This window comes from Etheostoma spectabile, chromosome 21, assembly GCF_008692095.1.
Source record: "Etheostoma spectabile isolate EspeVRDwgs_2016 chromosome 21, UIUC_Espe_1.0, whole genome shotgun sequence".
Lineage (NCBI taxonomy): Eukaryota > Metazoa > Chordata > Actinopteri > Perciformes > Percidae > Etheostoma > Etheostoma spectabile.
The window spans coordinates 2914601-2973083 of NC_045753.1; the positions used below are offsets into that span (position 1 = coordinate 2914601).

Sequence of the window (58483 nt, forward strand, 5' to 3'; positions counted from 1 at the left end):
TCCCCGTGAGATTTCCAACTGTTCTGAACACTGCGGTTTCAACAGTTTTTTCTACTCTCGGTTAAGTCTTATACAGTAGCCACATCCAAGCTGGCGCTCGCAAATGTGAAGTCATGGGATCCCCGTATTTATGCACACTCCTCACAGCTTTTTGGAAGGCCAGTGAAAAATGCATCACAAATCTAGTCAAAGTCAAAGTCAAAGTCTGCTTTATTGTCAATTTCTTCACATGTCTAGACATTCAAAGAGATCGAAATTACGTTTATCTCTATCCCACGGTGGAGACAAGACATATTTTACCAATTAGGTCCACAGACAAACATAACACTCAAGTAAACAATATAAAAAGTAAAAATAAGAAGGCACATACAATGAAGAGAATAAGAGCAGCAAAATTTGAGTTGAGAATGTGCAATTGTGCATACAGTAGACAGTCAATGTAATAGTGCAAAAGTCAGGCCAATAAATGGCTGAGGTAGTTCTGTTTTACCTAAGTATGCAAGTGGCATAATGGTGCAAGTTATGTAAGAGCAGCAGAAGTGTTTTCAGGACAACAGGACAACAAGTTGCAATAGTATATCTAGTATATCTTTTCACATTTTAACACGGTGTCACTCCTTAATGAGACTGAGTAACAGCCGATTTGGGATATTGCTATACCAGGCCACATCTTCCACTATGAGTGACACAATTTGCTTTCCACCATTATTAGAGATCTGAGTTGTCAGTTTGCAATAAATAAAAATAAAGGAACTAATTAGAAGGATACGTGTCCGTAAGGTGCCTCATCCCTCTGTCCATTTTGTTGTTGTTGTTCTAGGAGCTACATGCTGCAGCGGTCCTATGCCCTCCATCTGTTGACTTTACTGCAGGGTGTGAAGGGCCAAAGAAGGACAGAGGCCACATGGAGCACAGCCATGCAGGAAAGAGATGACAGGAAGGAGGTGAGAGATAGAATCAGAAAAGACACAGGGCCAAACCCTAACACACACACACACACATTTATATACAGTGGTGCTCATAAGTTTACATGTCCATGCTTAAGTTAAGAGGAATTAAAAAATGTGGAATTTTATCTTAATGCCTTATTTAAAAAATGAGGTAAAATCCAACCTTTAAGGACACCAATTTTCTTTAATGTATTGGAAATAAATAAATGTTCTTCCTTAAAAGACAGGGGGCATGAGTATGCATACCTCTATGTTAAATTCCCATAGTGGCAGGCACATTGTTATTATTAAAGACCAGTTATTTCATGGATCAGGATACAATGCATCCCCCACCCCCCATCATCACATACCCTTGTACCCTTCACCATACCTAGAGATTGGCATGGTTTTATTTCAGTTCGCCTAACAGCTGGTTTGATTTGTATTGAGAGATGATTATATGGAAATTGTCCCATGACTCTATGTATTGTGAAGGGTATGTATAAATTGGTGTCCTTAAAGGTTGGATTTTATAATTTTCAAAAACATGATTTTTTTATTATTTTTAGTGAACTTAAGCATGGTTGTGTAGACTTATGAGCACCACTGTTCATGTACATACATACACACACACTCCAGGCTTGGATAAATAGCTAAACTTAGACATGCCATACATCATTAATATGCTTCATCAAAGTTTTCTAGCACATTGTTTTGGTTTTAATGGGAAAAAAAAAGACTTCAAAGATGAGAACCTTCTAGTTCAAATGTGTGTCTGTTTTACTTTCCCATGTCCATTAAAGAGCGTCCCACAGACGCTTCCCTGAGATTTTGTATGGGAAGCATCCGGACTGTCCCATCCACTGTGTGGGAGACAGTCTCGGATTTACAGCTTACAGCTCTCAGTAGTCATTACCAACTATTACGACTATCAATCATCTTGGGGGAGGGATACCACCGCGGTGGTGAGATATACTGAATTCTTCGGGGGGCTCAGCTGGACAGCAGATAAAGACACCAGGGAAGGGAAATACAGATGGGAGACAATCTAAAGGTAAACATAACTTGTCTTAGTTGGGTGTTTGAGGAAGAAGAAGAGACAGCACACCATCCAAAAGGTATTTCCTCATTTGGTGTTTTAATGGTTACACATCAGTCCACAATCTGACGTAAGTGGGTGGAGATCTGGTGATTGTAAAAGCCATAGCATTTACATCATTTTCATACTCATCTTCAAACCATTCAGAGAGCCCCTCGTGCCCTGTATAGAAAAGTTAGCCATTGGTTTGATTATTACTGTCCTCCCTTCAATAAGACGTCTGACTGTATACACCGTCTGTATATATTGTGAGATGTGTTTTTAGCTGCAATTTTTAATTTTTTTAATTTTTACTGCTTTTATTTTCAATTAATTTCTGTCGCAGTAAATAGGATCAGAAAACATGTGACTCTGATGCCCCATGTAGTGGGAAAATAAAAGATTAGTTTGATGTCCTGCTACTTTTCTCATGTGACTTTAGGTAGCCTTTGGAAGCCATTTTTTTTTTTTTTGGGGGGGGGGGGCATTTATAGGCCTTTATTTTGACGGGACAGATGAATACATGAAAGGGGAGAGAGAGGAGGGAACATGCTGTGACTACGATACGATTAAGGCAGACACCGATATTAATATTTGGTTATTTAAAAATCCAATATGCCAATATATTGGCCAATATATATATAGTATATTAAAAAAATATATCCAGAAACGCATTATAAAACATAAAAAGATTTCCCTAACGTTAGTCATTTGTAGTTGTCTATGAGTTCTCACAAAAATATGATAATTTGTTTTCTTGTCACAACAGAACAGAAGAACATCAAAATATATTATATATATAATATTATATATATTATATATATATATATATATATATTATATATATTATATATATATATTTATATATATAAATATAAGTTCTGATAAATAAAATCTATAAAAATACAAATTTAAGATATGAAACTTAAAGTCCTTTGAAGAAAAACACATTAATAAAAATAAAAAAAAATCAGTGTTGCCAAGATGGATGTTGCAGAGCAACCTCTGGTGGACAAACTATGCAAACGCTCATAACATGGTCGACAGTCCGTTTTTATTTTTTTAAATATTCATTTATCAGAATAATTTATTTGTCATAATAAATTATTCTGATGAACGATTTGTTTTTTCTTTCAAATTGGCTATTATAAATGCCGATACTAATACATCGTGAAATTCCTGATATAATCCCATAATATCTACTTCAAGCATACCAAAGCAGCAATCCTCTGCCATGGAAAAATCTGCAAACCTTCCACAACCACCTTCCAAGGATGCAGGAGCTGAATATTTGATAATATAGATTTTAGTTGTAGTATTCAACACCCTCAAATCAGTGATTCTATGCACGGGCAAATAATTATGTATTATTAATGTATGGGATGTACCATTCGTGCCTTTACTAATTGGATTGCGGGAACATTTCAGACAGATGCTGAGAAAATTCCATTTTCAAGCTGAACATTGATTTTATATTCGCATTGGTGGTGTTGTTTTTTCAATTCCGTAGGTAACTTTAATTCTATATACATTAATAAATACATAAATACTATTGTAATAGTCCCCAAAATGTTACGGCACCACAAACATATTACATTTTGAGATATTGCTCTGCATGTTGGGAGTTGGCAGACGTCTTACGTTCAGATATCAATCCAATCTTCTTTATTTTAACAATGCAAACCACAACCTTTGCAGTAGTACAGTGACTGGGTGCCCTTCGTCTATTCAATTTAATTTAATATTATTTATAGTATCAAGTCATAACAAAAAGGTATCTCAAGACACAGAGTATGTAATATTTACAGATAGATAGGTCTAGACCACACAATTCTAGTAATTCCATCAAGAGCAAGCATTTAGAGGAAAACCTCTGACAGACCCAGGCTCTTGGTATGTGGTGTCTGTCTTCTTCGTTCTTGTCCACCTGTCTTATGTACCTCTGGAAAATCAACGTCTCCCTCACCTGTGTGATCCTGATCCAACTTACCAGACTCAAAACCTACTTCATCAAGATCAGAAGGTTGATAAAAAATTGAATTATCGGAATCGGTATCCTTTAAAGTGCCCAGACTATAAAAAAAATTGGATTTGGGGCGTTAATACCCACCTGTGTTTTGTGCAGAGACACTGCAACGCAGAGACAAGATACAACGGACAGAGAGGGAATAATCATGAACAGTGTTCTCTTTAACTTCATTGCCAAAACTGATAAACAATAACAGTAGTGATGATGTTCATCATGTATAAGACTCTAAATCAAAACAAATAGATATAGTGAAGTTGAAATAGGGTTCTTTTTTAAGTGAGATCCGGTTCCTGAATGTCCTCTGCCTTCAGTCTCCGGGTGAGCTGTTCAACATCTGCACGGCTCTCTACGTCCCTAGCCGAGACGAGGTGGCTAACCGTAGCATGCTAGCTCGTTCTCAATGGCAAAACCCTGCTACAACACATGGAGTTAATTTGTTAACTGAGGTTCGGGAGCAGGGCCACGCCTAAAACACGCCTCCGATCACCAGACAAACCTATACACACCATGCCATGCAGCAGCCTCGTTATCTTTGATCGCTTGACCCACCCTCCCATCTTCTCTCATCCCTTCCTGTTTATCTCGGTAGGTACCGTCTGGGGGCCTGTAAACTCTCCGGGCACAAAATCGTTGCCGAGACGGAACCCCCACCCCGAGTCTCCTTTACCCGGTCATCACGCATCCTCCCAGACCAGACATCAGACAACATCTACATCATATTGTCATCTGCACATTCAGAATGTTAATTAAATCTTTAAACTAACATATTGTTGTGGCGTGGTCTGTGCTAGTGAACAGCTAGTTGACCATAATCTCCAAAAGAACTACTTCCATGTCCCTGTTCTGCAAGTATTTAATAAAGTTAAAGAGGAATTAATTAAAACTACTGGTTGCTATAGTGGTAGCAGGTGGATTATATAACTAGATTTATGCCATCAATAAAAAAACACGACATGCAAATATCACAACACTAAAACCATGCAATATACTTAAGAACAGTTTGTTATATTTCACCACCCACTAGCTGACAACCATTAAGTTTACTCACACTAGTACCTGATTAAAAGTCACTAGGACGGAAAACACCCAGACCCGGACAAACGTTCCCCCAAAACCCCCGTAAAAACACAATCAGTTGCACATAAAACAAATTAAAACACATGCGCTATACGTTAGACCCGGTGAGTAAAATACTCTAAAACAAAAGGCCACACAATCTAACTAAGGCAAAACAGCAGTGACACTAGGACTCGGCTTGCTTGGCTTGGCTGCATAAACAAAACAGACAGAAGTTAGTAACCTTTATGGCTATCCGGCAACTGTGCAACACATGTCACAAAACTCACCTTGGCTGTATCATAGAGAGACCCGCACATGACCCACCGAAACTTTGGCCCGAACCCAGCACGCTAGGCAGCAGCAGTAGAAGGAAAAAGAACCGTAGCTCTTACAGGCGGAGCCTTTATTTCCGCATACGGTCATGTGACAGCTCACGTGCCCAAACTTTAACCAATCGGTTACATGAGCATGTACGACCCCCAACAAAGATAGTATAGATGTGGGATGTCTCACTCTGGAGCTAAAACAGAGACCCGAACACACAGGGGGAAAACAGGATCTGCAGCAATGTGGAGTACAACAAAAATACGGTGTTTTTTGAAAATGGAACCATGTAAAGCTATTCTGGTCCAACCTCTAAATACAGTTATGAACCTGGAAATGAGCAGAAAGTGGGCGCTTTAACAACTCAACATTCAGCTTCCAAAACAAATCAATGAAGATAGCTTCTGTTGTACCCAGTAAATGTGCACAGTGTCTCCATTAATGGGGAGGCACAGCAGCAGCTCTGCTCTCTGCCCTGTTCACATTTCAGAGAATATAATTAAAGTAATCTTCGTCAATGATTAGCCACAGGGCCGTGTGTGTGTGTGTGTGTGAGTGTGTGTCCCACGTTTCTTTGTCTGTGCATGGTGTATTTGGCCTTCTCCATGACTCTTCTGCAAATCTGAGCTCCTGTATGAGAGCTGCAATGATGATTGCGTACAGCCGGCCTGTTGGCTGTTTTTTTGAAATGCCTGCGGTGGGCTAATCAGAGTTTTACGATGGTGTTGTATCTGTCGTGTAAGTGTAAAAAAAAAACATGAATCGGTCCGTGTCTTTCTCGCACACTTACAGGTTCTTGTGCACACTTCCTTTACACGAAAAAACAGCATATGCATTTAAACAAAGCACGACATGAAATAGGAATACAAAAGGGAAGACAATCACCAAAATACAGAAACATACAAGTACGACCATACGCACGCAAACACACACACACACACACCACACCACACACACACCACACACTGTATTTAACCCTTGTGTTGTCTTCCATGGAAATTTTTGTGAGTCAAAATTTAAAATGAAAAGGTTATGGATGACTTTTTTTTTACCCTATTGTGGCTTTCTCTCAATGATTTTGTCACTTTTTTAAGGTTTGTCGACTTTTTCTGAGCCTTTTGAAAACTTCATGGGTTTTCCCCAAATTTTTAAAGCTTTTTTCACATTTTACTTCCTTTCATTGACATTTCTTTTTCTCTTTTTACACTTTTTTAAAAGTTCTTTTGTCAATTGTTTTTTTCTCCAACTGCTTTAAAATTGACAAAAAACCCAAATTCAATGAAAGTAGTGAACTGATTATTTATTTAACTCATGAGGAGCGTTGTTGGGAACCATCCAAGTTCCTTTTTTGAAAAATTTGTTTGAAAGAAACACAAATTTCTGATGTAGAAACTTTTTGGAAAGGGGTCAAATTTGACCCAAAGACAACCGGAGGGCAACACTAATGTCTTCTTTTTTTAGGGTTAGGGTCAGGTTTAGGGTTAGGTTTGGGGCATTTCTAGGCCTTTAATGGTAGGACAGCTGAAGAAATGAAAGGGAGGAGAGGGGGAATGACATGCAGCAAAGGGCTGCAGGTCGGAGTTGAACCCTGGCCCACTGCAGCGAGGAGTAGACCTCCATGTATGGGCGCCAGCTCTACCAACTGGACTACCCGGGCGCCCTATTTAAACAAATGTCTGAGAAAAAAAGGTTTTGAGTTTGCTTGTATTTGGCAAAACATGGTTTAAACCTGACAAATTACAGACATGGAAGGTTCGCACAAGCTTAAGATCACATACGACCTACGTAATTATTACAAATTACTAGAAGTCCCCAGGAATACTAGTCCCGTATGAATAGGGCTTGTTACAGCTGCAAAAACAAACTCCCTGACAGTTAAAAAAAGTTGATTTTGCTCAACTCTGTTGTGCAGTGGTATGATTCTGAATGATGCAATGTGTACAGTAAGATGGTTCCAAGTGTTTTCTTCCGAAGTGAATACCCATTAACTTAATAGAGCCCTTTAACTGAGCCCCAGGGCTTTGAGGACGTGCCTGTAAGCATGCGATGTCCCTCGGGCCTCATTTGGTTGTTGATATGCGCTTTTCCTCAACAGGAGATACACCCTGCCTGTGACCAGGAACACACTGATGACTTTAAAATGCTAATCCTTGCATTCCTTCTTCACCAGAAAACACAAATACGTCAAAAGAAAGATTCTGCTTGTGTGAAATGGAGAATGCATACCTCAGAGTGAGCGAATTAGGGATGTTACCATGCATCGCAAAACAAAACTCAACACAAATATGTACAGATTACAACCGGTTGAGTTAAAAAAAATTAAATTTTTTAACGGCCTAGGGCATAATCTGACTCTTGATTTCACTCGGTTGACTTTAGACATCAATACTTGTTCTTAGTTTATTAGGGTTCAAATCGTGTTGCGGTAGAACCCTTCTATGTTTGTCTGTTTTAGTTATTGTTATTATTAGTATTATTAGTATTATTTGTTGTCTGCCGCGCCGGCTCAAATTCCTGTGAGTTTGAATGAGCTTGAAACATGAAACTTGGGGAAATAACTGGAAATGGTGTGCATGTGCTTCTATAGAAATATGAACCCAATCGGCCACATGGCGGCGCTGTAATTCAGGCTTCAAAATGCAAACTTTGAAAGGCCACGCCCCCCACAACAAGTCCGAAATTGAATTACTTGAAATTCTCACACAGGTGCAGCCTAATGTGCTCTACAAAAAAAGAAATCTTTTTCGCCATTTTCAATTTTTTGAAAAACACATTTTTGAGATCCCGCCCTACACCGTAGCTCCAATTGCCACCAAATTGTCAGTGAGTCATCAATGGATCAAGCTTATTACAAGTTGTATAAAAAATTTCCTTATCTCAATAAACTTTTAAATTATTGACCAATGAACTTTGAAAGGGGCGGGGCTCTGGACATAAATGAACACAAATCAGCAACCGGAAGGCCAATCATCACATCATCATCACAGGGTATATTCAGAAAAGTACCCCAGATAGTTGGACATGCATACACCACTAGTACCCTAACCCATAAAACTCACAGGGTATGTTCAGATAAGTGCCCCAGATATACCCAGATAGTTGTATATACATACACCACTAGTACCCTAACCCACAAAACACCAAGGCAAGGCAAGGCAGCTTTATTTGTAGAGCACATTTCAGCAACAGGGCAATTCAAAGTGCTTTACACAAAATCATTAAAACAGATAAAACACAAGTACAAAGTCATAAGCATTAAAAATCAATAAGACACATGAATAGACAGTTAAAAAAATAGAAACATTAGGACACATAAAACACAAGAATAAAAGTTACAGTGCAGCATAAGAAATTTAAAGAAATGAGCATTAATTTAAAGAAGGCAGCATCAAAAGAAAGGTCTTCAGCCTTGATTTAAAAGAACTGAGAGTAGCAGCGGATCTGCAGGTTTCTGGGAGTTTATTCAGATATGAGGAGCATAGAAACTGAAAGCTGCTTCACCCTGTTAGTTCTGACTCTGGGGACAGAAAGTAGACCTGTCCCAGATGACCTGAGAGTCTGGGGGGGTCATAGTGTAGTAGCAGATCAGAAATGTATTTTGGACCTAAACCTTTAAGGGATTTATAAACTAGCAAGAGTACTTTGAAATCAATTCTTTGAGACACAGGAAGCCAGTGTAAAGACTTCAGAACTGGAGTGATGTGATCCAGTCTCTTGGTCTTAGTGAGGACTCGAGCAGCAGCGTTCTAAATCAGCTGCAGCTGTCTGATTGATTTTTTAGGGAGACCTGTAAAGACCCCGTTACAGTAGTCAAGTCTACTGAAGATGAAAGCATGGACCAGTTTTTCCAAGTCCTGTTGACACATAAGTCCTTTAACCCTTGATATGTTGGACAGTTGGACATACATACACCACTAGTACCCTAACCCACAAAACTCACAGGGTATGTTCAGACAAGTGCCCCAGATATAACCAGACAGTTGGACATACATACACCACTAGTACCCTAACCCACAAAACTCACAGAGCATGTTCAGACAAGTACCCCAGATATACCCAGACAGTTGCATATACATACAGCACTAGTACCCTAGCCCACAAAACTCACAGGTATATTCAGACAAGTGCCCCAGATATACCCAGACAGTTGGAAATACATACACCACTAGTACCCTAACCCACAAAACTCACAGGTGATGTTCAGACAAGTACCCCAGATATACCCAGACAGTTGCATATACATACAGCACTAGTACCCTAGCCCACAAAACTCACAGGGTATATTCAGACAAGTGCCCCAGATATACCAGACAGTTGGACATACATACAGCACTAGTACCCTCAACCCACACAAAACGTCCAGGGTTATTCAGACAAGTACCCCCACCAGGGATTTACAGTACCCAGACCAGATGGCATACATACACCACTAGTACCCTAACCCACAAAACTCACAGGGTATATTCAGACAAGTGCCCCAGATATACCCAGACAGTTGGACATACATACACCACTAGTACCCTAACCCACAAAACTCACAGGGTATATTCAGACAAGTGCCCCAGATATACCCAGACAGTTGGACATACATACACCACTAGTACCCTAGCCCACAAAACTCAGAGGGTATGTTCAGACAAGTGCCCCAGATATACCCAGACAGTTGGATATACATACACCACTAGTACCCTAACCCACAAAACTCACAGGGTATATTCAAATAAGTACCCCAGATATACACAGACAGTTGGATATACATACACCACTAGTACCCTAACCCACAAAACTCACAGGGTATATTCAAATAAGTACCCCAGATATACACAGACAGTTCTATATACATACACCACCAGTACCCTAACCCACAAAACTCACAGGGTATGTTCAGATAAGTGCCCCAGATATACCCAGAAGGTTGTATACACATACAGCACTAGGGGGCGTTACAAGCGCAAGATAGGTGAGTGGCATTACACACCTGTGGAGCCTGAGAGTGAAGCAGAACCGGTCCACAGCGTTGAAGCCTTTTCTCGATTTTGCCTTATTGCTTTACAATAAATATGTATATATAGATTGAGATAAGTAGAAGAGACTTTACTATCCTTTTCTTAACAAACAAACACAAAAATGGACCGATGTGCTGTCAGGCAGGCAGCAATGAAACGAACGGGTTTTGCAGCTGTAGGCAGCGTATCGTAGTGAGCGAGTCACCTGGCACGCCTTGGTGGGGGGGGGGGGGGGGGCTTCTCATTTCAAGAGTAGCTGTTTGTCTGCCACTCTGCCGTACCTCTGACCTCAATCTCAACTGAGCTACGTGCCCAGTTTAAACGCAGCAGCAAACCTTTTCCTCTCCCCAAATTACACAATTGCATCTGCCTTTACTTTATTGGATCGACAACCCAGAAAAAAGAAAACACTCTACCAAATATGTTTGGCTGGCCCGGGGCCTGATTGCCTGACTGCTCATGTTTTTTGTTCTGTCTGACTGCTTTTTTAACAATGTTGCTGCTTTCCAAGTCCAAAACTAAAAAAAAAAAACAACAACAGCCCACTCAAATCACAAAGTAGAATAGAATAGAATTGAATGCCTTTATTGCCATTATACACAACTGCAGTACCTGTGCAATGAGATTGAAGCAACCCCTGAGATTTACAGTGTTGACAAGAAATAATATCAAATATAAAATTGTAAAGTATAGGTAGTGCTGAGGAAAAAAGAGAGGGGGGGACTTGGTGCACATTTCTGAGTCCTAAGAGAAACTATATACATATAAAAAATAGTTCTGAATACACATTGTGTAAAAAGTAGATTATTAAGTTCTAAATAACAAATAAAAAATATTACATTGTAATTAAATGAAATGGTTAAGTACTAACTACTAAATAAATAACTATTGTAGAGTAATTAAATAAAATGGTTAAATATTAAATATTGCATTGTGTGAAATTTCACAGATTCCAGTGTCCTTTAAGGTATTATAACAGTATTGCACAGCAGGAGGGAAGAAGAAAGTCCGAGGGGGGGGGGGCGCTGTGAAGTTGAGTCAGTGCATGTGTGAGTTCAGGGTGGTCATGGCCTTTGGGAAGAAACTGTTCTTGAGTCTGTTAGTCCGAGCTCTGATGCACCTGTAGCACCTTCCTGAGGTCAACAGGTAAAACAGATCAGAGCCGGGGGGGGGGGGGGGGGGGGGGGGAACTGTCCTTGATGATGTCTTCTGCTCTGCTGAGGCAGCGGGGGTGTAGATGTCCATCAGGATGGGGATAGGGCAGCCAATGATCTCTGCAGCCTCTCCCTCTCAGCTGCCGTACCAGACTGTGATGCAGTAGGTCAGCAAGCTCTCGATGGACGAGCAATAGAAGGTCAGCAGCAGGTTGGAGTCCAGGTTCCTGAGGACCCTCAGGAAGTGTAGTCGCTGCTGGGCCTTCTTGATGACCGCTGTGATGTTGCCTGTCCAGGAGATATCAGCAGAGATGAGGAAGCCGAGAAACCGGAAGGTGTGGACCCTCTCCACGGACTCGCCGTTGGTGTACAGGGGGGCTAGGTCGGTGCAGTTCTTCCTGAAGTCGACGATGATCTCCTTGGTGTTCTTGGTGTTCAGAGCCAGGTTGTTCTGCGAGCACCAAGCTGCCAAGTTTCATTTCATTTCCATTTCGCCCTGCAGCTCAGGCTGGAAACCTGTACATTTTCCTATCCTGCTTCCGTTACAAATCTGCGGGGACCAATCACAAACTGGCCTATCCACATGGGGCGCTATTGGCAGATTTAACACGATAGAGAAAAAACGGCGAGCAGCTTCTTGTTTACATTCAACATGGCGGCTACAGAATTGCAGCAACCAGTTGATGCTGCTATCGCTGGACTGATTGGCTGAAGGACTATCCAAGTGTAGCTCAACGTAAGTTATTTCAGGAAGACCTAACTGTTAATTGATGCTTTCTCCAATTCAATTCAATTTTATTCATAGTATCAACTTAAGAGTTATCTCGAGACACTTTACAGATAGAGCAGGTCTAGACCACACTCTATAATATACAAGGACCCAACAGTTCTAGAAACCTGAGACAGACCCAGGTTCTTGGTAGGCGGAGTCTGACGGCTGGTTGGGGTTAAGATGAATAGTGGCAATAACAGTCACAATAAAAATAGTTTGTGGTAGTTCATGGCACAGCAGGACGTAGCAGGATGTAACAGGGCATAAATCAAATCAGCTGTTATCCAAATAATTGTACATTTTATCATGCTTTGTGTAACTGTTGCATATCTGCAATTGGTCTCTCCTGATTGAAATGTAGCTCAGTGTAAATTCTTTCAGGTAATCAGTGTTCTCTACCTAAATTGAATCAGCTCTTGGTGGCGTTCACCTTCCTGCTTAACCAATCAGAATTGTATACAAATTGCAAGGGCCAATCACAGAGTCACAAACCCTGCTTTAAATCTGTTTCTCCCTTTCCCATCAGCAGTCGTTTCAGGCAAAGCATGCAACCCTCCACCCCCCCGTCCACCTCCAGTCATCTACTCCAACTGACTGGTCCGGAGCCTCCTTCGGTCTGGTCTTCGGGCTCCTTCGTCGCCACCACCGTTGTCTAGATTCCATCGGGGGGTCATGATGGTTCTCTACCTCCTATATATAGAACTATTAGTACAACGATGGAGTCTAATATCCAAAGACCTTTTGCAGTGGGAAAACAAACACTGGTTATTAGATTTGATCCTGACTCTTCTTCTCCAGCTCTGATTAACAATTGAGCAACGCAAAGCCCTGTACACGTTCCTCTCCATCTGAGTCTTTGTTCACATACCCACACTCACATCTTGATCTCACACACAAGGGTACACACTCCCTGATATGCTGAGAGCTGGGATTATGATTATTTGGTTTGTATTTTTTGGAATACGGAGTAGTGCAGTTTATATTCGTCGGTGCATAGATGCTTGCTTTTCATTAAAGATTAAAGTCATCCTGCACGGTTCAGGATTTGACTCAGCTCTAGTAATGTAGTCGATTTAGGCATTATACTCAGTTAAATTATTGATTTGGCTTACCATTAATGTTTAAAGTATTCATCCTTTATTTATTTCCATATTTGCATCTTGAAGACCCTGCAACTTTGGCATGACTTTTATTCAATTACAACCACTCCTGAAAATGTCAATTCCGTGTAAGTTAACTTTTAAAATAGCACGGCAAACTCTTGCCTGGTTTAAAGTTATGGGAGACGCTCATTAACAGTCTCGTTACAATTAATTAAGACAATATACACGGGGAGTCACGCCAACGAGCACTGCACAGTCAGCTGCTGCTCGATACAAACAACGGTTGGGAAGGGGAAGCCGTTCATTTATCACAGGAAGCTGAGTAAGCGTGGGGGGTGCGCACTAAAACAATCACCTCGGGCACACACAATGATACGACTGATTCCCCCACTTATACCACTGTGATTGGTTTAAAGGAAGTCAAACAACCCATTGTGTTTTTATCTCCTATCCCAGAATGTGTGTGTTGGTCTGGCAATGCGAGACTATGGTTAGTATGATCAAAAGTGGAGAGCTAGAATCCACAGACATGCTGAAGGGCGAGGAGCACAGCCAGTGTATATGTATACACAAAGTGTGTGTGTATTTAGGCTTTGGCCCCCCACACTTCGTTGAAGGTCCTGTTCAATATGCAACTTAATTTTATGCATGTAGTAGGGGGTGCTCCGTCTCTCTTAGTTAAGGGGTTCTTGGTTTATAAAGTTGAAGACCCCTCCCCTATAGAATTACAGCGCTTCCTGGTTCACTCTGCCAGTTAGTGTTCTCGCACACACACACAGGACCAATTTCAAAGATTTGTTGTACACGTTAGTCACTTGGACACCAACGCAAATGGGAAAATCGGCTCCAGGTTTAATTAACCTTTAACTCTGCTGCTGCTTAACTGCTGAGTGTAAAACCACGGCTGCACCTTCTCTTCTGTATTTAAATGTATGGTTATTTTGTCATTTGTTTGTGTCATACAATCATGCACTGATGGGAATGTGAGTTCAGAGAGTTCTACTGATCTCACTGCAGAGCACGTAGTTCTACAGATCAGTCTATCAGATATGTTCCTGTTTCATATGTAGAATCAGATAAACTCAGGTTTACAGAGCGACTTTATCTTTGCCCTCAGACTCCACAGAATCAGATTGACAGCAATTATAAACACTGGCTGAGTTCAGATGAAAGACTCAAACAGCTGCCTCATGGGGGGTTTTAATTGCTTTAATGGGGGGGGGGGGGGGGGAAGAGAGAGTCAATAGGAAACATGATCCGGACAGGTTGATTGGAGACTGACAGTGGTATTTCAAAATCAACGTCAGTGTGAACACAGTTTTGTGTAGTTTTTTTTGCATCATACATTCAATCCTGTTTACAGCCAGATATTTGGGCATCAAAGTATTTTTGATCATAATTTGAGAGGATTTCACAAAATGTACTGCAACGTTCCCTGGAGGGCATTATAAACTGATGATGATGTGCTTCGGCACTCACAGCAAGGTCCGACATCACCATTAATAATTTGAGGTGAATGTACTCTGCTGACTAAAGTGCAATAGATTTGCAACAGTGCAGATTATGCACAATGTGGGAAGAACTGCAATTCATCAACTAGATTTTAATCATGACATATATGCAGTTAGAGTAAGAGCCAAGCATGTGTAATAGTCAGGTTCATTACATTCTGATTTTAACCTTAGTGGGAATTTATTGGGGTATTTGCTAAACGATACATTTTTGGAAAGGTTATTGCATAAGGAGTTAGAAAATCAATGTTTGCATTTGTTCAGATGTCCATATGGCGGCCATATTGAAGTTTAAAAAATGGTCACCGTAACATTTTGAATTGTAATGTCTCCACTTCTGAATACTGTTTTTTTTTTACTGCTACACCTACACGTAAGGGTCTAGGAATCCAATGGTACTTTACCATATTAACCCTTAGATGCATGAGAAGGTAAAATGACCCTGTGTGGTTGTTTTCTTGCAAAAAATAAGGATTTTATATATAAACGTCCTTAAATCTGGGAATTGTCGTTTGTTTATTCAAAGTCAAAGACAGTCCAAAGTAGTGCTACTTTGAACATCTTTGTGGGTCTGAGGTGTTTGTCACATTTTAGCTGCCAAAGCCCCGCTGCTCTCTGTCTCTGGTCCTCAGGGTGAGGGGGGGGGAGGGGCCAGCGGCTAGTGCAGAAAAAGGCAATGTGTGCTTCTTTCACCAAAATATATATAGCGTTATCTTTTGCATTTCTGATACAAACAACGTCAAACTTGGCACTGCACTTACTCGTACCCATAGCATGACACCTGTCAAGTTTGAAATCAAGCGGACTAACGGTTCGAGAGATATGCTAATTACACAGACAGACATAGACAGACAGATGTTCCTGCAATTTATAGAGTGATGTGAGTATTGTGTAACTTTTTCATTAGAAGCATGTTATTAGTGTTTATACTATACCTAGGATAGTTATTATAGATATATTCCACTTTTTTATTAACACTCAATACGACCAAATATTTCAATGTACTGTATGTGAGAAAAAGAAAAACTGACATGGTGCTCTTTGGATGCTTGTATATAGACCTTAGTCGTCCCCCTATTACTGTATCTGAAGTCTCTTTTATATAGACCTTAGTGGTCCCCTATTACTGTATCTGAAGTCTCTTTATATAGACCTTAGTGGTCCCCTAATACTGTATCTGAGGTCTCTTTTATATAGACCTTAGTGGTCCCTAATACTGTATCTGAAGTCTTTTTTATATAGACCTTAGTGGTCCCCTAATACTGTATCTGAAGTCTCTTTTATATAGACCTTAGTGGTCCCTTAATACTGTATCTGAAGTCTCTTTTATATAGACCTTAGTGGTCCCTAATACTGTATCTGAAGTCTCTTTTATATAGACCTTAGTGGTCCCTAATACTGTATCTGATGTCTCTTGTGAAGACCTTATGAACTTTCCTTAGTATGTGTCATTTCTGAGTGCAACATAATAACTACATTACTTAGGCCGTGACCAGGAAGTCACATATCGTCACCTTCCTAAAATAATCGCCTAAGTCATTTTTTGACAAAAAGTATTTTCTTGCCTAAATCATCTCCTCATGGTGCTGGCCACCTCTGGTAAAATTTCCTACATTCTTTGTTGAACAGGTGATGGGATTCTACGCCTTTGTATAACTGCCTAAGTCAAAATATGTTCAGTATTTGGTTCAGTTTTGTGTTTTCTGAAAAATGTGAAAAAATGACTTAGGCGATTATTTTAGGAAGGTGACGATATGTATATAGTGTTGGTATTTTCACTTTATTTGAATTTTTTTAGACCAAACACAATTAAACAATTCAAGTGTGAATATGATCCAAATCCTACCCTATCATTATCCTTTAGTGATTCATTTGCAAATTAACCTAATAACTCCCACGTTCCCCAAAGAAAAGAAGGATAAAACAGAGCCGTAAGATCTGTCTCCCTTCAGAGAGCCGTAATTCCCATCATTAATGTGTGTTGGGGAATGAGGGGTAGAAATTGGTGATTAAATACTATTTAATTTATTTATACTGTTTAATGAACCCCAGTGGGGAAATAGGGGAAATTATAGCTATATCTGACAGATGTGGAACTTTATCACATGTAACATCACCGCTTGATCTAAATTCCACAATACATACTGCAAGCATGGACATAGGTCTATCTGTTATGGGGAGAGGCGAGGACAGGACCCAAATGCTGCAAAGAGACAGCAGGCGGGAGCAGGAGTACAGCCGTTTACTGGAAAACAGTTCAAAAGAAAACACCGGGAGCTACTGGCGCTGAAGAAGTCCCGGAACCACCAACAAAATGAAAAGAAAGAAGTCCAACCAAAAGGTTCAAAGAACGTCCGAAGACCTGGCAACACAAAACAAGAAAGCAGGACTGGGGACAACAAGGGAACAAGATCACGGGGAAATAAGCGACAACTCACGGGGAGAAACTGAAGACTGGCAGGAACATTCACACGAGGACCCGACATAAGGATCTGGCAAGAGACAAAGGAAACACTGGGGTTAAATACATGAGGTAACGAGGTAATGGGGAACAGGTGAGACATCAGGTGAATCACATTAGGGCGGGGCAGGACAATCAGACAGGGGAAAGTAAAGCTAGACAGGAGAAGGCAAGACAAGACAGGAAGCTGACTATCAAAATAAAGCAGAAAGTACAACAAACAAGACAAGTCCAGGAACACAGGACCATGGAGAAAACAGACAAAAACACAAGGAGGCCAAAGAAAGGGAAACCTACACCCAAACAAAAACCCCAAACCACAACACTATCCTTCTTAATAATTATTAATGCACACAGTAAAGTGGTTTCTGTGAAGGTGACATCCATTAATTTATCGCACACATACCGCACCTGTATCCCTGAGGTAAATAAGCACAGTAATTAAATAACTGAGTTTAATTAGTCGTCTATTTATAAATACTACCGGAGGCTTGAAGTGTCATGTTGCCTCAGTGAGTACCAGGCTCTGAGCTTTTCAAACTTTATAATAATATTAAAACAGCATGTGCCTGTTTTGTGTTTAAGTAAAGCAAATTATCATTCATTATCTTCCCAAAAATATTGAGTTGTAGCTACTTGAAGCTGTTCACTTGAGTGTTTTACTTTTACAAATACTCTGTTAAATGTAAAAGTGCTGCATTAAACAGGTTACTTAACTAAAAGTGTGGAAGTATCATGAAGAAAAATAGACTTCAATTATTATTATCAATTTATTTGTCAGGGAGAATGCACCACACATCGTTACATACATATTTATATTTATATTATTACAGTCAAGGCCAAAACAACATGTGTAGATATGTGTAGGCCTTTCTAAAAACTATAATCCAAATATAATTTTTAAAAGGAACTACACAGTGTGAGTTACAGTACAGAGTCATTCAGCAAATGCATTGTATACTGATACATTATATTTACATTTCACAAAGTTGAGACCACATTACACAAACCAACACATCACGTAATAGCACAAACCTCAAGCACCCAGCCGGTCACACCTGCTCACCTGAACCCACCCCGATGGGGGGGGGGGGGGCTGGGCCGCCAAAGGTTCATCTCCCATGCCCAGACGACCCCGGGATGGACCCTGGCAGTGTGTGTGTGTGTGTGTGTGTAAAATGTGTCCCTATCACTGTAAAACATGGCTGGCTGAAAGTGGTTTTGCACCCCTCTGCGATGCAGTTGCCCCCCCCCCCCAGTGGCCACTCTCCTTGTCTTTGCTTTTGTCACAAAAAGTAAAGTACTCAATGCATTTTTGAAACTGGAAACCATCAAAAGAATTCTGTGTTTAATCAGCTAATGTTTTCAACAGTACGCTGTTACATGGTTGGGTACGTTCATTTCATACCAGTACAATGTAACTTCTTACATTTATATACTGTTACTGTTTTACTGTAATATAATACCTCATAGGAAACTGGAATCTGTGCAATTTCATTTCATACAGTGCAATATTTTATGTATTAACCTTTCCATTCCATTACTGTGCAATATTTATTCATTTAATATTAGTACTTAATCATTTCACTTCATCACTGTGCATTATTATTTATTAGTTGTTAACACTTATCTATGTTTCCACAATGTGTATTCAAAGCTAATTTATGTATGTATGTATACAGTTGCTCTCCGGACTCAGGACTGTGCGCCAGCACCCCCCGCCCCTCTCTTTTTTTCTCTGCACTACCTACACTTTATATCTTTGACTTTATATTTTTGATTTTTGATATTTTGTATTATCTTCTCATATTTTTTGTGTCAACGCTGTAAAGGGATTGCTTTAATCTCGTTGCACAAGTACCGTGTACTTGTGTATAAGGACAATAAAGGCATTCTATTCTATTCTATTCTGACTCATGAGACATAATGGTACATTAAGGGCAACCTCTCTCTAACTGTGTCTTATGCCTCTTCCCATTTTATTTGCAACCGCCGCAACATTCGCTCTGGGTGAATAAAAACTATTAATAAAGAACCCAATACAATTAATCCTATGACGGTAATAAAACAAATACAACAGAACAACCACTTGTTTCGGGATGCTGAGGTGTTGTCACTTCCTGATTCTCCGTTCCCAGTGGTCCTGCTGGCTTCGTGGTCCTCAACATTGTTGAAATCCACCACGAACTCACCTTGGTTTTGAACATTGGGAACATTGCTCTCACTCTCCCGAGCATCATTAACCCACCACTGATTTACTCTGTTTTCCCGTCTGTTGTTGTGTTGGTTAGAGGAGCGCTTTTCCTGGATCACAATAAACAACAGAAGTCCAAGGCTAGCAAGGTCACCCCATGTGTTTCTGATGTGGACAACGTCGGCGTTGCTTCCAAAGCGGTTTCTGAGTTGCGACAGTTGCTGTTGGTTTTCTCCCACAGAAAACTCTCTGATCTGTCTCAGAAGGTTAGTTGTGATTCTGAAGGTATTTCCTGGATCGTAAGGTGTCCCCTGATGTTCAGAAGGGTCATAATGCTGTGTCATATACACTTGGTCTATCCTCTGCAACGCTTGGCGTCCTTTGTACTGCTCCCTGACACGAATTATGATCCTGTCCCTGTTTCTTCCCACGTACTCTCTAGGGGGAAGGACAACATAAAGTGGAAACGGCGTGGAGGTTGCTTGATTCAGATTGCCAATAGTGTAGTACCGAAATCCACTTCCCAGAGGCAGTTGGTCCAGCAGCCCCTCAAAGTTGCCATAGTGGTGTGAGCCGTAATCTCCTCTGTTTGCCTCGAAGGTCAGCCACATGATGTCATTGTTGTCTATCTCAACTGTGTTGGCGAACCAGTGAAGCAGGACAAGACTGTGTTTGGGGACAGATTGACCAAAGTTGATTTTCTTCAAATCGTTTAGTGAATCGAGCTTTTGTACAGCCGACACATGAGTCAAGGCAAAGAACAGAGTTACACAGCCACTAGTGAGACTCCCTGACATCTTCATCATCCTGTAAAGAGATTTTAAAAAATATTTCTTGTGTTATTCATCCATACTGTGCATTTTCAATCCATTCATGCATTTGTAACAAGCTAGTAATCCAATGATTATTTCATGATTGGATCAGCCATACGAACTATCATTACTCATCCATGCAGAGGGTTAAAGTAACAATTTGGTCGGTACTGATGTTTTTGTTGCTGAGTCCAACTGCAAAAAACGACAACATTAACCCGTGCAAAATCATAGACAGTTAAAGAAATGGACCAACAGATCCCGTTGTTCTGGACGGAGACCAGTAAAGTCTATCAGAAGTACTTTTCCGGTGATGGCTAGGTGTTACTGCGCAGCCTCCAACTGAGCTTGATGACGTAGATGTGACGGGAGCAACGTGTCTGAAAGCTGTAAATCTTCTGGTAGCCGTGCAAGAGAAATCTCAATCGTTCCCAATCAGCAGAAACGGAGAGCTTAGGTATATGTTAGGGGATAACATAGACACAGACTAATTACTGCTAACATGCTAGTTGACGTAAGTAGTTAAACCTAAACAGCTGATATAAGTCTAAACTGTCTGCGAGCATACCCTGTACTATACGGTAATTCCTCTACTGTGCGACAACAAGTTGCGTGGTCATGACACAATCGTTAGCCTATTTTTACAAAAGGCTACAGAACCACAACGTTAGCTACAAGGTAACGGAGCCTTTTATACCTTGTCGGGATTCTATAGAAATAAACAACGGACAAATAGAGTCTTTAAACGCTTCAGATGTAAAGTTATTTGCTGTCAAAATCACGTCAAAATGAATGGGAGTCAATGGAATGCTAACTGCAGGTGATGGCTTCGTAACATTAAAATGCCGCCATGAGCTTAGAGAGGAGAGGCATACCTCCTTGTGCAAAATTGAAGCAACACAATGGATAAACTTTGGCCATGAGTGAATGTCATATTTGCAGAAAGGCCGATGGAAGTCAACTTTGTGAATATTGGCCATCAATCAGCTGATTAGTCGGTGCGTCCCTAATATAAGTATAGAAACAGGTTTGGCTTGTTGTTATCAATCTTTCTGCTCATACTGACCAGTGAGAGTTATGTCAATAATTGGAAGGAATCCCAGTCCTCTTTCTGTGCAGATATGTATTCGTAAGTGCTGCAACAACTAATCGATCAAAATAAAATTACAACATAATCAATCATACAATGGCTGCCAACTAATTTCATCATCAACTAGTTGGGTCTATGTAATGATGCACGCCGTCAAACACATTATGCTCCAGTATCTCTCTGACCTAATTTCAGATAATTGGTGATTGCTAAATATGTCGCCCCGGGTATGTTAAATTACAGGTAAATTAAAAAAGAAACGCAACCGAAGAAACACCTTCCATCTGTTTTCTCTCCGTTTTGTTATGATCAATGTTGCAGGTGTCCTCATAAAGCTATTTCAAAGATAGTCTTGATAACCATGTTGGGAGGGGTGGGGGTAATACGAAGCAACGTTTGTTTTTTTGGGGCGTTTGTATAAGGTTTTAGATGTTTAAGATTAAATGAAACTGGAGGACTGTTCCACTTCCTGTGAGATGTAACATCCTATATCCTCCAATAAATACTCTTGATAAATGTAACGCCCCTAACAATGCTAATTTAGAGCTTACGCTTGACAAAGCTAACACAAAACAAAGAGAAACATCCATCCATCCATCCATCTTCATCCGCTCATCCAGTATCAGGTCGCAGGAGCAGCAGCTCCAGTAGGGGACCCCAAACTTCCCTTACCCGAGCCACATCAACCAGCTCCAACTGGGGGATCCCGAGGCGTTCCCAGGCCAGGTTGGAGATGTAATCCCTCCACCTAGTCCTGGGTCTTCCCCGATGCCTCCTCCCAGCTGGACGTGCCTGGAACACCTCCCTAGGGAGGCCCCCAGGAGGCATCCTTACCAGATGCCCGAACCACCTTAACTGGCTCCTTTCGACTTGAAGGAGCAGCGGCTCTACTCCGAGCTCCTCTCGGATGACTGAGCTTCTCACCCTGTCTCTAAGGGAGACCCCAGTCCCCCCCCCCTGAGGAAACCCATTTTGGAGTGAAAACAGATGGAAGGTATTTCTGTCTGCTACATGTGTTTCTAATAACCTGTAATTGTGCTATTGTTTTTAATAGACAATAGATTGTAATGTAATGTAGTTTTTGTTTTTAGTTTTTGGAATATTTAATGTCATTAGTCTGAGACAGTCTAAAGTGAATCCTTTATTTCTTCACAACAGAAACTTTACCAATATATATATATATATATATATATATGGGCACAGATTTGGTCCATGTTTTCTTCAGCTTGTCATTTCTGGCAGTTTTGTGTCCATTTTGACAGACAAAAAAAAAAAAACTACAATATCCTCGTTTCAGTGCTTATTTTGTGTTTGTGAAACAAGAAATAAAGTGGGATACATTTAGAAAGTTTAGCTTTAAAAGTTTGACATAGTCTGTTAGCAACATTGCATTTCCCTTTTAATGTCAGTGCATGGCTGCATTGTTTATTTTATTTTTATTTTTATTGTAGTACCCTTGTCTGTACTTACATGAACAATTCGTTCCTGAAAACATGATTTGTATTAAGCTATATGTGACTTAAGTGTTCAGAGGAACATTATACACGAACATAAGGGAGAGGTTTTCTTTGAATGAAATGCTGGAAAAAACATTATTGAGCTTTTTCATCTGATAATCGGTTAATCAAGTGTGAGTATCGTCCAAAGTTGGTCTTCTTAGTACAACATTCCTTCTTTGATTCAATTGACAGTGTTTCCTTGTTGAGTTGAGGAATAGTAACACAGAGAGGAGAAAACACTAGTGGTGGGCGATACTGCAAAATTTGGTATCGATCCGATACCAAATACATATAGGGTCTGTATTGCCGATACCGATACCAATACGATACTTTTTACTTAAAAAAATACTTTTGTGTAGGGGAGAGCATTTCATTATTTCTGAGGTGAATGAATGATCAATTCTTTAGGCAATATTTTTTTATAAATGTATTGAAGTGCACAAAATTATTAGTTATTAGGCACTGTAGAATGAATACAGCGAGTCCCTGCTCCTCTGCGGTTGTGTCAGTGAGTCACGTGACGACACAACAACGAATCACAGCAGAGGAGCAGGAGGGGGAGGAGGAGCAATGTGGGCCAAGATGTGAAAGCGGCGTTTGCTCAGGAAAGTGGAAGACACAAGCAAAGTATAGTGAACGTAGAGGAGAGATATCTAAATTAAATATCGATTCAATTACAGTTGTATCGATCAAATACCAATACCAGCGTTGGCATCGATACTATCGATATTTAGATCGATACGCCCACCCCTAGAAAACACTTAAAGACGGAGTTAAATACTTCACCAATCACGTTAAACAGTTCCACAGTAAATACTTGGAACAGATCAGAAAATAAGAGCGCTCACCTACGTTGCAGTAGTCTTCTTGAGTAATTCTGAGAGTTATCTGGGGCTTTTATGAGCCTGCTTAAGTCCAAGTTTGACTGAGTGTGTCCTTTGGACTGTGGCGTCAGAAATATTGTTATGGGGCCTGGCTTATTATTAGCTAGTCAACACTTATGGCAGATCAATTTCAAATTGCATTATAGGTTTCAAAGATTAAGGATGTTTTGCTGCTTTTTTAACCCGTTTTCCTATATCAAGGTTCTTTTTAATTCCCCAAAATAACATGACTGATTCCCCACAACGCTCTTTGGCAAGTACAAATCTCTACTTTCATTAATTATGGGGCGTCTTATTCAATTTTATAGCATTTGGAGAACAAAAATTGAAGTAGTTTCAAAGTAGTATTGAGTAAAAGTTGATATATTCCAGTCTTTGATTATCCATCAACATCCATTCCTTTAATTTTAGTCTAAATAATTCCTAATTTCTGCTTTTCCAACTCAAACATTAGGTATAATTTCCTAAAAATGAGGTTAACTGAACATAAATTCCAAAAATAACTGTAAAACCGAAGTTAATAAGCTAATGCAACATAGTGTTAAACGTCAAAAAAGGGACAAAAACGTAAGAAAAAGTAAAAAACAAATCCATAAAAAACGTCAACAAAAGTGTTGATTTTCAGTTTTGACGGTAAGACAACACAAGGGTTAAAGGGCTAGTCCATTTTTATTGTTGTGGGTTTTTTGTCATTCTAATTTAGTGTTCCTTATGTATTAAAAGTTATGTTTTATAATCAAAATTCTGTTTTCCGAAGCCCCTCTCAAAAAGTTATCCCATGTGACCTGACATAAGTTTCTGTATGCTGACTTTAATAACCCCTTTCAGTTATTTTGTGTCTTTTATTATTTTGTAAAGACGTCTGTCGTGTCAAAACTGTTATGGACAAAGTCTGATAGGTTTCACTTTCATTTCTGATATTTACACATATGAATACTGCCGGCCTACATACCTTAGTGTGAGGGGTGTGGAGGAGGGGAAACAGAGAGAGTATAACACCTAACTATAATTGTAGAAATATGACTCATAATAATTATAGCAGTTAGTAGTTGTGATGCCCTTCAGTGTCATTTAAGGGTTTTTGCTTTCTATGGTGTTTGTCATGACCACCTGAGCCAGGTCATGACAGTAGAAAACTGCAATGTTGGACCAATAATAATTTATTCTTCAAACCTGATACCATCAGATATGAATAGTATGTTGAACTGTATCATTTTGCACATCTCACTTGTGCTAATCCAGTTTCCTTGAATTTGAAAACACTTGACAATAGTTTAATAAACACACACACAATACAAAACCATGAATGAAATATATACTCTAGTACTCATAGTGCCTTTCACTTACTACATGTGTTTCATTTATCTATAGGAATTTACATTCTCTTCATTTCTTACAGATGCAGAAGGAATTCATTTAATAAATTATACTTTTAAGTACAATTTACACTCTGCTTTGTTAGAAATCACTACACATAGGCCACACGCACGTCAGAGTGAGTGGGCTGTCAGTGCTGGACCAGCGCCCTGAACGGACAGGGGGTACACTCTAAGAAATATCTCTCTCTCTGTGTGCCTGCAGATTACCTGTCTCGCTCTAGACACAGCTGAGAAGTCAAGGCAGACAAAATCACCATAAACCTGGGTGTTTTATTTTGAAATTTGTTTTATTTTGTACAGCGTCCGGCTGCCCTGTGGCCGTCCTCTACAGCATGTGATTACCTACGGTACGTGGCTTGACACATTGCTCGTAAAAGAAATAGGAGCAATGCAACGATTGCTGCAGTGTGGCCAGACGCATTGAACAACATGGCCGCTTATGGCACTTCGTGGCTATTCGCTGAGATTTTTTTGGTGCAAGCTTTAAGGCAAAGATTAGGGCCAGTGGTTCCCAAACTTTTTCAGCTCAAGACCCAAAAGAGAAATTTGGTGTCTCCCCGGGACCCAAATTTACAAAAATACACCATGAATCATTGTAACATTTACACTTTTAAACTGTGGACAAAAGACGGAACAAACCATGAATTTAAATGTATATGAAGTATATTTATTCCATTATAGAAGTAAACAAATACATCCCTTTCTCAACTCATTTTCTTATCCCCTCCTAGGATAAGAGAGGAGAGAGAGAGAGAACCCCCCCCCCCCCCCTCCTCCCCTCCCCACAGCATCTGAGCTGAACAGACCCGGTGTAGCGAAAAAGAACGCTCATTCACATAAGATGGATATGCATTTTACTCTACCAATTGGCGACCCAATAGAACGGGTCTGCGACCCATTTTGGGTCCCGACCCTAAATTTGGGAAACATTGTCTTGGTCAATTAATCAACTAATCTGTCATTTTGGTTTTATTCTACGTGGATTTAGTTTTTACATTTTCATGCTGAATGACTTATTTCCAAGATACTTCTGAGCACATTTCTGTTAAACCCGAGCTCTAATGTGTTGTTTTGCATAATTCTTTGTGGAGAAACTCAGTTTTATAGATCTGTTGATTTAGTCGACAAATAGATTAGACAACAAAATCATGTTAGTTGAGTGATCATTTACTCTTTAAATGATCTTTACCTCGTCTTTCTTGGTTTTGCTGTAATAATAGTTTTAGACAGCTGGGGACTTATTTTGATACACTGAGCTCCTCTCTCCTCTATCTTTCCATCTTTTCATTTATGTGCATCCATGTCCCAGAAATGCTTGTTACTAACCTGGCTCTGGGGAGTCATTCCCCGGAGTCCTTATGTTCTTTTTTCCCCAGCATGTTCCCTTGGATCAGAGAGGCTCCGAAATCAGGGTAACAGCTGTCGCCATGGTCCCGCTACACGTTCTGTGATGCCATGTTCAACTGCTACACTGCGGTGCCCTGCTACGTCCTGCTACGTCCTGCTACGTCCTGCTACGTCCTGCTACGTCCTGCTGGGGCCTTGTAATGCCGCACAGCGTCCTGCTATGCCATGAACTACTACAAAGACTGCTACAAACTACTAATTTTTCTATTTTTGTTATTGCCACTCTTCATTCTAACCCCAACCGGCCCGTCAGACACCGCCTACCAAGAGCCTGGGTCTGACCGAGGTTTCTGCCTAAAAGGAAGTTTTTCCTCGCCACTGTCGCACTGTTGCTTGCTCTGGAGGAACCACTAGAACTGTTGGGTCCTTGTAAATTCTGGAGTGTGGTCTATCTGTAAAGTGTCTTGAGATAACTCTTGTTATGAATTGATACTATAAATAAAATTGAATTGAATTTACTAAGGATTTGAGGTCAGCCCTAGAAAGTTGAGGACAGTTCTAAAAAACCTGCAGGTAAGGGAATTAGAATCCCCCTTATTTCAACAGAAGGGATGAAAACTTATAACCGAATGAAAGAAAATGTAGCGACTAACTACCATATGAAATCTTATAAGGGGACCTGCTTGTTCTGTCTCAGGCTGTACTTTGTGTCAAGATCAAGGTTTTCATGACCCCAATTTTATACTTGATCTTCTCTCACACTCAACTTGTGCTTGCCTTGTCTTGGATTCGATTTAAACCAACTTGTCTACTGTCTCTTTGCAACATTCTGTTATATTGAAAGTGGCTCCTGAAAGCTATCTATCTTTGCCTCAACACCGAGTTAACGTCTTTACTCCAAACACTGAAATCTCTTTAAGATAAAGGCCTTAAAAAGCGGCGGCCTCAGTCATACTAAGTGCCACTCACTAAACACCCACATAGACCCCAAGGGGAGATGGGATCTTCAAGCAATCACACTTCTAAATTGAAATTGATTGAAGAAATTCTCGGGTCTTCTGATGTACACCTTTGATTCACTATTTTACATTTCTTCTTTCTAAAGACTTGACTTAGAGGCAAACAACTGGAACCGAAGAACTGTCCATGAAGGCTTGTTAGAGATATGACAAAAGAATCCCAAAGCCTCCGTAATTGGAAAACTCCTTATATGACGCTAAAGGAGACGACCAATGACAAAGGCACCTGACCAGATGTCTGTATTTTACGAGACAGGACTGAGAATGTGTTGCTGTATCATAGTTATGTATAGAAAAAACATTGGATGAAAAACTTGAGGATGGTACATGAGATGGGGATGTCTTTGATCTGCTGGAGCTATTTGGACTCTTTTCTTCTTTGCCAGGAAATCTTGATTTCAAGTGTTTTTCCTCATCTTGTGAGGAAAATCAAATGACCTTGAAGCTGTACACATGTCTCTCATTATGTTTGACTTCTTCTAAAAGTGACCTAATATCAGACTTCCAAACAATGGTGGAAGATGTATTCACATCTTATCCTTAAGTAGCAATACCACAGTGTGGAAATACTCAATACTTAAAATTTGACTTAAAGTATTAGAGTAAACCCTTACACTTAAGAGTAAAAGTACTCATGCAGAATGAAAAACTATTGGGGCGCCCTCTAGCTCACCCAGTAAGTGTGTATGCCCTTTTCTGTGTCACCCCCCCATCTCTCTCCCACCTTTACTGTCTATCCACTGTCACTCTCTAATAAAGGGAAAATACCCCAAAAAATAATCAACTTCAATGCTGCAGCTGGTATAGGCAGAGCTGATTTTTATTTTATTTTTGTTTTTTAAAGATTATTTTTTGGACTTTTCCACCTTTATTTGATAGGAAAGCTTGGTGAGAAAGGGGAGAGAGAGGGGGAAGACATGCAGGAAATCGTCATAGGTGGGATTCGAACCCTGGACCTCTGCATCGAGGCATAAACCTCTATGTGGACGTGTGCCTGCTCTACCCACTGAGCCAACCCGGCCACAGGTAGAGCTTATTTTAATTTTAAAAGGTCCCATCACTTAGTGCTCTTTGGATGCTTTCATACAGATCATAGTGGTCCCCTAACACTGTATCTGAAGTCTCTTTATATAGACCTTAGTGGTCCCCTAATACTGTATCTGAAGTCTCTTTTATATAGACCTTAGTGGTCCCTAACACTGTATCTGAAGTCTCTTTTATATAGACCTTAGTGGTCCCTAATACTGTATCTGAAGTCCTTTTATATAGACCTTAGTGGTCCCCTAATACTGTATCTGAAGTCTCTTTATGTAGACCTTAGTGGTCCCCTAATACTGTATCTGAAGTCTTTTATATAGACCTTAGTGGTCCCTAATACTGTATCTGAAGTCTCTTTTGGGGGGGGGGGTGTATTGAAAATAAAAATTGGCATTTCAAGTCAAGTTTATTTTATCCATAAAAATGAAAATTACAGTGCTCACACCCACCCTTAATGCCCATAAAAACGAGAGCATAAATACCATAAAATACACTGTATAAGACATAAATACAGTACAAAACTTGTAAAACTGTACGTTTAAAGTGCTTGTTGTGCTGCCTGATAGTCTGAGGTATAAAAGAAAGAGCATACCGCTTAGTTCCAGTCAAATTGTGTGATCTTGGTCCCTTGTTTCATTTTTACCAGACAATCGCCATATACCCGATCCACTGTATTTAACTCTCCCACCATTGTCCCCAGCCCTTTTAGTCACTATCAATCCTGGCCTTCTCGGTTACCCCAGCATCCTGTTCTCAGAAATAATGGTTATGCAACTAAATATCAGTGCAGGTGACTCAAAGTAAAGCAAACCTTTGAGACATTTTTCAGTTTATACAGTAAATGTTTGAGTATGTAAAGAAAAATGCAAATATTGCTATATTTTGAACAGCCAAATAGTGCTTTTTCTTCACTTTCTGTAAAAGGTAGAACACAAACTTGATCAATTTTGGTCCTGTTTGGATTTGGAATTGAATGTGCAGTGTTCCCAATGCATTGATATTATGGAATTAAAAGCTATTCTAAAGGATTTTCAGCATTACGGCTATTATTTTGACTTTTCCTCTGCAACCACATTTCAGACATTTATATGCCCACGCACGGACTCAGTAAGTTCATTTGTGTCCTTGGCAGTATTTTCGTAGACCGCCCAGTCTGTGTTTTCGAACTAATCGAATCGTAGCAGTGGTCGAGAACGGCTTCTCCCCTTGTGTTGGTAGTAGTGTGATCCACTTGACTGTACGATGCAACGGTTAAAATCCCCAGTCATCCAGACTCCATCCTGTGCACGGCCGCTTGCAACTCCTCGGCTGCCTTCTTAGATGCATTTCTACGTGGCATGTAAACTGCCATCACATACACATGTGAAAATGTGCGAGGGATGTAATATGGGCGAACCCAGACGGAGTTTAGGGTACCTGTATGCATCTAAATGAACATATTATTTGGGTGGCAATATTCACCATAAGCCTGCTGCCTCCTTTCTTCCCTGAGTCCACTGTTCTTTCCCCTTGAAAAGCTTTAATCCTTATATTGTGTGAAGGGTCAATTTGAACCCATTTCCATTTTTCTGTTGACCTATCATTTTCCTCATGAAATTGTATGACATTTACTCATTTAGGGTCATTAACTTGTTCATCAAATCTGGACACACTGATGTGCAGTGTCTTTTCAGAGTTTGTATACAAAGATGATGTTGCGGGTCATTTGACCCAGAACTTTGATATGTAGTTTTCAAGACCCAACATAAATATCTCTTTGATGCCCTTTATTTTGATTGTATTTATTTAAAATTTGTACATATTTCCGATGGTAATAGTGATGTAGAGGAAGAGGTTTCAGAGTCAGCGGACCTTTCAGAGACCGAGTGCAATGCTATTCAATTCAATTTTATTTATAGTATCAATTCATAACAAGAGTTATCTCAAGACACTATACAGATAGACCACACTCCAGAATTTACAAGGACCCAACAGTTCTAGTAGTCTCCTAGTCTCCTCCAGAGCAAGCAACAGTGGCGAGGAAAAACTTCCTTTTAGGCAGAAACCTCGGTCAGACCCAGGCTCTTGGTAGGCGGTGTCTGACGGGCCGGTTGGGGTTAGAATGAAGAGTGGCAATAACAAAAATAGAAAAAAATAGTAGTTTGTAGCAGTTCTTTGTAGTAGTTCATGGCATAGCAGGACACTGTGCGGCATTACAAGGCACAGCAGGACGTAGCAGGACGTAGCAGGACGTAGCAGGACGTAGCTGGACGTAGCAGGACGTAGCAGGACGTAGCAGGACGTAGCAGGGCACTGCAGTGTAGCAGTTGAACATGGCATCACAGAACGTGTAGCGGGACCATGGCGACAGCTGCTACCATGATTTCGGAGCCTCTCTGATCCAAGGGAACATGCTGGGGAAAAAAAGAACATAAGGACTCCGGGGAATGACTCCCCAGAGCCAGGTTAGTAACAAGCATTTCTGGGACATGGATGCACATAAATGAGAAGATGGAAAGATAGAGGAGAGAGGAGCTCAGTGTATCAAAATAAGTCCCCAGCTGTCTAAAATTATTATAGCAAAACCAAGAGAGACAAAGTAAAGAGAGCTCCAGCCCGGTCGGGCTGGAACTCTCCCCAACCGGATCGGGCTGTATGCCAAGTCTCCCTTTAGTTTTATTATATTCTTGATTATATGATAGATAAATCTGAAAACTACGTGACTAACTACTACTCCCTAACAATATTCGATTCTATGCCCTAACTAGTGTATCAAAATAAGTCCCCAGCTGTCTAAAACTATTACAGCAAAACCAAGAGAGACAAGGTAAAGAGAGCTCCAGCCCGGTCGGGCTAGACTAGTTGCTATTGACAATGCGGATTGTGAATTTTCCTATGATGAAGAGGATTCAGAGGACCAGTCTGCTGTGGTCCATATATCAGCTGAAAACAATGGGAAGCACTTACTAGTAAATTATTTGCCATGTAGAACTATCACTTCTACCAAAAACTGATTTGTGAGGTTAGTGATATTGAACTGCTATTATTTTGAACACAACTGTAGCTTTTTTTTTTTTTCCACGTCAGGACTCTTGCTAAACTAAAATCCATCCTCTGTGATAAGGACTTGGAGACTGGTATTTATGTACTTATTGTCTGAAATACACTACTGCAATTCCTTGTCTTCTGGGATTTGCCAATCATCTTTATCCCGCCTGCAGCTTGTCCAGACTGTGGCTGCTAGATTGTTGATCTCCCCGATATTGGCTTCTCTTCACCGGTTACCAGTCAAATATAGAATTACACTAAATCACTCCTCCAGGAACCTAAAGTTTTCTAATCCAGACCTGGGCATTGTACAGCTCGAGGGCCACATCTGGCCATTTTGGTGGCCCTAACCGGCCCCTGTGAGGTCACTGGGAAGTTAGCAATCAAACGTAAATAAGTGTACATCATGCATGAAATCCAACTGCATTGCTTTTATTTTGAAGACTGTTTTGTTGTTTTTTTGTCCAAAAATACGCAGCTTCTTCTTCTCTAGTTCAAAGAACAGAGGTCAGATCGTTCTGTTACACTTAACGGAATGGAGGACCCAAATGCAAAGACGAGGCAGGTAGGCAAAAGAGGGCAATAACGAAGATTTAGTAACAAAAAGGTGTCCAAAAAGCAAGAACTAAACGACTGACAAAAAAAAAAAAAATCTAAAAAGTCCAAAAAAGAACAGGAAATAAAACTGACACTGGGAAGAACTCAGGGAAATACTGATTACAGGGAAGAGTCCAAACAAGGGAACCATCAACAGGCGCAGGCCAACAGGCAACAAAGCACAAAACGGATCTGCCAGGAGACAAAGGGAACACAGAGGTTAAATACAAGAGGTAACGAGCAAACAAGGAACAGGTGATACACCAGGTGAATCACATCAGGGCGGGGACGACAATCACAGAGGCTGGAAACACGAGACAGGTAGTAAAACTAGACAGAGACCCAGACTATCAAAATCAAACAGGACACAGAACATACAGACACTCAAAGAAAAACAACAAGACCAGGGAGGAAAAATGGAAAAATAACAAAACAGAGCAAAGAAGCAGGATGAAAACCAAAACCACAACAGTGACTGTACCAATGAATGAGCTAGACACCAAACTGCAAGGCAAAGGCCAATGCAAAATAGCGACATAATGTCATTTTATACATATATATGTATACATATGTATATGTCTGCTTCCCATTTTCATGTTCTAAGAAAAAAGCTAATTCTGTAGTTAGACTACAAACAAAATAGTAATAGCACTTAGGGAATTGAATGCTGTTCTTTGAAACACAGATAGATAGATATTGATCCCAAAAAATGGGAAATTACGGTGTTACAGCAGCACACGCACATTTGTCACACAACACAAACACAAATGAGACACCAGTAAAAGTGACATAATTGCATTTTGTACTATGTCTGCTTCCCTTTTTTCATGTCTTAATCATACCATTTGTGCTCTTAGCAGTCACAGCTTACAGACCTTACAATTTACTGCTTTTTTTTTTTAAAAAAGGGATCAAAATTAGCCTATTGGTCCAGCCCTGGTCCCTTGGGAAAACCCAATTGCCCACCCCTGGTCTAATCAGTTCCTTTTAGCTTTTCCACAGTCTCGGATGAAAACAAAGGGTGATCGTGCTCTGGAACAAACTTCCCATTCATATTAGGTCTTCCTCCGTAGCGGCCCCTCCGATTTGTCAATTCAGAAGCCGAGAGTTTCAAACGGGTGTCAATTTATTTCTTCTTCTTCAGGAGCGCCAGGCACCATACTATCAAGACCACCGTGAAAACTACAGAAAACAGACATACAAAATGTTTCAATGTAGCTTCACAAACAGTACAAATCGTAATCATATTCACATATTTTCTTCATACCTTATTCCGCTCTCCAAGGGCGCTAATCAAAGTTTCTGTCCATTAGCTAGCATGCCTTTTGATCTGACACATCCCCAGTTTGGAGCTCTAAGGAATAACACATGCGAACATTACAAGAATAATGAGGTAAATCACAAAGTAAACCTTCTCTTAAAAGACTCAAATGGACAAATGTGATAAACTACGAACGTGTTTACAAGTTTTACCTTAGCTACGACGACGCGTGAGCACCACATGGTAACGAGAGTGCAGCGGGAAGTGTAGCGTCAAACAAAATACCAGAAGAAGAAAACGGCGCTTTTCAAAATTACAGCAGAACAAACCACAAATTGACACTAGCAAAAAAAATGTCTTGTTAACATGAAAAAATATAATACTGTGTAGGAAAATATCATTGCACTTTATCAGAGACATTTACATCCTCCACTGCCGAGATGTTTACGCCTTGTTTAAAACACATTTTAATTTTTTGGCATGTGATTTAGTTTAGTTATGCTTGTATAGAAGTGTGTTTACATGATGTTTATTGTCTATATTTTTATTGTCTTCCCTTTGTAACATAATAGGACTTTGTACAGCCCTTTGTTTAGCCTAGGTTGGGTTTAAATAAGTTCTATGACTAAATTGACTTAACTTGACTAAATGGACTGTAATTATATAGCACGTTTCTAGTCTTAGCAACCTGATTAATAGGTGACCACTCTACCTTGTGAGTCACAGCGGCCCACATCACCAACCTTTGATGTCACGCCGTGTGTTAAGATAATTAACTCCATTAAAAAAAAAAAAAGGCCAAGCGACACAGGAACTTCAAGCTGTTCCTGGAGGAATGTTCTGCGGAGTATGAGGATTTTCTTATCCCCACTGACATCAGGTGGCAGGTACGGTTACATGGTAAAGATAAAAAATAAATACAGTATGTGACATGATGAGTGCCGTCTAGGCATCTAACACATTTAGCAAGAGGAAAACAGTAGGTTTCAGCACTTCCTCTCAGTCTCAAACATGTTGGAAAACCATGCAACTGACCTTTTAAATCTTGTGTTGTCTTCCTGTCAACCATGAACTTGCCCTTCCAGATCAATCTAACCCTAACCCATTTGTCACCTTTTTCCATGTTTTTGGCGCTTTAAAAAAAAAAAAAAAACCTGAGCTGGTTTAATAATAAGTTTCACACGGTCAACAAACCCCATTTGTATCAAATTATACATACGTTTTTAGTTAGAAAGGCAGACAATATGAATATATTAATATGAATTATTTTAACTAATAGTTAAGATCAGAGCAAGTTGAGTGGATCCCAGACGGGTATATGTCCAAGTTTAGTCCGGATACTGTTTTAAAATCATAAAAAAAACCTCAAACTATAAGATTAAGTAAAACATCCAAAGAAATTCAATGAAAGTAATCAATAATTTTACCTGGGGAATATTGTATGGAATCATCCATGTTATTTGTGGGCAATTTGGTTGCAAGAAATCAATATTTCTGATCCAAAACACTTTGAAACGGGTCAATTTGACCCGAGGACAACACAAGGGTTAAAGGATTGTGACCTACCCTCCAATGCTTGGGCTGGAGTTTGCAGACTGACTTTGAGTAACTTTAGCCCTGTGTGACATTTATTGTCGACCTCTTAAAAAGTATGATTCAGAGTCATTTTACCCTACGGTCCTTTGCACCATCCATGACCTTGAGCCAAAGACTCCCCCCAGGAGCATTTTTTAGTGCAGCCGCTAATGGAACCATTGCGTATCTCGTAAATTACCCTAGTAATAATGCCTGGGATGGTACCAAACTTCTACAGAAGTACAAATATGTTATGTACTCAAAAAACTAGGCATTGGAAAGTGTGTAAGTACACACTTTATTTAAATAGCACTTGCCTGGTGGCTTCTCCTCTGCGCTGCTAGCTAGCGCCTTTAGCTAGCTAGCGCTTAGATTCTCCTCCATTAGTTGTAGCTCCTCCTTAAAATTTTGAAATTGAGCCAATCCTCGTCGTGTTTGATGTTAACCTCAAGCTCTGCCATTTTGTTGATCTCTTCTTCAGTCCCCTCGCTTCGAAGAAGCTAGAAAACAGAAGAAGAGATCAACAAAATGACAGAGTTTAAGGTCAACATTGAACGCGGCTCAATTTCGAAGGTCTTGTACCTACGTCGGCCTGAATACCCAGACGAGGAGCTACAAAAATGGAGGGAAATCTTTAGTTACTTTCCCAAGACACCAGATAAATTAATCAAATTAACTAAGATCTGTGTTTTAAAGGGAACACCACCTAGTAGACTGTTTGAGTTCAGTTATTGGTCGCTGATTTCAGGGTGACCCGTTTTGATTGTTTGTCAATTGCATATATATTGAACTTATACATTGTATATATATATATATTATATATAATATATATATATATAATTAAATCTGTACCCTTACCAATTCCCAACACTACGCTGTATCAAACAGGCTGATGATGCACTCTGGGGTCAGATTAAATATCACTCCTTTTTTGTCATGATCACTTGCTTTTGGGTTTTAGTACACTCCATGTTTAGGTGCTGTGTGATATTGGGAGTAGTGTACAAGGAGTGACTTGCACACATAATATAGTATTAAATATGACATGACCCTCTTTCATTATGCAAGAAAAACATGAGTGCAATCTGTGCTAGATGTGGCGCAACTCACTACCTTGGCTCTTTAAAGCTCTTACATCAACCACTTATGTCAGATCAAGATTTTGAAAGCTTCCTGCCACTCAGAAAAATAAAAGTTGAAAGGAGAAACCCAGCTACAGATGTTTTCACACTCTCTGGACAGTGATTGGGAGGGTTTGGACTGATCGATGTGGCTTATTTTTACAATACAGAAATCCCACGTTCTCTCACGTACACCATCCTCCTTCTCTTTGATCTATTACCGTGCTTATGTTTTTATAATTGTGGGAAGTCTTTACATGGGGCGGATCTACTGCTGAGCAGGTAATTTTAAGTGTGCTGACAACCTTGCCCACTCTTTGACGCAACTGTCAAAGTGAACCCTTAATAATGTCCTTTGGTGGAAGGTCGGTGGTAGATAAAAATAATGTGGCCTCAAAATGGTTGTCCGGTTGGATACAGCATGGAGGAAGAGAAAGCTAAGGAAATACAACTAATTAGCTTTATAGTTAAAACCACAGACACTAATAATGGCACTTAGTACTCAACCTGGCCAAGCCAATGTGGCTTATGTGTTGTGGTGGGGCCCGGCTGACCGTGAGTCTGTCCTTTTATTTATTTTTTGTGTTTTTGTTTTTTCTTTCTGCCTTTTGTTCCCGCTTCTCTGCCTGCTGTTTGTTTTTGTTTTTTCCCCTCTCTCTGGGCGTTTCTCAATATGTGTTCTTCTATGGACTTGTGTCCTTGTGTCCTTGTGAAACGTCATGTTTGGTGGCCAAAGTACTGACCCAATACACAAGTTAACATTTCGCCAAGAACAGTTAAAATCCCCGGATGTGATCTCGACACGCCCATTTTACCGAGGATACATCGGATGGTAACTTGTGTGAACTTGGCCGGGCAGGTATCCCAGCATTCAATTCGGGTGTAAAGCGCTTATGGTTTCCGGTACACATATTTTCACAATTTACGTCTATTATTAAATCAATAATTCATTTTTAAGATGTTTTTAAGCGAGAAATCAGCTGTGTAGATTTTGAATATAGGCAGTTCAACGAAAATTGATGGTGAATTAAAAAAGCCTTCGGAGTTTGAAAGCTCCGCAAACCCCGGCGGGCGAGCTTGCTACGCCAGCCGCGAGCCGGTCAGTCAGTCAGCTCACAGACCCCTCTGGCCCCCCCACATTTAGACAGACCACTCTGGCCCCACATTTAGACAGACCACTGCAGAAAAGCCAGGTCCACAATTGTAAGATATTTTAAACAATTTTTTCCGCTGTCATATATATATCTGTCCTCCTCATCCTGGCTCTCTCCCTCGCAGGATCCTCTTCTGCTCTCGGTAACGTATACAGATGGCAGTGACTAACTTTACCCAGTCCATCTATAATTTTAATGCCTATTTTAACGTTTCTTTTCTGCTTTCAATTAAAATTGAATCCCGAACAAAGTTACAAGGATTTTTTCCCCGCCGTTGTGTCGGTATTTATATAGTTATTGGCCCGTGATACTTAATAGCACTTTAATTGAAAACCTGGAAGACTAAACAACAAAATAACAAGGCGGTGTGAAGGGTGACCCTCCATGCTTTATTATGAATACACCCATCAAAGCTAACTATAAAGTGGCAAGCGCCCTCTTTGCTGGGGGTGTTGCGCAATAACAGGGAGAACGCTTCGTCTCAAAACTGTCAACAGCGTTTTGTGTGCTTCTGAACTTGCGAGTTCAGTCTTCCAGGTACAGCTAGCAAGTACGGTCTCCCCAAGAACACAAGTCCGTTCTTTGCTTACTTGGTATTGAGAAACGCTGACCGCCCACACCTGTTTCCCGTGTACAATCAACCGGCTCATTCTCCACACCTGCCAGCCTGCTCTCGCTCCCGCCTTCCACACCTGTCTGCCATCATCACCACCACCAGTATATCTACTCCGGCTCTTCACTCCAGTCTTCACCTGATCGTTGTCGCTACTACCTGGGTGAACGCCTCGTATCTGTAGCGCTAAAAATTAGTAGCTTACCTGTTTGAATGTTTTTTTCCTAGACTTACCTCTTGTGTTTTCCTCCTCAGTTTCACTCCGGTCAGCTGGCTCCCCTCCTGGTCCTCCTCCCTCGGCGCCCCCCTCGTCCTCTTCAGCCTTCCCATCTGCCGCACTTGTCAGCCTTCGACCCCCACTGCCTCCTCTTCAGCCATCTACTCCCCGGACTCACCCTCCTGCCATTCCCCGTATCGCCGTCCTCCTCCTCTGCCTTCGCTCCCGGCCCCCTCAGGACTCAACCCCGGCATTCCCCACATTATTCCTCAGTCCTCACTGATTCCCTGGCTTCCATCCCCGGGTCTCGTACCTCCGTCCACCCACTCCCCTTTCCCTCTTTTCCACTTAATAAATACCTTATCCGTGAGCTGTGCGTTTGGGTCCGTCCTTCCCCGTAACATTATGGTTGAAATGGCGCTGTGCTAAGCCAAAGGCTAAACAGGGAAAGTTGACGATTTCCAACCCTTGTGAAGCGAGTCGTTCCGCGGAGTTGTACCCTTCATCTGCATGTACTTCAGTACAGAAAATCGTCAGACTTCACGATTAAATGACCAGATAACGAGAATTTTGAGGCAAGCAAAATGCCAAAATGTAATTAACTCTGGTTAAGTGACAACATGGACACCCAAAAACAAGCTAGTTTAATGTACACAGGGCCTTGGTTAGCATTGCTAAGCCTCTTTCCTGATTGACAGGTAGGAGCATAGCCACGCCCCCAAAGCATCCCCTGCTTTTAAGATAAATGGGACCATAATTCACAAAATGAAAATCCTGATGTACTGAAGAAGGCTTTAAAATACTGTCTGTCTACTCTAGCGTCAGGACACTTGATGTGCGTTTTGCCCAAGCGTTTGTATTTTACAAGTCAAAAGTGACAATGGGTTAAAACTGGCAATTGAGACCATAAAATCTATTTTTGAAAATGTTTAGTAATCTAACACATCAAGTGAGAAGTTGGGTCATTTTCTCATAGACTTCTATTTCTTTTTGCAACCAGTGGAGTCACCCCTACTGGAAGTTAGGTAGAATGCAGGTTTAAGGCACTTCCGCATTGGCTTCACTTTTCAGACCAGGAAGCCTCTTGCATTATATTTTACAGTCTATGGTAAAAACATATTAACCCTCATGTTGTCCTCAGGTCAAATTGACCCATTTTCCTATATCAGTGTTCTTTTTACACTTCAGGTGTAGATCAATCCCCAATCTTCCGACTGGGGGTTTGACCTGGGCCACAGTCGCCTGTTGATGAACGTTGAACCCCGTTTTGTGTCCAACGAAGGGGGGGAATTAGGAAGTCAGACATTGGTCAAAAAATATTTTTTCCTCTGATGTTTCTCTAGCTTTGAGTCTGCGATCACTCATGAGTCCTTCATTCAGGGAAAGGTTTCAGAGCTCATTGCCCGCAGTAATATGATATGTAATCTGTTTGCTTATACATTCTTCAGCTACCAGCTCTAACTTTTCCCTGTCTCAACAAATCCAAAAATATTTACAACTACAGTTATTCATGATGTTGTGGTGCACAGCATAGATCTCCTTCTCCCTCTCCCCCCTCCTCCTGAGGTTCTGCATCCAGGGTTGTCTGCGGTCATCATCATGGGTGTATGACAGCTACATGACCCATTTTTGACCCTCACAGATGGAAAAAAACCTTTGATCATAGCAGTGGCTGCCAAAAAACCCTGCTTGTGTATGTGTGTACAGTAGCAGGAGGAATAAAGTAAAGACAGGACGTGAAGCACTTCCTGTTTTCCTTTCTTTGGTGAAAACCAGGGCTTGGGTTGATTTTCGGTTTTATAAAGAAATGAATAACATTGAGTTACAAAATCAGTGTTGTTATAAAAATGCGTTATGTTACGTAGTAGGAGATGATTTCATATTTAACTGAGTTTTTAGGTAGAGATGTGATTGGTGGGAGGGTAAATTATGCTGATGTGCTATAATTTCTAAAGCCCTATAAATTCTGATGGAAAAAACGTGGTAAAATAAAGGTTTTATAAAATCTAATTCCATCCATCCACCCATCCTGAGGTTCTGCATCCAGGGTTGTCTGAGGTCGTCATCATGTGTGTTTGACAGCTACATGACCCATTTTTGACCTTCACAGCTGGACAAACCCTATGATCATAGCAGTGGCTGCTAAAAAAAAAAAAAAAAACCTGCTTGTGTGTGTGTTATCATTTGTGTGCGTGTTTATTTGTGCAGAAATATGGAGGATTAGTTTTATTATGAAAAGACAAAAAAATGGCGAAATGCTACACATTCATGCAGGTCATAAAATAAAGAATACAAAGATGCTTCCCCAGCACATCAACGCCATAGTAAGGTTGCACATAAAGTCATATTTCATATGTCACATTATTGAAATGTGTTACATGGAGGGATGTCCAAACTTTACAAATTCATTGTAATTCAACGGGCCAATTTCTAGAGGCAACACATCTGAGCTATAAGGGAACCACATCATGGACAGTTCAATAATATTGACTATTTATTCAAAATTAGCCTACATTTACTCCTCCATTGAAAACCCTAGTATTTATGAATATGTAAATACACACAAAATTATGAACGCAACCCTTCTGTTTTCGTCCCCATTTTTCATGAGCTGAACTCAAAGATCTGAGACTTTCTATGTAAACAAAAGGCTTATTTCTTTCAAATATTGTTCACAAATCTGAATCTGTGTTAGAGAGCACTTCCCCTTTGACGAGCTAATCCATCCACCTCACAGGTGTGGCATATCAAGATGCTGATTAGACAGCAGGATTATTGCACAGGTGTGCCTTACACTGGCCACAATAAAGGCCACTCTAAAATTTGCAGTTTCACTATTTTGGGGGGGATCCAGGGAGGAGTCTTAAAAAAAAAAAACAGTATCTGGTGTGTATCTCTCTCTGATTTTTTTGTTGCATTTTAGGTCTTTATTTGACAGATTAGGCACAAAAGGGGAGAAAGAGATGGAATGACATGCAGCAAAGGGCCATAGAACAGAAAATCGGCAAACTTTCCCTAAAGTTACCAGTTAAAGCAAGCGATAGCTAGTGGTTCCATTTTTCAAAACAAATCTAGGTGTAGTCTTACAGTTTGTGACCCTGCAACGTCCCCAGTCTTTCAACATTATGACAGTTATTAACGTTCCACAGACCAGAGGACAGCTGAGGAAGCTCCGACCCAGGAAAGCAGCAGGCCTGGACAAAGTGTCCGTGACTGCTGAAGACCTGCGCTGCAGGACTGGGGGAACCGCTACAACAGATCTTCAACCTCAGCCTGCAGCTAGAGAGCGTTCCCACCCTCTGGAAGGCATCCTGCATCGTTCCAGTTCCCAAGAAGAACAGGACCAGCAAGCTGAATGACTTCCGTACGGTAGACTGGACACACACCAGCCTCCTGTACAGGAAGACTTCCTGAGGAGATTGTAATCTTTCAACATCTGCGGCAAACTGCTGTTGATGTTTACCAGTCTGTGGTTACCAGTGTCCTCTTCTACACGGGGGGGAGACACACCGACAGGCTGGATAAACTGATCCGGCGGGCCGGTTTGTGGTCGGCATGAAGCTGGGATGCTGGTGACGGTGGCTGAGAGGACGACACTGGACAAACTAGACATTATAGACAATGCCACCCACCCCCTGCACACAGTCATCGGCACCCAGAGGAGCCTGTTCAGTGGACGGTGGCTCCTTCCCAAGTGAAGGACCAGCAGACTCAAGGACTTCTTTGTCCCTCATGCCATTACACTCTACAACTCCTACAAGCCTTTAAACTCTGCCCCTTTGGGGTTGTTTTGGGTCACAGATAGACCCCAGGGGGGGTAGGAGACAAAGTTACTTGGGTTCTTTCACAATGTTAAATAGTTTTCAGTTCTAATTGATCTGGCAGAGACTCAGGGGGTAGGCGAGACACAAATGGGCCGTCTTGACCTCTTCAGACTTTCCTACCCCGGCTCCATTATACGTACATACACAGAAATACATGATCTCCAAAACATAGTTTTCAACTTTTTATAAATCACTTTTCAAAGTTTTCTAGTGACGTAATTAACACGGCAGAACAGCCGCAGGACATCAGAGAGGAAACCAGGAAACATTTTCTCCATTAAATATGAACCACAGAAACTAGTGGTAGTGCTGTAAAACGTTAAGCCCTTCTCCCAATAGATTAAGAACAGGCGTTTGGGCGTAGGGTGGAAATGACAGAGGCACTTTTCTATTACAAGTCAGTGTAGCATCAAAATAATCAAGGGATGGTGGTTATGCTACAGGGCTTTGGGATTTGAATGTGACCCTTTTTTTTTGCGGTACCGTCTGAAATGACTGATGCGGCCATTCACAGTCTCACACTCCTAGTTGCCACATGACATGTTTAAGCTGCATAGTAAACTATGATTGGCTTCCAAACTAGCTCTGGTGTCGTGTAAAAACAAGCTTCTAGTGTCAAGCTGTGCACGTCATTCCATACATTAGAGTGGGACTTTAATATTTCTATTAGTGGGTTGCTAATGGTCCTATCACATGCCCCCATTTAATAATGGCCCCTTGATTGCCACACATATCAGCACATGTTGCAATGACAACTATAACCCCCCGTAAACCTCCCAACACCACTAGCTACGCAGCTACAAGGTGAATATGGGGTTTATCTAGCGGTGTGAATATCATGTGCCAAGAATACCAGCTGTTTCAAAATTTGGAGTACATAACATAGTTCTAATTAGTCAAAAATAATAAGGCTGTTCAACTACTTGCACATGGTTTTCACAGAAAACACTTACAGTGGGGCAGCGGCAGCGCACTTTATAGTTCCTTTTTGGAAGGTTTATAAATGTCAAGTGTGCCCATATGAGTGGCCATCTGGGGCCCCCTGTAATTGTTGTGGGGGACTAAAATGTCAGCGTGTTAAAGTTTTAATACGTATTATTGTAAGTTAAGTTACATATTTATGATGCATCATTTTTGTTCAAACACTCATATGCGCATGGTGTTTTTCATTATTTGAGATACACGGTGACATTTGATCAAGCACAAAAGACTACATTTTTTTGTGTACACTGAATGCATGTTGATGGGGGGAAAAACCTTGATGGGCTTCTTTACCTAAGGCAGTGGTTCCCAAACCTTTTCAGCTCAAGACCCAAAAGAGAAATTTGGTGTCTCCCCAAGACACCAGGTCTCGATTCTCCTTTCTGTGTCTCACCCCTTTCTCAACTCATTTTCTTATCCCCTCCCATCATCCCTCAGTACCGACACCAACATTTTTTAAAATAATGCTGACTTGAATGTGGCTGGTGGAAGATATCAACCAGCTGATCTATTCATGGTTCGGTTTTTGAAAGTTCCATTCTGAGGTCATGCTGAGCATTTAGTCTGTTTCTTTATTTGTTTTTCCAGGTATGCTAGAGTCAAAAAGCCAGAGATTAATATGCAGTTTACTCTGCCAATTGGCGATCCAATAAAAACGGGTCTGCGACCCATTTTGGGTCCAGACCCTAAGTTCGGGAAACATTGGCCTAAGCCATCCAGAATCTTGGATCGCCCCAGGGAACAGTTCTGTGAACCCGGTGGGGCCGGACAGTTCTGGGAACGGGAAGGATTGCGGGTGTGTGGTTTACATGTATAGAGCAACGGCTTATACAATGTCCCATACTAGCAGACTAAATTCCCATATTTCATCTGCTTTTGCACTTCAATTGTTTTAACTGCTCTTTAATGTTTTATGTGAAGCACTCTTAATTTCCCTGTTGCTGAAAAGTGCTATACAAATAAAGCCGCTTTGCTTGACTAATGTCTCAAAATCCTGTTAAGCTGCAAGAGAATTGATACCGAGATGCAGACGAGGAATTTACAGGCAAGCAGAACACCATAAAGAGCTTGTAAAAAGAATCACAGCTTTCAGTCAGAGAGGACTTGACCACTAAGCACAACGCAAGCAATATAAAACCAAAAACAGCAGTGCAAAACTGCCCCAATATGAACGGACACTAATTGTAAATTGAGTGCAGCTGGGGAGTGCAGGCAGTCAGAGCTGATTACATGAGCCACAGGTGTGAAACAGGTGAGGGATGAGCAACAGGAACAAGTAAAAAAAAAACAGAAATGTAAGTTTGAATACAGATTAGATGTAGGGAAAAACTTTTTTTTTATTCAACAAATTATATCCCTAAACTACGTTAAGACACAATAAGGTGAGATGAATGCAAACAAGTGCAACATTTGATTTCTATGCCGCAAAGAAGAAGAAAATATCTCAACTAAATAGTTATACTGGAACTTCCTGGTTATGTTCCAGAAGTAAGAAAATATCAATCAATATCCATATGACATAAATAACTACATATTTAACATTGGGGGGAAAAAACAAAAAAAACATCTAATATTGTGTAATTATTTACCTTGTTCCACCCACTTTAATAGTCTTCTACTAACTTTGTTATCCCACTTCTGCTAAACTGTCACATCACCTTCCGGCATTTAGCAAGTTAGCTAGTCAGAAGATTTCAATATCAGAATCGGCTTTATTGGCTTCATTTGTTTTATTCCAAACTACATATTTATAATTATTGTTGTTGTTGGTGGTGTGGACGGCCCTTAACATGCTTGCCATCCAGCATTATGGAGCAATAATAGCATTCATTTAAGCTTGTAATTGTGGCCACTTGTCACATTTGAGTTCTTACTTTCCGTTAGCGCTATTACATTATATAAAATATCTTGGCCTTAGACTTCTAGATGTAAATTCTTCAGCCAATCAATAATGTAGTTTAATTAAATAATGTGTATGTAATAGTGTGTGTGCTATATGGTAATGGTTAATATGTGGGCCTAAACAAAAACAATTAGCTAAAAGCAGCTCGTTGGTAAGTATGTATGTTGGCAACCATCTGAGTCATTTTTAATATAAAACATATTTACTTAATGTGGTGTGTCAAGTCACCATATTAAATGTGTCTGCATCCAATGTTTCTGTCTGAATGCCTTTTAATTAAACTCACTACACACCATTGTTATCACTACATGTCACTGTTCATACTCACCCATTGTCTTTGCTCTTTGAAAGGAAACGTGTGCTGACATTCAGCTTTCAAAGTCTTTCTCTGCAACAGCACCACACTGCAAGGTGGAACACTGGCCCGGTCCAAAGCAATTTGCTTCGTTTCCAGTTTGCTACACTAATAGCTGCAGCCCTGTTTGGTCAGCACACACAGTCAGTAGATCAAAGCGCTGGGAATGAAAACACCTGTTTCAAATATGTAGTGCTTTTTTTTGTTTCTTTTTTTTTTAATCCCCCAATGGGGAAATTACAATTTGCACTCTGTTTTGTTAGTAACCACTACACACAGGCCTGAAACACACATGCACACACATGCTCAGGTCCTATTCATGCACAAATGGTGAGATATCAGAGTGAGTGGGCTGCCAGCTGGGCCAGCGTCCTGAGCGGTTGGGGGGGTAAGGTGCCTTGCCCAGGAGGTGAACTGGCATCTCTCCAGCTACCAGTCCGTCCCCATACTTTGGTCCCTACAGGGACTCCTAACCCAACTCCCTACGGACTGAGCTACTGCCACCCCTCAAGCTTCCTTTTGTTCTGTAGATATTCAATTTCCTTTAAATTGGAATGGGGGGAGGGGGGTGCCCTGGAAATATAGAGTTCTCGGGAGAGCACAATTTGAATTTGATCAGAGAGTTACTCTGGCATCGAGTAATGCTGCTCATTAACTATGCTCTTGTAGCTGAGCTGCACCAATCACATCGGTGTATCTGATAGAGGCGGGCCTGAGCCGAGCTGCACCAATCACATCGGTGTCTCTGATGTAGGCGGGCCAGAGGCGAGCTGCACCAATCACATCGGTGTCTCTGATGTAGGCGGGCCAGAGCCGAGCTGCACCAATCATGTAGGTGTATCTGATTTAGGCGGGCCAGAGGCGAGCTGAACACATGACAACAGTTTAGTCTACCAGTTATCTCGGCTGGTAGCTAAGCGTATGGGGCTCTGGACACATCACCATGTGTGTTGACTGGTCGTAGTGTTATTCTAATTGCGTTGTTGTTTCGGTGCCTAAATTTAAGCTAACTCACTGCTGCATGACGCTCACTTTTTCTTGGTTAAAATCAAGTAGCATTGACCCTGAAAGGACCGTCGTCTGGCGGTGCCTGTAGGCGGCTCACAGTCACCCATTAGCGGCTAAACACATCTACAAACTCTCTGCATCCGGCTTCACAGGGCTCTGTAGCGGCTAAACACACAGAGGAAACTACCATAATTACACCAGTGTTTAAATCAAGTGAACGCATGGCCATTAGTATCTACAGACCCATTAGCATTCTTTCGACATTCAAGATACCATCGCATTTGATAAGTCTTTCCTTCTCATGCCATCCTATGCAATCAGGTCGAAATCATGCCACTGAAACGGTACCATTGAAATGATCTATACAGTCAAAAGGTGACGTGAAAACCTGCAGACTTCTGATTGGTCGGTGCGTCATCAGCAAACAAGAGTGCTGAGTGTGTGTACAACAAACGCGCCATTTTTAAAAAATTCTAGCCAGCCACCGAGTATCTAGCTACTCTCTGCACTATTCGTACTTTTCAAAGTTCAACATGGACAAAACCACGCCGTGGTCAACAGAGGAAGTGAAGACGTTTTTGTTTCTGGTTGCGGATGAGCGGATTCAGCGAGAGCTAGATGGGGCGACGCGTAATCAGAAAGTATATAAACAGGTCGCTGAACTCATGTCCTCGCATGGCTACAGTCGCACTTTCCAGCAGTGCCGGGAGAAGCTGAAAAAGCTAAAAAGCGACTATCGTGCCATTAAGGATCACAACGGCAGGAGTGGTTCCAATAGAAAAAACTGGAAGTGGTTTGAGCAAATGGACGCGATATACGGTCAAAGACCGTCGAGCAATGGGAGGGAGTGCGGGCTTGACTCGGCCACCACTCTGTTGGAGTCCATGATAGAGGATGGTAAGTGTTTTTAAACTTTAACGTCTGCAGGCACACTGCTTGAAAGTTTTGTTGAAGTTAGTTAGTTATTGTTAAGCTCACCATCAACCATGATAGTTTAGGCTACTCGTAAACTTGTGTAAAAATGAGCAGATAACAAAAAGCTAATGCTATCACTGCTAGCTCTAGCTCGCTGCTAGTGCTAACGTTATTTCCCAATGAGCTTGAGATGAAAACGTTTGTAATAATACAGCCTGCAGTTACACATATGCAACATGAGGGTTAACAGGCAACTGATCTTTCTATTCAAGATTCCTTTTCAACAATCTTGGAGCATTCAGAGACTCCTGTCGATGACTCTTGGGCACCGGCAACTCCAGCACGGGCAGGAGAAGCGTCGACCCCGGCGACTCCAGCACGGGCAACACCATCGTCACCTGCAACTCCGGCTACCGGTTAGTATATAATGATTTAAAACCTGAGAGGAACGTGACTTTTCATACACGCTAAATGTAATGTAATGTGCAGTCAAACGGACATGGCACATAAAGCACCCAAAGAACGCAATGACCTCACATGTAAAACTGAATGTTGTGAAGATATCCCAGACATGCTGTGAAGATATCCCAGACATGCTGATTTAACTTTCTGTGGGCAAAGGCAACCGGTTTAGCATTATATTGACAGAAAAAGTCAACTAGTCTAGTCCTTAGTCTGGGAATCTATACACTGTGCTTAAATTAATACACTTACACATATTTGAGTTGTTGCAAGCTCCATTATGAAAACAAATGTTTTTGTTTTTAATTCAGGCCGGAGGAGGAAACATCCTAGGGAGCAGGAGCACCTGGCTCTCCTGAGGGAGATGCATGAGTTCGATCAGGAGCAGCGGGAGCGCCATTTCCAGATGGTGTTTGATGATGCTGCCCAGGCAAGAGGGCAGGAAGCAGCCTTGAGGAGGGAAGAAATGGCAGTAACTGCAGCCTTTAATCAGGCCTTCCTGGGGACACTGAGCCAGCTTGTGCAGGCCCTGCACAGCCAGCGGGACCAGCTGAACTAGACAGTATCCCGTGATGGATAAGCCCACCCCCAGACTTTGTCCCACATACTGTGCAATATTTAAAATTGTTACGCCGCTCGTACCTCTCTTTTGTATGTATAGACTGTTTAAAAATTGTGCACCTTACCACCCCACCCATTTTCTTTGCACTATTCACTAAGTTATAGATTTGGCACTAAAAAAGGATTTACTTTTAATCTGGACATCAGCCAAGTGCCCGCTGATTGGCGCCAAACATTTGAGATCGGAAAAAGCCAACATGAATAATTACGATATCGTGATGTCCCATCAATGTGTCAGTTATTAAACAACATTCGTAAGTGAAAAAAATTCCTTCGGGATGAATAAAGTATCTCTCTATAGTTTTTTGACCCATAATGCATTGCAATATACAGCTAAACTTTGTAAAATGTGTACTGGACTGTGAGGTGGGGGGGGGTCCCTGCATGTTTCGAATGCAGACAGCACAAACTAAAGCTACACGGCCAGTTTTTCTGGACACACCTGGAATGCTGGACAACGAGACATCCCAGATGTACAGCATCCTGCAAACAGAAACAATCAAGATAAGAAGAGCCATTTTTCTGCTACATGGTCCCCAAACCAGACCAGGTGTCATACATCAATCATCTTCAACAATGTACCATTTGTGAGTAACCTTTACTGTGCTGATCCCGTGTCTCGGTGCTTTATTCTTCCACACTCTTCCATCCCCAGCTGTCATCAAAGAAAGCTTGTCGGCTGGCTCAACAGCTGCTCTCTGCACGTCATCAGCCACTCTCAGCAAATGAATCACCTCTCTGATGCATCATTCCTGCCCTTTTTCACTTCTTTGAAAACCTCACTTTTGGCATTTCAGAGGAATTGTTAGAGCACAATAGTGACAAAGGTGCCAAGGCGATATTGCTTCTGTACATAATGGATCACTCAAGGAGAGCCTTCATTTTTTTCTGTTATAATAATAGGTACATTGTTTGGTAAAAAGTTTTATGTAGCTTTAATTTAGCATTGGAAGCAGCCCATTTTTTGGAGAAATGCCTTCCAATACTGAGAATTTTGCAGTGCAAAATATTTGACTGACTGACAAGTATTGTTTTTTTCTGTGGGCTTACAGCCAAAGCACACCAGGCGCGCAAGCAACGCGTATAGCCGCGTAGCGCAGCTAGTTTATTTCAGCGCCCATGTGATCCAATCTGTCCGTCAACCCCGGGCACGTAGCGTCCACGTTGCGAGATGCGAGCGTATGTGTCAACCAGGCAGGTGATCACATACAGGAAGACCACAGTGCAGCTGGATACTTTACAAACCTACTCTTATTTTCCTCATTGTACATATCTTCTTATTTTTACTTTTTATACTGTTTACTTGAATTTTATGTTTGTCTGTGGACCAAATTGGTTAAAATGTCTTGTCACCGTGGGATAGAGGGAAACGCAATTTCGATTTCTTTGTATGTTTTGACATGTGAAGAAATTGACAATAAAGCTGACTTTGACTTTGACTTTGACTTTGAAAATAAAACACCTACAGTGGGGCTCGAAAGTTTGGGCACCCCAGGTCAAAATTTGTATTAATGTGCATAAAGAAGCCAAGAAAAGATGGAAAAATCTCCAAAAGGCATCAAATGACAGATTAAACATTCGTATAACATGTCACAAAAAGTTGGATTTTAGTTCCATCATTTACACTTTAAAAATAACAGAAAACAAAAAAATGGCGCACAAAAGTTTGGGCACCCTGCAGAGTTAACACTTTGTACTGCCCCCTTTGGCAAGTGTCACAGCTTGGAAACGCTTCTTGTAGCCAGCCAAGAGTCTTTCAGTTCTTGTTTGAGGTATCTTCACCCATTCTTCCTTCCAAAAGTCTTCCAGTTCTTTGAGATTTCTGGGCTGTCTGTCACGCACTGCTCTTTTAAGGTCTACCCATAGTTTTTAAACTATGTTGGGGGCGGGAGTTTGGAAAGGCCATGGAAACTTCTTTTTACACCTTTGTGCAATCCACTGGGATTTTGAGGTGTGTTTAAAATTTTTTCCCTTTGCAAAGCCATCCTCTCTTTAAACTTAAATTTTTTTCACAGAGGGCATCATTTACGTCCAAAAATTTGTTAAAATTTTTTTTAAAATTATTTTTCCTTCACTGGGGAAATTTTCCCCTGTGCAGGGCCCCAACCCCCCAAAGCAATGACCAACCCCCCCCCATGCTTAACAGTTGACAGAGGTTCAACTGGCCAAAGGGTCTTTTTGACCTTCCACTGCTTTTAAATTTTTAAAAGGAGACATCATGTGATCTTCCTCCGCACAAAACGTAAAAAAAAATGTTTACGGGAAAACCCCTTTTCCTTAAAATTTAAAAAAAAAACTTTACTTTTCTCATACTGTCTTTTGAAATACTGTTTCCCCTTTTTGTCTGAAACGCTTCATTTTAGCACCCGTCCTCTTTACCCAACCTCTGCAAAAACCCAGTCCCTATTGTCAGCATTTCCCGGGTTTTAAGTTTTTTGGCTCCTGAGTTTGCAGCCGGGGATGAGTAATGGAATTTTTTACCTTTATGTGTATTTGTGACACACAACCGTCAGAGTCCACGGCTTTTTTAAAGGCACAGTTTCTGAATACGGGGGTTTGCATTTGCTGTGGTTGAGCGTTTGTACTTTCACGTAGGGTTTTGCACTTTACCTGCTTTATAAAAAATAAAAAAAAATGGAATCTCATTTTTTTTAAATTTTTGGGATCTTTAATATAGGGGGCAATCCATCTTACTCAAATTTTTCTCCCATTTATTTTGGGGGTCCAATGTTTTTAATAAAATGCACATAATAGAGCAACAACATTTCCAGGGTTTCATAAATTGCCCCCCCCGCAGAAATGCAAATAAAATCCAGATTTGGGGTTTCAGTACAGACCTGTCTCCCATTAAAATCATCTGGCGCATAATAATGTGCAAAAAACGGCAACAGAGACCCGGACTGTTGAGCAACTGAAGTCGTACATCGAGAAAAAAATTGGGAAAGAATTCCACCTACAAAGCTTCAACTAGTGTCCTCTGTTCCCAAATACTTATCGAGTGTCGTTAAAAGGAACGGTGATGTAACCCAGTCGTAAATATTCCTCCGGTCCCAGTTTTTTTGGAATGTGTTGCAGGCATCAAATTCAAAATGAGTGAATATTTGCAATAAAACAACAAAGTTTATCTGATTGAACATCACATCAAAGATTGTGTCGTTACTGTGATCTTTGTGAAGTAGAGAAACAAAGTCACTTTCCTGTACTGCCCGTTCTATAATGATCCAAGACTATTATAGAGTGATTGATAAAGCACCACCTCATGTAGAAATGTTACGGAATAGCAAATAATCAAATGCCTTTTTGATAACCACATAGTATATTCCATATCTGATCATATACATAAAACCTGGAACAGAGGAAAACACAACTTATGCACAGTAGCGGGCTCATAGTGGGCTCATGTGGAGGCTGTGACTCACTGGTAAAGCGGTCGCCTGCCATTGGGAAGGTGGTTCAATCCCTGGCTCCGCAGTCCCATGTCAAAGTGTCCTTGGGCAAGACACTGAACCCAGAGTTGCCCCCTGATGCTTCCTATTTGGTCCTTTACCACAAAGGTAATTACTGGACCAGTTCCTCCATAGAAAAACAACTTTGGTCAGAAATCTTATTTCTATACATACACCAAGATTTGGAGTGACATTCCGCATCACATCAGAACACTATCATCCATCACATATTTCAAAAAGGCATGCTAACAGCTCCTTCTTAACAGTTACACTTGCACACATTAATTTCTCATGTATTGTCCAACCCTTGTTTGCACAATACTTGTCTGTATTTGTTTAGCCCATGCTGATGTCTTTTATAAATGTCTTTGTCCTTATGTAACTGTATTGTTGTTTTAGTTGTCCAAATTGGTCTAGTCCATATCGATGTCCTGAGTGAGGCCCGTTTATATTATAATGTATTAGCACTTTTAACTTTCATGTATAACAAATATGAATGAACTACCATTATTGACAGGACCGCCATGAAATCGGGTACAGCCATTTGTGGGCCACAGTGGATGAACGGTGATTTCGTCTGTCTTGACTTCTCAGCTGGGTCTAGCATGAGACAGGCAATCAGGCACACAGAGAGAGAGAGACACTGACACACACACATCCAAACACCCACAGGGAGCGAGAAGAGAGAGAGACGTTCTGTAGAGTGGAGAGGAGCAGGATCACTTAATGAGAGGAATGTTCATAGTCTGGTAGCCCGGCGCGCAATCAGGCACGAATCAACGCTCTACCGGCGTGACACTCCCTGCTACAGCAACAGCGCACAACACTCAAACAAACCTTACAAGTCAATTTCATTCAAAGGTACATAGTACATATCAAGGAAAATACATATTCTAACCTTGCAGCTAGAAATTCTTGCTAATTCTGGAGCAGTTTATGCTCATTGATCCTGTTAATGTACAAATAGAAAAAACCTTACCAGAGAAGCAGATTTGAAAGCAGCTAGTCTTTGAAAAGTAGACCTGAGTGGAATATAGAAAACAAAACTTTGAAAGGATGTTCCAATCAATTTAACAATTCCCAATCTTGTAAATAAAATCTTTTTATTTTCCAGCGTTATTTAATACATTTTTAAGAACTTTGCCACCTTTTGAGTACTACCAAATTGGAATCACACCTCCAGACTCAAGTCTTTTCTCTGTGAGCAACGTTCACATTTTATTTTAGTATCAACCACAAAATGACACTTATTTTCACGAAGTGAAATGAAGACTCCCGGCCACGCTCCGTTCCCTGTGGAACGCCATTTCACTCTGACACTTTTTCATTTGCAGCTAGACGAGACAGTCCCAGTGCCCAGGGCAGAGAATGAAGTGATCTCAGCAATCATTCAGGAAGACATTCGTGGACACGAGTAAACACATAAGATGAGTAACAGCCCGTGTGCCTGCAGTCAAACACATGCACATACTCACAGTGTGAAGCAATGCGTGTCTGGCAGGTGCAGGTCACTCCCAGTGGTGTTTGTCAGACATCGTGCATGTCCTGGAGGAATCCTCACTCCATTACAGCTGGAGGTCTGGGAGGAGTCTTCGTGTTATCACGAATAATCGGATACTTCAAATAAAAAAAAAATATTCTTTGGGGCAACCCAAACACCTGCTGCAAATTAAAAGAGTTTCCACAGAATGTGCGCAGCCTCTTTTGGATTTCTTTATTTTATTTTTTACTTTTTAATTCCAGAACAGCATTTGCTTACAGACACTTGGCAACAAACATATGCTGCCTGTACCAATAATAGTTATACAGGACAACATAAATAACTTATATACAGGGTACCAAGTAGGTGCTAAAGTAAATAAATGCACATAGAGTAATGCCTATCTATTAAATAAAGTAACAATATAAAAAATAAGAAAGCATGTGTTTTTCTGTGGAAGCACAAGTATAAAGGCTAATTTGCCATGAGCTCTTTTCTTTATACTCCAGGGGGTTAGTTATGGAGGATGCAGTTCCTTCTTAATTTCCGCGAAGTCTTGAGCCTTTCAAAATAAAACACCAAAGCATCCCATCTCTTATGGAATTTGTAGATCGACGCTCTACTGGAATATTTAATCTTTTCTTACTTTAGAAATAGCATCAGGTCGTTCATCCAAGCTGAGGCTTTGGGTTAAAGTTCCGATTTCCACTCTACACTGTAAAAAATTGAACGTAGAATTTACAGTAACAGGTACCGTACTTCCATTTACAGTATTTAATGTATTCACTATAAAAACAAAACAATTAAACACAACATAAGATAGGGGGGGGTGGCTTGAGGTCTTGGTGCAAAGGACCCTAGGGGGAAATTAGTTAAGCATCACTTTAACACTAAACAATAAAAATAACGTGTTTTCAATAGTTTTCAATCAATTGTATATGTATTGACAATCAATGTAGACTAAGGGTTGGCGGGGCAGGAGTGGGACTAAGAAAGGGGTCTAGTGTCTAGACTCGAGTTAAGGGAGACCAATAAACTCAAGGGCTTGGTTATCTGACCGGGTTCCTCCTCCTCCTCCTCCAAGGAAAAACAGGATCTTTCTACATCGGCTGATAAGAGAAAAGAGGAGAAAACAGCCATTGTAGCAGTGCCATATATCTTATTTTTTATATTGGTGTCACACAAGGCCAAAAGTTGTAGATTTACTGAAGACACGTAGAAAAAAAAGTGACTGCCAACAGAACATTTGGTTCTACGGAGGGCTCTGTGAGGCCATGACATCTGGAGAAACATTACAGCTTTTATTGATAATGTGTTATTCTGCAGACTAAAGCAAGTTATCTTCATATGGAGTTTTATGATAAGCCAGATGTGTATCAAAGAATAAATCCAGGTTTGAGAGACTTGGCTATGATGTAGGCATGCATAAGCTGTCAAAGCTTTCAAAAAAATGTGACACAGGAGCTCTAGATGGATGGGTAGGAGGGGGGGGGCTGTGGGGAGAAGGTCAATGCAGAAGATTTAGACAACATATCAACATAAAAAAAACTGCCTTTTGGAATCTTTTAACATTTACTGTGCACGTGGTTAGAAAGGTTTCCACTCTGAAACCATTCCTGTCGATCATTTTGCTTTATTGATAGTCAATAAAGTTATGATTGTAGTTCTGTTTAGTTTTAAGCTTTTTTAGTGTATGTTTCATTGTATTGCAAGTTTTGTCAAAATGTAGCTTACCTGACTACTAAAACCTTTCATTTTAATTATAATTGGTGCCCCAGGTTCCCCATTACTTTTCAAATTAAGACATGTTAAAGGTTACACAAACACATGGTAGTCACACAGATGATTTCAGCTGATGAGACTTTTTGGACTGTGCAGGCTTTAAGAGTAGGCTTAAGACTTTCCTCTTGATAGAACTTAAAGTTGTGGCTGGCTCAGGAAACTCCTGAACCATCCCTTAGTTACGCCGCTATGGGCCCAGACTGCTGGGGGGGGGCTTCCCATGATGCACTGAGCACCTCTAAAATTGAATTGAATAGAGTTCGGGAGTGAGGAGTCGCAGCGGCCCACCTGCTTCTCGTCATAGTTGTCAGATCTATCTATCACATAATCAATAATATAATAAAATGTCCCACAAATGCCTGTTACTAACCTAGCTTTGGGGAGTCATTCCCCGGGGTCCTTGTGTTCTTTTTCACCCAGCATGTTTCCTTGGATCAGGGAGGCTCCAAAATCATGGTCGCAGCTGTCGCTATGGTCCTTATGTTTTTTCGTCTCTTTTTTTCAATGTTGTCACTTTTTTTGATGTTTTCAACACTACATAAAACTAACTTATTAACTTTAGTTTTACAGTTATTTTTAGAATTTATGGTCAATAAACCTCATTTATAGGACCTATACTTAATGTTTGAGTTAGAAAAGCAGAAATTAGGAATTATTTAGACTAAAATTAAAAGGAATAGATGTTGATAGATAATCACAGACTGGAATATGTCTACTTTTACTCAATACTATTTCAACACCACTTCAATTTGTTTCTCAAATGCAATAAAATTGAATAAGACGCCCCAAAATTAATGAAAGTAGAGATTTGCCAAAGAGAGTTGTGTGGAATCAATCATGTTATTTTGGGGAATTAAAAAGAACATTGATACAGGAAAACGGGTCAATTTGACCCGAGGACAACATGAAGGTTAAAAAGGTGAGTGTTTAAAGCTATAGTGTGTAGATACTGTCGCACCCATGAGGAAATCAAGTAATGACAACGAAATGTCGGCGCATCCACACGATACAAGCCTTCCGTGATCACATACCACCCCAATCCTGCTCCATTTCGTTGCTAGCAGCCAAGGAGGACATGCAGGATTAAAAACAAAAACATGACGGACTCTTCAGAAGAGGTCATTTTCTGAAAGTTTTCAGATGACACCATTTTATAAACATAGCCATACTTTTTAATACAGAGAGTGTTTTGTGGAGCTGAAAGTCTTAGTTAGCTTTGTATCAACTCATTTGGCAACGGCCTTAAATATAAAGGACGTTATATAAAAATATAGCTACTAAAGCTTAAATTGATTTTTAAAAAGAGAAACAGCAGACTCTAAGGGTCTCGGAGCTCCTGACTCATAAGATTGATCACCAGGGGTTAAGCCGGGTGTGAGGAGCAGTCAACGCATTTAACATATCAGATGTTAGAGAGCATGCTGACTAATATGGTTGCATTTGGTCGGCCACATGCTGAATGCAGGTGCCGGATTTTGCAATGGCCTGTATGTTAGCGTGAGAATTTGAAACTGAATCCCATGAACAGTGCATTGCAACCATCAATGCGGGAGGGGGTAAATGTATGAGCATCTCAAGCTGCTGGTAAAACTACAGATGCAACACAATGGGCTTCGCCAAGAGACCAATGACCAATCACCATATGCAGTTAGTGCTCATGGGAGGTGTAGTGTCGCAGAGTCACATTGCAATTTGTCTCATTCCAGATGCCTTTTGAAAAGACTACAATTATATCATCCTTAACCCTTTTGTGTTGTCCTTCAAACCCAAGTCACCAGTTAAAAAAAACAAAAAAACGTTTGTCACATTTTAATGTTTTGATGCTTTTTTTGTATGTTTTTTGTATGTTCATTTTCCTTTTAAAGCCCATTTTGTTTTTGAAAGCGTAAATTGCGAGTGAAAATGTCAAATTTGTACGCACAAGGACAACATGCGGGTTAAGCGGGTTGGCGAGTGTTAATGTCAAGCCCTATTTGTACTGGATTTCTAATCTCAGTACGCATCCCAATAAATCTAAAACTTTAGGACAAAAAAAATATTTTTTGTCGTTAGCTATTTATTCATCCTAGCGGTTTTTCTTCTTTTCCGGATCACTGCTAATGTTTTCAAACTGTTTAGTGACCTGTGAAGAGACGTCATCAGTTCATAATCTGTTTGATTTAAACAGCAGCAATGCAGGATAACACCAGACTGGACTTCTTGGGTGGTACACTCCCTGACACTGGTTATTGATCCCTGTGAAGGAATGGATGGGGCAGCCTCCGGCCATAATTGGTTCATCATTACCAAATCATGGATGGAAGCACGCACGCACACACACCCACACACACACACACACTTCAATCACCAAGTCTCAGGAGAAGCCGAGGCTTTACGCGCCATTACAAAGACTATCAATCATGTGGAAGGAATGCGTAATTGTGTTGGATGAAAGCGGATCTAAACATTAAAAGACTCGAGCTGTCGAGCTCCAGTAACAATCCCTACACTCTTCCTCCCCTCCTTTCCTTCAGTTTCCCCACAGCTCCAATAAATGTCAGATCTGTGATTCCGAGCTTGTATGTTGCAACTATCTAACTCACTAACAAGGATGACATTATAGAAATGGACATTTTAATAGTCCTCTCCCCGTGAAATAGCTGCGAGAGGCTCTTCAGGCACACAACTCGGCTGTCATAAATGTCAGTTACAAACACCAGTCTCGATCATTTTCGTGGAACGACCCGTCGAATTTTCCGGTTGTTTATTCACGCCTCATGTTGTCTCACTTTCCCTATTTTTTTTTTCATGTCACTAACCATTTCTTTATTCCAGCTTCCACCTTCTTATTTTGCCTCCATTCTTACCTCACTGCCAATTTCTCTGTTCTACTCATTAGGTTTACATTATCTTTGGTGACAGGGACGTTGAACAGTCACCCAGCAGCAGGTGGTTTTATTATTGGCTCTCGTTGCATTTGGATTTTGTTCTTGATAAGTAACAGCACTTTGGAAAAGTCAGGCTGACATGTTCCACTCCTATAGACTGGTTGCAGTGGTTTATTGTACCTTTTGTTCTCCATTTAGCGTCACATACCGTCCTCCAGAGCCACATTTGGCCATCAGCTGCCTGTTGATCTTAATTCCTCTAGAAGTATCAAAATGAGGATACTTCCTGCTGCCTCCTTTTCAAAACCTCTGTCTCCTGGAAGACCAGCAGGATTCCACATGCAAAGGACATCTGCAACCACAGCCAAACCTACTCTTGAGCCAATTATGACAAGTCTGCAGTTAGTAAAGGTGCCAACTACACTCGGAGGAACGCTGGTAAATATTCTTTCATCTATTCTAGTAAATTTATTCTCATGAGTAACAACTTATCTTCGGGGACAACTCGATGATGGATCCTACAGAAGAGGATTAGGGCCACTGGTAAAAAAAATGTATGCGAGTTCTGACTTTTTCTCAGAATTCT

General features: G+C 40.8%; 1 protein-coding gene and 2 long non-coding RNA genes across 3 annotated transcripts in view; 1 reads left to right on the forward strand and 2 right to left on the reverse strand.

Moving 5' to 3' along the window:
* Positions 1 to 4681: 4681 nt before the first annotated feature.
* On the forward strand, positions 4682 to 12213 carry LOC116671142 (uncharacterized). The gene is made up of 3 exons (XR_004327207.1): positions 4682 to 4692; positions 5036 to 5038; positions 12082 to 12213. It is a non-coding gene; the product is annotated as an uncharacterized LOC116671142 (long non-coding RNA).
* A 4916-nt stretch (positions 12214 to 17129) lies between these two features.
* Positions 17130 to 20425, reverse strand: LOC116671496 (uncharacterized). Its single transcript, XM_032502825.1, has 3 exons — positions 19470 to 20425; positions 17404 to 17457; positions 17130 to 17168 (listed from the first exon to the last, which is right to left on the reverse strand). Exons 1-3 carry the CDS (start codon positions 20421 to 20423, stop codon positions 17130 to 17132), a joined length of 1047 nt encoding a protein of 348 aa, XP_032358716.1. The 5' UTR covers positions 20424 to 20425.
* Positions 20426 to 57905: 37480 nt separating this feature from the next.
* The window catches only part of LOC116671140 (uncharacterized), a 19226-nt gene continuing 18648 nt past the window's right edge, over positions 57906 to 58483 (reverse strand). The window contains exon 3 of the long non-coding RNA XR_004327205.1: positions 57906 to 57919. This is a non-coding gene — a long non-coding RNA (uncharacterized LOC116671140). The remainder of the gene's footprint in view (positions 57920 to 58483) is intronic.

Coding starts and splice junctions, on each gene's coding strand:
- LOC116671496 (XM_032502825.1), bottom strand. CDS start 20,423: ATGAAGATGTCAGGGAGTCTCACTAGTGGCTGTGTAACTCTGTTCTTT. Junction 17,458..19,469: donor TTACCGTCATAGGATTAATT/GTATTGGGTTCT, acceptor GTCTCTTGCCAG/ATCCTTATGTCGGGTCCTCG. Junction 17,169..17,403: donor CCAGTCTTCAGTTTCTCCCC/GTGAGTTGTCGC, acceptor GTCTCTTTGCAG/CATTTGGGTCCTGTCCTCGC.